The sequence below is a fragment of the Pseudophryne corroboree genome, chromosome 9 (genome assembly GCF_028390025.1).
Source record: "Pseudophryne corroboree isolate aPseCor3 chromosome 9, aPseCor3.hap2, whole genome shotgun sequence".
NCBI classification, from domain to species: domain Eukaryota; kingdom Metazoa; phylum Chordata; class Amphibia; order Anura; family Myobatrachidae; genus Pseudophryne; species Pseudophryne corroboree.
Genome location: NC_086452.1, coordinates 3,290,177 through 3,362,265, shown reverse-complemented (window position 1 = coordinate 3,362,265; position 72,089 = coordinate 3,290,177).

The following is a 72,089-nucleotide window of genomic DNA, read 5'->3' as shown; positions in this document are numbered from 1 at the left end:
CGGTTTATGATTTTTATTCCTTTTTTTGCTGCTCATAGGAATAAATTTTAGTGTATTTTTAGCTAGCAGGAATTTTAGTACCTCCCATTTCTCCGTAGTATTTTTTCCAAAAAACAAACCTTCCCATTCAATATCCCTGAAAAATACCCTCATCTTTTCAAAATTTGCTTTGCTAAAGTTTAGAGTCCTAGTTGAGCCAGTATAGGGCTGTTTATGGAAACTGATATTGATTGTGACCATATTGTGGTCGCTGTTTCCTATGGGTTCCCCTACTATAATACCTGATTCCAAATCCCCATTGTTTGTTAATACCAGGTCTAAGATTGCATTGTACCTAGTTGGTTCCTCAATTAGTTGGACTAAGTAGTTATCATTAAGTGTGTTTAAAAACATATTGCCCCTAGCAGTATCACATGAATCGTTTTTCCAGTTTATCTCTGGATAGTTAAAATCTCCCATCACTACTATGTCTCCTACTCCTGCTGCTCTTTCAATTTGCTTTAGTAACAATTCATCATCAGATGCGTTGATACCAGGCGGCCTATAGCATACACCCAATACTAACTTTTTGATTCCTTTTTCCCCGCATGCAATTTCTACCCATAATGTCTCGACAGTGTCTACAGTCCCCTCCTGAATATCTTCCCATATATCAGGTTTTAAAAATGGCCCCTGGCAATGAGAAGGCAATCCCTGGCAGCGAGCAGGAGACACCTGGCAATGAGAAGGAAATCCCTGACAACAAGCATGAGACCCCTGGCAATGAGCAGGAGACACCTGGCAGCGAGCAGGAGACCCCTGGCAATGAGCAGGAGACCCCTGGCAATGAGAAGGAAATCCCTGGCAGCGAGCAGGAGACACCTGGCAATGAGCAGGAGACACCTGGCAATGAGAAGCAAATCCCTGACAACGAGCAGGAAACACCTGGCAACAAGTATGAGACACCTGACAATGAGCATGAGACCCCTGGCAATGAGTATGAGACCCCTGACAATGAGCAGGTAATTTAAAACTAATTAGAAGCCTTACTGTGGGGCTAATTTTAAAGGGACATTATTGTATGTGGAGCATAAAATAGTATCAGGGGCATAACTGCATGTGGCATAACGTGTAATGAGTATTATGGTGTGTGGCATAATGTGTAATGAGTATTAAGGTGTGTGGCATAACGTGTAATGAGTATTATGGTGTGTGGCATAACGTGTAATGAGTATTATGGTGTGTGGCATAACGTGTAATGAGTATTAAGGTGTGTGGCATAACGTGTAATGAGTATTATGGTGTGTGGCATGACGTGTAATGAGTATTACGGTGTGTGGCATAACGTGTAATGAGTATTATGGTGTGTGGCATAACGTGTAATGAGTATTATGGTGTGTGGCATAACGTGTAATGAGTATTATGGTGTGTGGCATAATGTGTAATGAGTATTATGGTGTGTGGCATAACGTGTAATGAGTATTATGGTGTGTGGAATAATGTGTAATGAGTTTATGGTGTGTGGCATAACGTGTAATGAGTATTATGGTGTGTGGCATAACGTGTAATGGCCCTCATTCCGAGTTGATCGGTCGCAAGGCGAATTTAGCAGAGTTACACACGCTAAGCCGCCGCCTACTGGGAGTGAATCTTAGCTTCTTAAAATTGCGACCGATGTATTCGCAATATTGCGATTACTAACTACTTAGCAGTTTCAGAGTAGCTCCAGACTTACTCTGCCTGTGCGATCAGTTCAGTGCTTGTCGTTCCTGGTTGACGTCACAAACACACCCAGCGTTCGCCCAGGCACTCCCACCGTTTCTCCGGCCACTCCTGCGTTTTTTCCGGAAACGGTAGCGTTTTCAGCCACACGCCCCTGAAACGCCGTGTTTCCGCCCAGTAACACCCATTTCCTGTCAATCACATTACGATCGCCGGAGCGAAGAAAAAGCCGTGAGTAAAAATACTTTCTTCATAGTAAAGTTACTTGGCGCAGTCGCAGTGCGAACATTGCGCATGCGTACTAAGCGGATTTTCACTGCGATGCGATGAAAAATACCGAGCGAACAACTCGGAATGAGGGCCAATGAGTATTACAGTGTGTGGCATAATGTGTAATGAGTATTATGGTGTGTGGCATAACGTGTAATGAGTATTATGGTGTGTGGCATAATGTGTAATGAGTATTATGGTGTGTGGCATAATGTGTAATGAGTATTAAGGTGTGTGGCATAACGTGTAATGAGTATTATGGTGTGTGGCATAACGTGTAATGAGTATTACAGTGTGTGGCATAACGTGTAATGAGTATTACAGTGTGTGGCATAAATTTTAATAGGAATTATGGTAAGGAGGAAAAATTACAAATAATGTAAAGGGCATAACTCAGGTTTTTTTTGCTGTTTTTGTTTTTCCTGTTTTGTATAAGGGGCTCTACCTGGCCTAATGTGACTGACGGACACTACTGTGCGGTGTAATGTGACTGACGGACACTACTGTGCGGTGTAATGTGACTGACGGACACTACTGTGCGGTGTAATGTGACTGACGGACACTACTGTGCGGTGTAATGTGACTGACGGACACTACTGTGCGGTGTACTGTGACTGACGGACACTACTGTGCGGTGTAATGTGACTGACACTACTGTGCGGTGTAATGTGACTGACGGACACTACTGTGCGGTGTAATGTGACTGACGGACACTACTGTGCGGTGTAATGTGACTGACGGACACTACTGTGCAGTGTAATGTGACTGACGGACACTACTGTGCGTTGTAATGTGACTGACGGACACTACTGTGCGGTGTACTGTGACTGACGGACACTACTGTGCGGTGTAATGTGACTGACACTACTGTGCGGTGTAATGTGACTGACGGACACTACTGTGCGGTGTAATGTGACTGACGGACACTACTGTGCGGTGTAATGTGACAGACACTATTGTGCGGTGTAATGTGACTGACGGACACTACTGTGCGGTGTAATGTGACTGACGGACACTACTGTGCGGTGTAATGTGACAGACACTACTGTGCGGTGTAATGTGACTGACGGACACTACTGTGCGGTGTAATGTGACTGACGGACACTACTGTGCGGTGTAATGTGACTGACGGACACTACTGTGCGGTGTAATGTGACAGACACTACTGTGCGGTGTAATGTGACTGACGGACACTACTGTGCGGTGTAATGTGACTGACGGACACTACTGTGCAGTGTAATGTGACTGACGGACACTACTGTGCGGTGTAATGTGACAGACACTATTGTGCGGTGTAATGTGACTGACGGACAATACTGTGCGGTGTAATGTGACTGACGGACACTACTGTGCGGTGTAATGTGACAGACACTACTGTGCGGTGTAATGTGACTGACGGACACTACTGTGCGGTGTAATGTGACTGACGGACACTACTGTGCGGTGTAATGTGACTGACGGACACTACTGTGTGGTGTAATGTGACTGACGGACACTACTGTGCGGTGTAATGTGACTGACGGACACTACTGTGCGGTGTAATATGAATTGGTACTATTCTGTCGCCGCGCCCCTTTCTCATGAAGCCATGCCTTTGATGCGCAGTGTCCCTGTTTTGAAACAGAAAAGTCCCTTAGAAGCAGGACAGCTGGGAAGCATGTGCAGAGATTGTATTTGGATGAGCAGTAACAATGATTTCTCTCCACTTCATCACAAATTCCTGTCTGTTATTCACAATGCCGAGTCCTGTTTGATGGAAGACCTATACGACAGGAGCTATGTGACAGGGCCTATGTGACAGAACCTATGTGACAGGACCTATGTGACAGGGCCTATGTGACAGGAGCTATGTGACAGGAGCTATGTGACAGGAGCTATGTGACAGGATCTATGTGAGAAGACCTATGTGACAGGACCTATATGACAAGACCTATGTGACAGGAGCTATGTGACAGGAGCTATGTGACAGGGCCTATGTGACAGGAGCTATGTGACAGGAGCTATGTGACAGGAGCTATGTGACAGGAGCTATGTGACAGGAGCTATGTGACAGGATCTATGTGAGAAGACCTATGTGACAGGACCTATATGACAAGACCTATGTGACAGGAGCTATGTGACAGGAGCTATGTGACAGGGCCTATGTGACAGGGCCTATGTGACAGGAGCTATGTGACAGGAGCTACGTGACAGGGCCTATGTGACAGGGCCTATGTGACAGGAGCTATGTGACAGGAGCTACGTGACAGGAGCTACGTGACAGGAGCTACGTGACAGGAGCTACGTGACATGACGTATGTGACAAGACCTATGTGACAGGACCTATGTGACAGGACCTATGTGACAGGAGCTATGTGACAGGGCCTATGTGACAGGGCCTATGTGACAGGAGCTATGTGACAGGAGCTATGTGACAGGAGCTATGTGACAGGGCCTATGTGACAGGGCCTATGTGACAGGAGCTACGTGACAGGAGCTACGTGACAGGGCCTATGTGACAGGGCCTATGTGACAGGAGCTATGTGACAGGAGCTATGTGACAGGAGCTACGTGACAGGAGCTACGTGACAGGAGCTACGTGACATGACGTATGTGACAAGACCTATGTGACAGGACCTATGTGACAGGAGCTATGTGACAGGACCTATGTGACAGGACCTATGTGACAGGACCTACTGTATGTGACAGGACCTACGTGACAGGACCTACGTGACAGGACCTACGTGACAGGACCTATGTGACAGGACCTACTGTATGTGACAGGAGCTATGTGACAGGAGCTACGTGACAGGACCTACGTGACATGACCTACGTGACAGGACCTACGTGACAGGACCTACTGTATGTGACAGGACCTACGTGACAGGACCTACGTGACAGGAGCTACGTGACAGGACCTACGTGACAGGACCTACGTGACAGGACCTACGTGACAGGACCTATGTGACAGGACCTACTGTATGTGACAGGACCTACGTGACAGGACCTACGTGACAGGAGCTACGTGACAGGACCTACGTGACAGGACCTACGTGACAGGACCTACTGTATGTGACAGGACCTACGTGACAGGAGCTATGTGACAGGAGCTATGTGACAGGACCTACGTGACAGGACCTACGTGACAGGACCTACGTGACAGGAGCTACGTGACAGGACCTACGTGACAGGACCTACGTGACATGACCTACGTGACAGGAGCTACGTGACAGGACCTATGTGACAGGACCTACTGTATGTGACAGGAGCTATGTGACAGGACCTACTGTATGTGACAGGAGCTATGTGACAGGAGCTACGTGACAGGACCTACGTGACAGGAGCTACGTGACAGGAGCTATGTGACAGGACCTATGTGACAGGACCTACTGTATGTGACAGGAGCTATGTGACAGGAGCTACGTGACAGGACCTACGTGACATGACCTACGTGACAGGACCTACGTGACAGGACCTACGTGACAGGGCCTATGTGACAGGGCCTATGTGACAGGGCCTATGTGACAGGGCCTATGTGACAGGAGCTATGTGACAGGACCTATGTGACAGGACCTATGTGACAGGACCTACTGTATGTGACAGGACCTACGTGACAGGAGCTATGTGACAGGAGCTACGTGACAGGACCTACGTGACAGGACCTACGTGACAGGACCTACGTGACAGGAGCTATGTGACAGGACCTATGTGACAGGACCTACTGTATGTGACAGGAGCTATGTGACAGGAGCTATGTGACAGGACCTACGTGACATGACCTACGTGACAGGACCTACGTGACAGGACCTACTGTATGTGACAGGACCTACGTGACAGGACCTACGTGACATGACCTACGTGACATGACCTACGTGACAGGACCTACGTGACAGGACCTATGTGACAGGACCTACTGTATGTGACAGGACCTACGTGACAGGAGCTACGTGACAGGACCTACGTGACATGACCTACGTGACAGGAGCTACGTGACAGGACCTATGTGACAGGACCTACTGTATGTGACAGGACCTACATGACAGGAGCTACGTGACAGGACTTACGTGACAGGACCTATGTGACAGGGCCTATGTGACAGGAGCTATGTGACAGGGCCTATGTGACAGGGCCTATGTGACAGGAGCTATGTGACAGGATCTATGTGACAGGATCTATGTGAGAAGACCTATGTGACAGGACCTATGTGACAGGAGCTACGTGACAGGAGCTGTGTGACAGGAGCTGTGTGACAGGGCCTATGTGACAGGAGCTATGTGACAGGAGCTATGTGACAGGGCCTATGTGACAGGGCCTATGTGACAGGAGCTACGTGACAGGAGCTATGTGACAGGAGCTATGTGACAGGAGCTGTGTGACAGGGCCTATGTGACAGGGCCTATGTGACAGGAGCTATGTGACAGGAGCTATGTGACAGGGCCTATGTGACAGGAGCTACGTGACAGGAGCTACGTGACAGGAGCTATGTGATAGGAGCTGTGTGACAGGAGCTGTGTGACAGGGCCTATGTGACAGGGCCTACGTGACAGGAGCTACGTGACAGGAGCTACGTGACAGGACCTACGTGACAGGACCTACGTGACAGGAGCTATGTGACAGGACCTATGTGACAGGACCTACTGTATGTGACAGGACCTACGTGACATGACCTACGTGACAGGGCCTACGTGACAGGAGCTACGTGACAGGACCTACGTGACAGGAGCTATGTGACATGACCTACGTGACAGGACCTACTGTATGTGACAGGACCTACGTGACATGACCTACTGTATGTGACAGGAGCTATGTGACATGACCTACGTGACAGGACCTACTGTATGTGACAAGACCTATGTGACATGACCTACGTGACAGGGCCTACGTGACAGGACCTACTGTATGTGACAGGACCTATGTGACATGACCTACGTGACAGGGCCTACGTGACAGGAGCTACGTGACAGGACCTACGTGACAGGAGCTACGTGACAGGACCTATGTGACAGGACCTACTGTATGTGACAGGACCTACGTGACAGGAGCTACGTGACAGGACCTACGTGACAGGACCTACGTGACAGGAGCTATGTGACAGGAGCTATGTGACAGGACCTACGTGACAGGACCTACGTGACAGGACCTACGTGACAGGAGCTATGTGACAGGAGCTATGTGACAGGACCTATGTGACAGGAGCTATGTGACAGGAGCTATGTGACAGGAGCTATGTGACAGGACCTATGTGACAGGAGCTACGTGACAGGAGCTATGTGACAGGAGCTATGTGACAGGAGCTATGTGACAGGAGCTATGTGACAGGACCTATGTGACAGGAGCTACGTGACAGGAGCTATGTGACAGGAGCTATGTGACAGGACCTACGTGACAGGACCTACGTGACAGGACCTACGTGACAGGACCTACGTGACAGGAGCTATGTGACAGGAGCTATGTGACAGGACCTATGTGACAGGAGCTATGTGACAGGACCTACGTGACAGGACCTACTGTATGTGACAGGACCTACGTGACATGACCTACGTGACAGGGCCTACGTGATAGGACCTACTGTATGTGACAGGACCTACGTGACAGGACCTACGTGACAGGACCTACGTGACAGGACCTACTGTATGTGACAGGACCTACGTGACATGACCTACGTGACAGGGCCTACGTGACAGGAGCTACGTGACAGGAGCTACGTGACAGGGCCTACGTGACAGGAGCTATATGCCTAGACGGCTGCTGGGGCTTTCTCTTGCTCTATAGACCCTTTGTACACATTTGTTTGGTGGCATCAGAGAGACCATAACACACAGATGAATCCTGAGCGTCCTGCAGATGGGAGACTGAGGATAAATTGCCTTTTGCTGGTGTGACTGAGCCTCGGACTTGTTTCATCTTTGAAGCTGTTTTCCTGTGAATTGTGTCCCCTGAGTGACAATTATCTGTTGCAGAACATAGACTGCTGTGCTAACAGCCGCCGCGCTCGTCACACAGGCGCTGACAGGACGGGCCGGGGTTCTTCCAAGGCTTAATGAAAATGAAAAGTGTGAATTGTGTGTAAATGTGATTTGGTTTCCAGGCGACATTGACTGTGAGTAGTATCAGCCACTATAGCAGCAGGGAAACCTCTCCCTCCCGCCCTATACATGATGCACAGCGAGTACCGCAATGTGATCACATGACCTGTCTGCACGTGCGTCGAATGGGTCCTGAGCCCGCCCCGGTTCCCGATAATCCCCCACCGCTGCTCACTTCCACCCACTCTATATGCTGTGCCTTCATACAGGGTATATCGTACTAATGCATACCTCCCAACTGTCCCCATTTTTGCGGGACAGTCCTGTTTTCTTGGGACGGTCCCGCTGTCCCACCCGTGGGCCGCAGTGTCCCGCGGTGAGGGGGGAGGGGGGGCAGTTGGGAGGCTCCGCACTACAGAGCAGCAGTGAATAGACGGTCTATTCACTGGGGAGAGGGGGCATGTCAGCAGCTCACAGAGCGCTGGGCATGTCCCCTCAGTGACGGTAAATGGGGGCGTGACTCGCGATTGCGGCACTGCTGCAAGGCCATGCCCCTTTCATATAGGCCACACACCCTTTTTCGGACGCGCACGCGAGGAAGTCCCACAGCTCTATTTCAAAATGTTGGGAGGTATGCACATGCCAGTTTTCTATACCTCCCAACAGGGGGCATATCAGCAGCTCACAGGGCACTGGGCATGCCCCCCACATCGTCGAAAATGGGGTGTGTGGCCCATGATTGAGGCACTTCACACTAGGCCACACCCCTACCTGAAAGGCCACTCCCCCTGATTTCTGTTCTGGGGAAAGTGGTGTGGGGGGAGTGTGTATTGAGGTGGGGGGTCCGGGCACGTGCACACAAGATAAAGCCCCTTCCCCCGCCCTGATATGCATTCAGCGCCTGCGAGTAATCACTGGCTGTGGCTGCTCTCTGGCCGGGGGTATGAGGACGCCATGTCACATAAACGGTGTTCCTGCTCCGAAATTGAGATGTTCTGTAAGGAGGCTCACGGCTTAATATACTCTGTTGTCACATAGAGCGCCCTCGTGATGCCGCCCGGCTACCAACTTCAATATATAGCGAGGATCCCGCGAGAATGTCATAAGAAATTCCAGTAGCATTTGGTCGCGTATAAAACCTCTCAACAGACTTTCAATCCCAAACATAGTTTATGCATCTCCAACAAATCCCCTAGAAAACCCCCTCCCACCCATCCACTACGTCACCCTTACTGGTAGCCCCTATTTACCCCGCCATTATAAGAAGCATCAATCGCTAGTGGCACCCCGGAAAATGGCGTGTGTGCCCCTTTAAAGTTTTACTTACCGGTCCGCAGCAGAAAGGAGGTGCTGGCACAGCAGGAGTTAAGTGTGGACCCTTGTCCGATCACATGGTCTGGATGCTGATGGCTGATTGGGCAGTCTTGGAGCAGAGGAGCCTTGTGGGAAGAAGAAGGAGGAGTCTGATGGAGGTGGTTGGAGGTGCTGGACATGCTGAGCAAGGAGCAGAGCGGAAGCTGGGAACGGATGCCATCCTCAGGGTCACGCTGGGCGGTGAGAGCAGCGCTGCAAGGAAGCCGGGTGAACGGGTGTTAGATGTCGCAGCCGCAGACCGGACACCGCCAGGCCTAGTGAAAGGTGCAGATAGCATAGCACCATGTTCAGGAGACCGCCAGTCACAACACTGACACCAGGATCCCGCCCCCTCACAATCCTGACAGTCGGCATGTAGACTAACAGGGACTATTCCCACTTGTGGGTGTCCACAACACCCATAGAGCGGGAATAGAACCTGAGGCAAATGCAGCGATCCACCAATCCCACAGCATGGCGAGTGCAGAAAACCTGCAAGGGGCTTCATTGCGCTTGCCCCCCCTTCCCCCGCCATGCATCTAAAAGCCGGGATCCCTGCATTGGTTTGGTGACCGGCAGTCTCCCAACTGCCGGTCACACGAACCCAACCTGTATTACCATCCCTTCACTAGCTACATCTTCTTCCAATAGAACTGAGATACATTGACATTATTACAGCTCAGGATTCTTTATATATCTGTATGCCCATTCCCCCATTGCAACACCACAGAATTCTACAAGAGCTCCAATGTTATTTGCCAGTGAAGATCATTATATCTTGGCTAGGGAAAGCTAAGAATTTAGTAATTGTTATTGAAAAGTGTGTCTTTCATTACTCTTCTTATCACCACATTATAGCTTGTGATTGTAGTTATAATATGCCAATGTCTCTGATTCCATTGATTGTCTTATGCATTTTTGAATGATCCATTGTGATGTAAAATGTAGCCGATTGTCTTCTATTCTTCTTATTTGATGCCCAATTGTTCTTGTGATTATTCATCTTTTATGCCAATTAACCAATCATCATTCTCAATCCAGAGTTCATTATGGATCAATAAAAAGACATCCTGTTGGAATTGCTGACTCACTCCTGTTTTGTATTAATCTTTCCTACCTCTCTGAGCAAGGCGCTACAGGACAAGGTATGGGGAGAAACATTTCAGGTGAAAGCTCCATCATATAGCAACCCAACACCTGTGATACCTCTCTCAACCACTTAGACATACCCGCCAGCCTAGCGCAGCGGCAGCCGGCAGCTAGTGGCCACAGCAGCAGGGTAGCAGAGAGGGGAGAGCGCCTCTCCAGCCCGGCGCCTCCCTGCAATGCATGCCCTTGCTAAGTGGGTTGCTCTTACCCTGAATTCAGGGGTATCACAGATGGGACAAAATGTTAGATTGCTATTAAAGAAAGTTTAATCTACCTTATTAGTTTATGTAATTCAGCTGAAAGCCAAAAAACAGCCAATAATTCTAAGTAAGGTTATAAAGAACAATAAAAGTTTATACAACAAAAACACTCTTTTTAGCTGTCCAGCAAACCTATGAGAAATGTTGGATTTATTGACCTAACGCTTGCGCTGATACGGAGTATTCCAAGCAGATAAATGAGGCCGGGGACTAGCTGTCACCTCATATGCTAAGCGCGGGGCTAGGAGGATTGTCACGCTCGCAATTTTCATTATATGTTCCACATCCAGTTCCAGCCGGCTCTGTAATATGATAAATGATGGGTTAGTATTAGGCGGGGATGCTGCAAATGTCTCTGACAGCCGGGCAGGAACAGTACGCGAGGATTTATCTATACAGACGCTTTCCTTATTACACAGCTGATGAAACAGAGTATTGAGGAGCCAGAGACACAGTATCATCACCATGTGCGGGAAATAAATATATCTCTGGTAGGTGCTTTTCTCCCACACACAGACCTATGTAGGAGGCTTAGATTGTTCTGCCCAGAGGGTAATTACTTTTATTTCATTTACAGTATATAGCGTTTCACTACTTCCCCAAGTGTTACTGAATAACGAGGAGCTGCCAAACTCCAAACCCAGAATTATCAACATAAAAGAGAAAAACAGGTATTTATAGCGCCCTCACTAGCGGAACTACATTGCTGGGGCCATGATATAGGTGCTGCGGTACTAAGTGATGACATACAGTACATAAACACAAGAGGAGGACTACAACTCCCAGCAGCACTAAGTGACACACATACAAGCTGTAATAGCAGCTACGCAGTACTAGGAGCCTGGTGTCATGGTGATATTGGTGACCAGCTATAACCATACAGTACATATACACAAGAGGAGAACCACAACTCCCAGCAGCTCCTGCAGTACTAAGTGACGGTCATACAAGCTGTAATAGCAGCTACGCTGTACTAGAAGCCTGGTGTCATGGTGATATTGGTGACCAGCTATAACCATACACTACATATACACAAGAGGAGGACTACAACTCCCAGCAGCACTAAGTGACACACATACAAGCTGTAATAGCAGCTACGCAGTACTAGGAGCCTGGTGTCATGGTGATATTGGTGACCAGCTATAACCATACAGTACATATACACAAGAGGAGAACCACAACTCCCAGCAGCTCCTGCAGTACTAAGTGACGGTCATACAAGCTGTAATAGCAGCTACGCTGTACTAGAAGCCTGGTGTCATGGTGATATTGGTGACCAGCTATAACCATACACTACATATACACAAGAGGAGGACTACAACTCCCAGCAGCACTAAGTGACACACATACAAGCTGTAATAGCAGCTACGCTGTACTAGAAGCCTGGTGTCATGGTGATATTGGTGACCAGCTATAACCATACACTACATATACACAAGAGGAGGACTACAACTCCCAGCAGCACTAATTGACACACATACAAGCTGTAATAGCAGCTATGCAGTACTAGGAGCCTGGTGTCATGGTGATATTGGTGAATGGTGACCAGCTATAACCATACAGTACATATACACAAGAGGTGGACTACAACTCCCAGCAGCTCCTGTAGTACTAAGTGACACACACACAAGCTGTAATAGCAGCTATGCTGTACTAGAAGCCTGGTGTCATGGTGATATTGGTGACCAGCTATAACCATACAGTACATATACACAAGAGGAGGACTACAACTCCCAGCAGCTCCTGCAGTACTAAGTGACACACATACAAGCTGTAATAGCAGCTACGCTGTACTAGAAGCCTGGTGTCATGGTGATATTGGTGACCAGCTATAATCATACAGTACATATACAGGAGAGGAGAACTACAACTCCCAGCAGCTCCTGCAGTACTAAGTGACACACATACAAGCTGTAATAGCAGCTACGCTGTACTAGAAGCCTGGTGTCATGGTTATATTGGTGACCAGCTATAACCATACAGTACATAAACACAAGAGGAGGACTACAACTCCCAGCAGCACTAAGTGACACACATACAAGCTGTAATAGCAGCTGCGCTGTACTAGAAGCCTGGTGTCATGGTGATATTGGTGACCAGCTATAACCATACAGTACATATACACAAGAGGAGGACTACAACTCCCAGCAGCTCCTGCACTACTAAGTGACACACATACAAGCTGTAATAGCAGCTACGCTGTACTAGAAGCCTGGTGTCATGGTGATATTGGTGACCAGCTAGAACCATACAGTACATATACACACAAGAGGTGGACTACAACTCCCAGCAGCTCCTGCAGTACTAAGTGACACACATACAAGCTGTAATAGCAGCTACGCTGTACTAGAAGCCTGGTGTCATGGTGATATTGGTGACCAGCTAGAACCATACAGTACATATACACACAAGAGGTGGACTACAACTCCCAGCAGCTCTGCGGTACTAAGTGACACACATACAAGCTGTAATAGCAGCTACGCTGTACTAGAATCCTTGTGTCATGGTGATATTGGTGACCAGCTATAACCATACAGTACATATACACAAGAGGAGGACTACAACTCCCAGCAGCTCCTGCAGTACTAAGTGACACACATACAAGCTGTAATAGCAGCTACGCTGTACTAGAAGCCTGGTGTCATGGTGATATTGGTGACCAGCTATAACCATACAGTACATATACACAAGAGGAGGACTACAACTCCCAGCAGCTCCTGCAGTACTAAGTGACACACATACAAGCTGCAATAGCAGCTACGCTGTACTAGAAGCCTGGTGTCATGGTGATATTGGTGACCAGCTATAACCATACAGTACATATACACAAGAGGAGGACTACAACTCCCAGCAGCTCCTGCAGTACTAAGTGACACACACATACAAGATGTAATAGCAGCTACGCTGTACTAGAAGCCTGGTGTCATGGTGATATTGATGTCCAGCTAGAACCATACAGTATATATACAGGAGAGGAGAACTACAACTCCCAGCAGCTCCTGCAGTACTAAGTGACACAACACATACAAGCTGTAATAGCAGCTATGCTGTACTAGAAGCCTGGTGTCATGGTGATATTGATGTCCAGCTAGAACCATACAGTCTATATACAGGAGAGGAGAACTACAACTCCCAGCAGCTCCTGCAGTACTAAGTGACACACATACAAGCTGTAATAGCAGCTACGCTGTACTAGAAGCCTGGTGTCATGGTGATATTGGTGACCAGCTAGAACCATACAGTATATATACAGGAGAGGAGAACTACAACTCCCAGCAGCTCCTGCAGTACTAAGTGACACACATACAAGCTGTAATAGCAGCTACGCTGTACTAGAAGCCTGGTGTCATGGTGATATTGGTGACCAGCTATAACAATACAGTACATATACACAAGAGGAGGACTACAACTCCCAGCAGCTCCTGCAGTACTAAGTGACACACATACAAGCTGTAATAGCAGCTACGCTGTACTAGAAGCCTGGTGTCATGGTGATATTGGTGACCAGCTATAACCATACAGTACATATACACAAGAGGTGGACTACAACTCCCAGCAGCTCCTGCAGTACTAAGTGACACACATACAAGCTGTAATAGCAGCTACGCTGTACTAGAAGCCTGGTGTCATGGTGATATTGGTGACCAGCTATAACCATACAGTACATATACACAAGAGGAGGACTACAACTCCCAGCAGCTCCTGCAGTACTAAGTGACACACATACAAGCTGTAATAGCAGCTACGCTGTACTAGAAGCCTGGTGTCATGGTGATATTGGTGACCAGCTATAACCATACAGTACATAAACACAAGAGGAGGACTACAACTCCCAGCAGCTCCTGCAGTACTAAGTGACACACATACAAGCTGTAATAGCAGCTACGCTGTACTAGAAGCCTGGTGTCATGGTGATATTGGTGACCAGCTGTAACCATACAGTACATAAACACAAGAGGAGGACTACAACTCCCAGCAGCTCCTGCACTACTAAGTGACACACATACAAGCTGTAATAGCAGCTACGCTGTACTAGAAGCCTGGTGTCATGGTGATATTGGTGACCAGCTAGAACCATACAGTATATATACAGGAGAGGTGGACTACAACTCCCAGCAGCTCCTGCACTACTAAGTGACACACATACAAGCTGTAATAGCCGCTACGCTGTACTAGAAGCCTGGTGTCATGGTGATATTGGTGACCAGCTATAACCATACAGTACATATACACAAGAGGAGGACTACAGCTCCCAGCAGCTCCTGCAGTACTAAGTGACACACATACAAGCTGTAATAGCAGCTACGCTGTACTAGAAGCCTGGTTTCATGGTGATACTGGTGACCAGCTATAACCATACAGTACATATACACAAGAGGAGGACTACAACTCCCAGCAGCTCCTGCAGTACTAAATGACACACATACAAGCTGTAATAGCAGCTACGCTGTACTAGAAGCCTGGTGTCATGATGATATTGGTGACCAGCTATAACCATACAGTACATATACACAAGAGGAGGACTACAACTCCCAGCAGCCCCTGCAGTACTAAGTGACACACATACAAGCTGTAATAGCAGCTACGCTGTACTAGAAGCCTGGTGTCATGGTGATACTGGTGACCAGCTATAACCATACAGTACATATACAGGAGAGGAGGACTACAACTCCCAGCAGCTCCTGCAGTACTAAGTGACACACATACAAGCTGTAATAGCAGCTACGCTGTACTAGAAGCCTGGTGTCATGGTGACATTGGTGACCAGCTATAACCATACAGTACATATACACAAGAGGTGGACTACAACTCCCAGCAGCTCCTGCAGTACTAAGTGACACACATACAAGCTGTAATAGCAGCTACGCTGTACTAGAAGCCTGGTGTCATGGTGATATTGGTGACCAGCTAGAACCATACAGTACATATACACAAGAGGAGGACTACAACTCCCAGCAGCTCCTGCAGTACTAAGTGACACACATACAAGCTGTAATAGCAGCTACGCTGTACTAGAAGCCTGGTGTCATGGTGATATTGGTGACCAGCTAGAACCATACAATACATATACACAAGAGGAGGACTACAACTCCCAGCAGCTCCTGCAGTACTAAGTGACACACATACAAGCTGTAATAGCAGCTACGCTGTACTAGAAGCCTGGTGTCATGGTGATATTGGTGACCAGCTATAACCATACAGTACATATACACAAGAGGAGGACTACAACTCCCAGCAGCTCCTGCAGTACTAAGTGACACACATACAATCTGTAATAGCAGCTACGCTGTACTAGAAGCCTGGTGTCATGGTGATATTGGTGACCAGCTATAACCATACAGCACATATACACAAGAGGAGGACTACAACTCCCAGCAGCTCCTGCAGTACTAAGTGACACACATACAAGCTGTAATAGCAGCTACGCTGTACTAGAAGCCTGGTGTCATGGTGATATTGGTGACCAGCTAGAACCATACAGTATATATACAGGAGAGGAGAACTACAACTCCCAGCAGCTCCTGCAGTACTAAGTGACACACATACAAGCTGTAATAGCAGCTACACTGTACTAGAAGCCTGGTGTCATGGTGATATTGGTGACCAGCTATAACCATACAGTACATACACAGGAGAGGTACATCTGATTTTGATGTTACAATGCACCAGGGAGACGAGTGATGATTCTATCACTGAAATAACCTTATATTAATCACACACTTAAAATGCCATCAATTTTGTTGAAAAATTAATTCATTAAAAAAAAAGTTGCTTCAGGGCCCCTCTGGGATTAGGGGGCCCTGATCTTATGCTTCATTAGTCTCACAGTAGATCCTCCCCTGGGCGCACTAACCAGGTGTATAACACAAGCTTCATCTCCTCTTGTCAGTAAATATGTGATATGAAACCATTCGTCATTTGTTTAGACTATAACCTTTATTGATGTTACTAATACTAGGTCTGCATTATCCACTGGGTAAAATAAACATATAATGAGCTATGTGTAAGATTAGACATTACTGTGATATAAACACTGGTTGGCTGCCGTGGTGACCCATTAATGGTATTGTGGTAGGAGGCGTGTGTCTCACCACAATTGCCCACATTCTGGTGAAGGGAGAAGAAAACAAGGCCTGCACATTCTGCACCTATAGTGGAAGTTTATAATTCCAGGCTTTCTAAATTGCACAGCTGTAGCTGGATAAACAGAGGTCCAGGTTTTCCAGCTTAGCCAGAGACGGCAGGAAGTCAGGTGCAAGAGAGGGGTTTAAAAATCCATCTTACCCACAGTGCATGGCGCTGATGCCTGTTAGAGGCCAGTGAGCAGGGCTGAGTGTACAGCAGCTGGGACTGTAGACATTGGCTGTGCCAGGAAAGCATGGCATTTGTAGCTGTAAGCCACTGCAGCAGAATGACTTGTGAGCACGGGAAGTGCTAGGACCTTTTATGTTGGTGTTTATTTTCTGTATGTATCTGTGTGACCAGGCCCAAGCCTATGTATGCCGTGCTACAGTGTCTCGTGCCAGTAAAGACACTGTGGTTGTAAGTGGAAAACCTGCCTGCGAGTCCTTATTTACAATACCCGTGTTACATTATGAAATAAATGGTGTTATTATTAGTGATGAGCGGGTTCGGTTTCTCGGAAACCGAACCCCCCCGAACTTCACCCTCTTTACACGGGTCCGAGGCATACTCGGATTCTCCCGTATGGCTCGGTTAACCCGAGCGCGCCCGAACGTCATCATCCCGCTGTCGGATTCTCGCGAGATTCGGATTCTATATAAGCAGCCGCGCGTCGCCGCCATTTTCACTCGTGCATTGGAAATGTTAGGGAGAGGACGTGGCTGGCGTCCTCTCCGTTTATGTTGATGCATTGCAAATATTTTGTGCTTGCTTATTACTTAATTGTGGGGACTGGGGAGCAGCTGTATATAGGAGTACAGTGCAGAGTTTTGCTGACAGTGACCACCAGTAATACGTTGTCTGCCTGAAAAACACTCCATATCTGTGCTCAGTGTGCTGCATATATCTGTGCTCACACTGCTTAATTGTGGGGACTGGGGAGCAGCTGTATTATATAGCAGGAATACAGTGCAGAGTTTTGCTGACAGTGACCACCAGTATACGTTGTCTGCCTGAAAAACACTTCATATCTGTGCTCAGTGTGCTGCATATATCTGTGCTCACACTGCTTTATTGTGGGGACTGGGGACCACCAGTATAATATTATATAGGAGGAGTACAGTGCAGAGTTTTGCTGACCAGTGACCACCAGTATACGTTGTCTGCCTGAAAAACACTCCATATCTGTGCTGCATTGTAGACAGTATATAGTAGGAGTACAGTGCATAATTTTGCTGACCACCAGTATATAATATATAGGAGTACGGTACAGAAGGCCACTGCTGTACCTACCTCTGTGTCGTCAAGTATACTATCCATCCATACCTGTGGTGCATTTCAGTTTTGCACAGTTTGCTGACCACCAGTATATAATATATAGCATTACGGTACAGTAGGCCACTGCTGTACCTACCTCTGTGTCGTCAAGTATACTATCCATCTACATTCTATACCTGTGGTGCATTTTAGTTTTGCAGTTTGCTGACACAGTGACCACCAGTATATATAGCAGTACGGTACGGAAGGCCACTGCTGTACCTACCTCTGTGTCGTCAACTATACTATCCATCTACATTCTATACCTGTGGTGCATTTCAGTTGTGCAGTATGCTGACACAGTGACCACCAGTATATATAGCAGTACGGTACGGAAGGCCACTGCTGTACCTACCTCTGTGTCGTCAAGTATACTATCCATCTACATTCTATACCTGTGGTGCATTTTAGTTTTGCAGTTTGCTGACACAGTGACCACCAGTATATATAGCAGTACGGTACGGAAGGCCACTGCTGTACCTACCTCTGTGTCGTCAACTATACTATCCATCTACATTCTATACCTGTGGTGCATTTTAGTTTTGCAGTTTGCTGACACAGTGACCACCAGTATATATAGCAGTACGGTACGGAAGGCCACTGCTGTACCTACCTCTGTGTCATCAAGTATATTATCCATCTACATTCTATACCTGTGGTGCATTTTAGTTTTGCAGTTTGCTGACACAGTGACCACCAGTATATATAGCAGTACGGTACGGAAGGCCACTGCTGTACCTACCTCTGTGTCGTTAACTATACTATCCATCTACATTCTATACCTGTGGTGCATTTTAGTTTTGCAGTTTGCTGACACAGTGACCACCAGCATATATAGCAGTACGGTACGGAAGGCCACTGCTGTACCTACCTCTGTGTCGTCAAGTATACTATCCATCTACATTCTATACCTGTGGTGCATTTTAGTTTTGCAGTTTGCTGACACAGTGACTACCAGTATATATAGCAGTACGGTACGGAAGGCCACTGCTGTACCTACCTCTGTGTCATCAAGTATACTATCCATCTAGATTCTATACCTGTGGTGCATTTCAGTTGTGCAGTTTGCTGACACAGTGACCACCAGTATATATAGCAGTACGGTACGGAAGGCCACTGCTGTACCTACCTCTGTGTCGTCAAGTATACTATCCATCTACATTCTATACCTGTGGTGCATTTTAGTTTTGCAGTTTGCTGACACAGTGACCACCAGTATATATAGCAGTACGGTACGGAAGGCCACTGCTGTACCTACCTCTGTGTCGTCAAGTATACTATCCATCTACATTCTATACCTGTGGTGCATTTTAGTTTTGCAGTTTGCTGACACAGTGACCACCAGTATATATAGCAGTACGGTACGGAAGGCCACTGCTGTACCTTCCTCTGTGTCATCAAGTATACTATCCATCTACATTCTATACCTGTGGTGCATTTTAGTTTTGCAGTTTGCTGACACAGTGACCACCAGTATATATAGCAGTATGGTACGGAAGGCCACTGCTGTACCTACCTCTGTGTCGTCAAGCATACTATCCATCTAGATTCTATACCTGTGGTGCATTTCAGTTGTGCAGTTTGCTGACACAGTGACCACCAGCATATATAGCAGTACGGTACGGAAGGCCACTGCTGTACCTACCTCTGTGTCGTCAAGTAGACTATCCATCTACATTCTATACCTGTGGTGCATTTTAGTTGTGCGCAGTATATATAGTAGTAGGCCATTGCTATTGATACTGGCATATAATTCCACACATTAAAAAATGGAGAACAAAAATGTGGAGGTTAAAATAGGGAAAGATCAAGATCCACTTCCACCTCGTGCTGAAGCTGCTGCCACTAGTCATGGCCGAGACGATGAAATGCCATCAACGTCGTCTGCCAAGGCCGATGCCCAATGTCATAATAGAGAGCATGAAATATCCAAAAAACAAAAGTTCAGTAAAATGACCCAAAAATCAAAATTGAAAGCGTCTGATGAGAAGTGTAAACTTGCCAATATGCCATTTACGACACGGAGTGGCAAGGAACGGCTGAGGCCCTGGCCTATGTTCATGGCTAGTGGTTCAGATTCACATGAGGATGGAAGCACTCATCCTCTCGCTAGAAAAATGAAAAGACTTAAGCTGGCAAAAGCTGTGCGTTCTTCTAAATCACAAATCCCCAAGGAGAGTCCAATTGTGTCGGTTGCGATGCCTGACCTTCCCAACACTGGACGGGAAGAGCTTGCGCCTTCCACCATTGAAGATGTCACTGTTGAAGTACACCAGGATGAGGATATGGGTGTTGCTGGCGCTGGGGAGGAAATTGACAAGGAGGATTCTGATGGTGAGGTGGTTTGTTTAAGTCAGGCACCCGGGGAGACACCTGTTGTCCGTGGGACGAATATGGCCATTGATGACATGCCTGGTCAAAATACAAAAAAAATCACCTCTTCGGTGTGGAATTATTTCAACACAAATGCGGACAACAGGTGTCAAGCCGTGTGTTGCCTTTGTCAAGCTGTAATAAGTAAGGGTAAGGACGTTAACCACCTAGGAACATCCTCCCTTATACGTCACCTGGACCGCATTCATCAGAAGTTAGTGACAAGTTCAAAAACTTTGGGTGACAGCGGAAGCAGTCCACTGACCACTAAATCCCTTCCTCTTGTAACCAATCTCCTGCAAACCACACCACCAACTCCCTCAGTGTCAATTTCCTCCTTACCCAGGAAAGCCAATAGTCCTGCAGGCCATGTCACTGGCAAGTCTGACGAGTCCTCTCCTGCCTGGGATTCCTCCGATGCATCCTTGAGTGTAACGCCTACTGCTGCTGGCGCTGCTGTTGTTGCTGCTGGGAGTCGATTGTCATCCCAGAGGGGAAGTCGGAAGACCACTTGTACTACTTCCAGTAAGCAATTGACTGTCCAACAGTCCTTTGCGAGGAAGATGAAATATCACAGCAGTCATCCTGCTGCAAAGCAGATAACTCAGGCCTTGGCAGCCTGGGCAGTGAGAAACGTGGTTCCGGTATCCACCGTTAATTCAGAGGCAACTAGAGACTTGATTGAGGTACTGTGTCCCCGATACCAAATACCATCTAGGTTCCATTTCTCTAGGCAGGCGATACCGAAAATGTACACAGACGTCAGAAAAAGAGTCACCAGTGTCCTAAAAAATGCAGTTGTACCCAATGTCCACTTAACCACGGACATGTGGACAAGTGGAGCAGGGCAGACTCAGGACTATATGACTGTGACAGCCCACTGGGTAGATGTATTGCCTCCCGCAGCAAGAACAGCAGCGGCGGCACCAGTAGCAGCATCTCGCAAATGCCAACTCGTTCCTAGGCAGGCTACGTTTTGTATCACCGCTTTCCATAAAAGGCACACAGCTGACAACCTCTTACGGAAACTGAGGAACATCATCGCAGAATGGCTTACCCCAATTGGACTCTCCTGGGGATTTGTGACGTCGGACAACGCCAGCAATATTGTGCGTGCATTACATCTGGGCAAATTCCAGCACGTCCCATGTTTTGCACATACATTGAATTTGGTGTTGCAGAATTATTTAAAAAACGACAGGGGCGTGCAAGAGATGCTGTCGGCGGCCCGAAGAATTGCGGGCCACTTTCGGCATTCAGCCACCGCGTGCCGAAGACTGGAACACCACCAAACATTCCTGAACCTGCCCTGCCATCATCTGAAGCAAGAGGTGGTAACGAGGTGGAATTCAACCCTCTATATGCTTCAGAGGATGGAGGAGCAGCAAAAGGCCATTCAAGCCTATACATCTGCCCACAATATAGGCAAAGGAGGGGGAATGCACCTGACTCAAGCGCAGTGGAGAATGATTTCAACGTTGTGCAAGGTTCTGCAACCCTTTGAACTTGCCACACGTGAAGTCAATTCAGACACTGCCAGCCTGAGTCAGGTCATTCCCCTCATCAGGCTTTTGCAGAAGAAGCTGGAGACATTGAAGGAGGAGCTAAAACAGAGCGAATCCGCTAGGCATGTGGGACTTGTGGATGGAGCCCTTCATTCGCTTAACCAGGATTCACGGGTGGTCAATCTGTTGAAATCAGAGCACTACATTTTGACCACCGTGCTCGATCCTAGATTTAAAACCTACGTTGTATCTCTCTTTCCGGCAGACACAAGTCTGCAGAGGTTGAAAGACCTGCTGGTGAGAAAATTGCCAAGTCAAGCGGAACGTGACCCGTCAACATCTCCTCCTTCACATTCTCCCGCAACTGGGGGTGCGAGGAAAAGGCTAAGAATTCCGAGCCCACCCGCTGGCGGTTATGCAGGGCAGTCTGGAGCAACTGCTGACATCTGGTCCGGACTGAAGGATCTGCCAACGATTACTGACATGTCGTCTACTGTCACTGCATATGATTCTCTCACCATTGAAAGAATGGTGGAGGATTATATGAGTGACCGCATCCAAGTAGGCACATCAGACAGTCCGTACGTATACTGGCAGGAAAAAGAAGCAATTTGGAGGCCCTTGCACAAACTGGCTTTATTCTACCTAAGTTGCCCTCCCTCCAGTGTGTACTCCGAAAGAGTGTTTAGGGCAGCCGCTCACCTTGTCAGCAATCGGCGTACGAGGTTACTTCCAGAAAATGTGGAGAAGATGATGTTCATCAAAATGAATTATAATCAATTCCTCCGTGGAGACATTCACCAGCAGCCATTGCCTCCAGAAAGTACACGGGGACCTGAGATGGTGGATTCCAGTGGGGATGAATTAATAATCTGTGAGGAGGGGGATGTACACAGTGAAAGGGGTGATGAATCGGACGATGATGATGAGGTGGACATCTTGCCTCTGTAGAGCCAGTTTGTGCAAGGAGAGATTAATTGCTTCTTTTTTGGTGGGGGTCCAAACCAACCCGTCATTTCAGTCACAGTCGTGTGGCAGACCCTGTCGCTGAAATGATGGGTTCGTTAAAGTGTGCATGTCCTGTTTATACAACATAAGGGTGGGTGGGAGGCAGTGGCGGATCTAGACTTAACTTTTAGGGGGGGCGGTTTAAGAATTATGACTCCTCCCCCTAATCATAGCCCCTCCCACTTAGTAATGCCCTTCCCGTTCGCTTCTAAAATTTCCTATTGTTGCCATTACTAATAAAATGTTGCCAGTTAGTGGAGAGAACCCTGCGCACTGGTGATACAGACTGCCAAATCGCCATTCCTTCCTTCAGGGGTGGTAGAGGATAAGACAGTAGGGCAATTTAAACATGCATGGGATAGACATTAGGATATTCTTACAAAGAAATTCAACATTGAAGCACACTGTATGAGCTGAAATTCACATTATAGCACACTGTATGAGCCAACGTTATAGCACACTGTATGAGCCAAAATTCACTTTATAGCACACTGTATGAGCCAACGTTATAGCACACTGTATGAGCCAAAATTCACTTTATAGCACACTGTATGAGCCAAAATTCACTTTATAGCACACTGTATGAGCCAACGTTATAGCACACTGTATGAGCCGAAGTGCACATTATAGCACACTGTATGAGCCAAAATTCACTTTATAGCATACTGTATGAGCCAAAATTCACTTTATAGCACACTGTATGAGCCAACGTTATAGCACACTGTATGAGCCAATGTTATAGCACACTGTATGAGCCAAAATTCACTTTATAGCACACTGTATGAGCCAACGTTATAGCACACTGTATGAGCCAATGTTATAGCACACTGTATGAGCCGAAGTGCACAATATAGCACACTGTATGAGCCAAAATTAACTTTATAGCACATTGTATGAGCCGAAGTGCACATTATAGCACACTGAATGAGGCAACAGAATGCAGGGACACAATGCTGGGAGAAGAGAGGAGGGGGGAGAAATGGGACACACACACACAACACACACACACCTAATCATTGATGGAGGCCGGGTCCCGCCGCGATATTGGGAACGGGTTCCGAGCGGTGCAGCGAGGCAGAGGACGAAGACAGAGAGAGAGCGCCCTGACGCGCGTACAGGAAGGAGGGGGCGTGCTCAGATCAGAGGTCACTGTACGCGCGTCAGGACGCTCCTCTCTCTCCTCGTCCCCCGCCGTGCTGCACCGCTCTCCAACCCGTTCCCAATACCGCAGCGGGACCCGGCCTCCATCCCGCTGCCGGTATATGTAGGGGGGGCGTTCGCCCTGATCGCCCCCCGCTAAATCCGCCACTGGTGGGAGGGCCCAAGGACAATTCCATCTTGCACCTCTTTTTTCTTTCATTTTTCTTTGCATCATGTGCTGTTTGGGAACAATTTTTTTGAAGTGCCATCCTGCCTGACACTGCAGTGCCACTCCTAGATGGGCCAGGTGTTTGTGTCGGCCACTTGTGTCGCATAGCTTAGTCACACAGCGACCTTGGTGCGCCTCTTTTTTTCTTTGCATCATGTGCTGTTTGGGGACAATTTTTTTGAAGTGCAATCCTGCCTGACACTGCAGTGCCACTCCTAGATGGGCCAGGTGTTTGTGTCGGCCACTTGGGTCGCTTAGCTTAGTCACACAGCTACCTCATTGCGCCTCTTTTTTTCTTTGCATCATGTGCTGTTTGGGGACAATTTTTTTAATCTGCCATCATGTCTGACACTGCAGTGCCACTCCTAGATGGGCCAGGTGTTTGTGTCGGCCACTTATGTCGCTTAGCTTAGCCATCCAGCGACCTCGGTGCAAATTTTAGGACTAAAAATAATATTGTGAGGTGTGAGGTGTTCAGAATAGACTGAAAATGAGTGTAAATTATGGTTATTGAGGTTAATAGTACTATGGGATCAAAATGACCCCCAAATTCTATGATTTAAGCTGTTATTTAGGTTTTTTTGTAAAAAAAAAAACCGAATCCAAAACACACCCGAATCCGACAAGAAAATTTCAGGGAGGTTTTGCCAAAACGCGTCCGAATCCAAAACACGGCCGCGGAACCGAATCCAAAACCAAAACACAAAACCCGAAAAATGTCCGGTGCACATCACTAGTTATTATGGGGTGTTAGTGGTGACCCATTAATGGTGTTATTATGGTGTGTTAGTGGAGACCCATTAATGGTGCTATTATTATTATTATCCTTTATTTATATGGCGCCACAAGGGTTCCGCAGCGCCCAATTACAGAGTACATAAACAAACAAGAAAACAGCGACTTACAGTTGATGACAGTATAGGACAAGTACAGGGTAAATAAACATAGTTACATCAGCAGATGACACTGGAATAAGTATCAGGTGGCAGAAGACTGCTGGATTTGGTGCAGCTGAAGATTATTAAAGTAGGAAAAAGGATAAGCACATGAGGGAAGAGGGCCCTGCTCGTGAGAGCTTACATTCTAAAGGTGAGGGGTAGACAGACAGTGGGGACATAGATGGGGTACATAGAGAGTGTGGAACAGAGGGTTAGGATGAGATTTGGCTGGGTTTGGTGAAAAAGTGGGTCTTGAGAGCCCGTTTGAAGTTTAGTAGTGAGGTGGAGAGTCTGAGGGGGAGAGGTAGGGAATTCCAGAGGTTTGGTGCAGCACGTGAAAAATCTTGGAGGTAGGAGTGGGAGGAAGTAATCCATAGGCAGGAGAGTCGGCGTGCATTAGCAGAGCAAAGAGGACGGGATGTGGGAGGGGGGAAGATGATCAGCTCAGTCTCAGACATGTTAAGTTTAAGAAAGCGCTGGGACATCCAGGAAGAGGTAGCAGAGAGACAGTTGGAGATACGAGTGAGGAGAGCAGGGGAGAGGTCTGGAGAGGAAAGATAGATTTGGGTGTCATCAGGATAGAGATGATATTGGAAACCAAAAGGACTAATGAGCTTACCAAGTGAGAACATATAGAGAGAGAAAAGAAGAGGACTAAGGACAGAACCTTGGGGGACACCTACAGTTAGTGGAAGTGAGGCGGAGGTGGAGTCATGAGAGGAGACAAAGAATGAACGGTCAGAGAGGTAGGAAGACAGCCAAGAGAGGGCAGTATCACGCAGACCAATGGAGTGAAGGATTTGCAGTAGGAGAGGATGGTCCACAGTGTCAAAAGCAGAAGAGAGATCAAGTAGAATAAGCAGAGAGTAGTGTCCCTTAGATTTAGCAGCAATGGAGGTCATTGCATACTTTTGTAAGGGCAGTTTCAGTGCAGTTGAGAGGACGGAAGCAAGAATGGAATGTGTCAAGTAGTGAGTGTGAGGAAAGAAAGGAAGTAAGGCGGTTGTAGACAATACGCTCAAGGAGTTTGGAGGCAAAATGGAGGAGAGAGATGGGTCGGTAGTTGTAGAGAGTGTTTGGATCAAGGGTAAGTTTTTTAAGAATAGGAGAGATGAGTGCATGCTTGAAGGCAGAGGGGACAGTGCCTGATGAGAGGGAGAGATTGAGAAGGTGGGAAAGATGGGAACAAGCAGAAGGAGAGAGGTAGCGGAGGAGGCAGGAGGGGATAGGGTCAAGTGGGGAGGTGGTGAGGGGACAGGAACGATTGAGGGCCATGACTTTCTCTCCAGATGCATGGGAGAAAGATGTCAGAGTTGGTGAGAGGGATGGGGAGGGATGGTAAGGGATGGGAGGAGGCTGGTTACTGATGGTCTGGTGTGATGTGATGTCCTGACATATGGAGTCAATTTTGGATGTGAAGTAAGTGGCAAAGTCAAGAGCAGAGAGTGAGGAAGGGAGACGAGGTGGAAATGGGCAGAGGAGTGATTTGAGAGTGGCAAAGAGGCGCCGGGGGTTGGAAGACTGGGAGGAGATGAGGGTCTTGAAGTATGACTGTTTAGCAAGAGAAAGGGCAGCACTGAAGGATGAGAACATAAGTTTGAAATGGAGGAAGTCTGCCTTAGAGCGTGATTTCCTCCACTGTTGCTCAGCAGTACGTGAGCATTTTTACAGATATCTGGTGCATTTGGTGTGCTAGGGTTGAGGTGTTAATTTGCGAGGGTGAATAGTGGTTGGTGGAGCAACAGAGTTAAGAGCAGAAGTATGGGATGCATTGTATATGGAAGTGGCTTGTTCAGGGCATGAGAGAGAGAGAATAGGAGAGAGAAGTTAGTCAAACAGGGAGGAAAGGAATTATGGTGTCAATAGCCTCAATGTTACGCTTAGTGATGGTAGCCTTAGGAGGTAGAGATGGGGAAGCAGAGAGAGATAGGTTAAAGGAGAGCAGGTGGTGGTCAGAGAGGGGAAATGGGGAGTTGGAAAAATCAGAAATATCACAGCGGTGAGTGAAGACCAGATCCAGTGAGCTCCCATTCACATGGGAGGGTGAGGAGGTTCACTGGGAGAAGCCAAGTGAAGAGGTGAGGTTAAGGAGTTTAGAGGCAGGAGATTGTGTGGGGATGTCAATAGGGATGTTGAAATCGCCTAGGATAATGGAGGGAATGTCAGAAGAGAGGAAGTGAGGAAGCCAGGAAGCAAAGTTGTCAATGAATTTGGAAGCAATGCTAGGGGGGCAGTAAATGACAGCTACTCTAAGATGGACTGGTTGGAAGAGGCGTATGGCATGGACCTCAAATGTAGAGAATGTAAGGGATGGTTCTGGTGGTATGAGTTGGTAGGAGTAACTAGAAGGTAAAAGGACCCCAACACCACCCCCATGGCAACCCCCAGGTCAGGGTGTGTGTGTGAATGTGAGGCCCCCAGCAGAGAGAGCGGCAGGAGAAGTAGTGTCAGAGGGCGTAATCCAGTAATGGCTAGTAGGTGTAGGGAGTTGGAGATGAAAAGGTCATGAGTGGGGACCAGTTTGTTACAAACAGATCTGGCATTCCAGAGGGCACAGGATATGAGTGTGGGAGAGATGTGAATGAGATTATCAGGGTTGCTGTAGCGATGAGGTGAGACTAGCTTTAAGGGCAGGGATGATGAGAGAGTAGTGATGGTACAGGTGCCAGAGCTAGGAGGGGAAACTGCAGGAGGTGGGCAGGGAGGGAGGTCAGTGTGATGTGGATGGGGGTGTGGGGAGGTGACAGCGAAGGGAGAGAGGGAGCAGGGCTGAGTTGTGGGGTAGCAGGACCATGGGGCAGAGGTGAGTAAAAGTGGGGTAACAGGAAAGGAGGTGGAAAATTACAGAGGGATGGAGGGGAGACAGAGGAGGGTAGAGAGGAGGAGGTGTACGAGACTAGGGGGGAAGGAAACAGAGGGATGGAGGGGAGAGAGAGGAGGGTAGAGAGGAGGAGGTGTACGAGACTAGGGGGGAAGGAAACAGAGGGATGGAGGGGAGAGAGAGGAGGGTAGAGAGGAGGAGGTGTACGAGACTAGGGGGGAAGGAAACAGAGTGATGGAGGAGAGACAGAGGAGGGGAGAGAGGAGGAGGTGTAGGAGACTAGGGGGGAAGGAAACAGAGGGATGGAGGGGAGAGAGAGGAGGGTAGAGAGGAGGAGGTGTACGAGACTAGGGGGGAAGGAAACAGAGGGATGGAGGGGAGAGAGGAGGGGAGAGAGGAGGAGGTGTACGAGACTAGGGGGGAAGGAAACAGAGGGATGGAGGGGAGAGAGGAGGGGAGAGAGGAGGAGGTGTACGAGACTAGGGGGGAAGGAAACAGAGGGATGGAGGGGAGACAGAGGAGGGGAGAGAGGAGGAGGTGTAGGAGACTAGGGGGGAAGGATACAGAGAGATGGAGGGGAGAGAGGAGGAGGTGTAGGAGACTAGAGGGGAAGGATACAGAGAGATGGAGGGGAGAGAGGAGGAGGTGTAGGAGACTAGGGGGGAAGGATACAGAGAGATGGAGGGGAGAGAGGAGGAGGTGTAGGAGACTAGGGGGGAAGGATACAGAGAGATGGAGGGGAGAGAGGAGGAGGTGTAGGAGACAGAGGGATGGAGGGGAGAGAGGAGGAGGTGTAGGAGACTAGGGGGGAAGGATACAGAGAGATGGAGGGGAGAGAGGAGGAGGTGTAGGAGACTAGAGGGGAAGGATACAGAGAGATGGAGGGGAGAGAGGAGGAGGTGTAGGAGACTAGGGGAAAGGATACAGAGGGATGGAGGGGAGATAGGAGGAGGTGTAGGAGACTAGGGGGGAAGGATACAGAGAGATGGAGGGGAGAGAGGAGGAGGTGTAGGAGACTAGGGGGGAAGGATACAGAGAGATGGAGGGGAGAGAGGAGGAGGTGTAGGAGACAGAGGGATGGAGGGGAGAGAGGAGGAGGTGTAGGAGACTAGGGGGGAAGGATACAGAGAGATGGAGGGGAGAGAGGAGGAGGTGTAGGAGACTAGGGGGGAAGGATACAGAGAGATGGAGGGGAGAGAGGAGGAGGTGTAGGAGACAGAGGGATGGAGGGGAGAGAGGAGGAGGTGTAGGAGACTAGGGGGGAAGGATACAGAGAGATGGAGGGGAGAGAGGAGGAGGTGTAGGAGACTAGGGGGGAAGGATACAGAGAGATGGAGGGGAGAGAGGAGGAGGTGTAGGAGACAGAGGGATGGAGGGGAGAGAGGAGGAGGTGTAGGAGACTAGGGAGGAAGGATACAGAGAGATGGAGGGGAGAGAGGAGGAGGTGTAGGAGACTAGGGGGGAAGGATACAAAGAGATGGAGGGGAGAGAGGAGGAGGTGTAGGAGACTAGGGGGGGAAGGATACAGAGAGATGGAGGGGAGAGAGGAGGAGGTGTAGGAGACTAGGGGGAAGGATACAGAGAGATGGAGGGGAGAGAGGAGGAGGTGTAGGAGACTAGGGGGGAAGGATACAGAGAGATGGAGGGGAGAGAGGAGGAGGTGTAGGAGACAGAGGGATGGAGGGGAGAGAGGAGGAGGTGTAGGAGACTAGGGAGGAAGGATACAGAGAGATGGAGGGGAGAGAGGAGGAGGTGTAGGAGACTAGGGGGGAAGGATACAGAGAGATGGAGGGGAGAGAGGAGGAGGTGTAGGAGACTAGGGGGGGAAGGATACAGAGAGATGGAGGGGAGAGAGGAGGAGGTGTAGGAGACTAGGGGGAAGGATACAGAGAGATGGAGGGGAGAGAGGAGGAGGTGTAGGAGACAGAGGGATGGAGGGGAGAGAGGAGGAGGTGTAGGAGACTAGGGGGGAAGGATACAGAGAGATGGAGGGGAGAGAGGAGGAGGTGTAGGAGACTAGGGGGGAAGGAAACAGAGTGATGGAGGAGAGACAGAGGAGGGGAGAGAGGAGGAGGTGTAGGAGACTAGGGGGGAAGGAAACAGAGTGATGGAGGAGAGACAGAGGAGGGGAGAGAGGAGGAGGTGTAGGAGACTAGGGGAGGAAGGATACAGAGAGATGGAGGGGAGAGAGGAGGAGGTGTAGGAGACTAGGGAGGAAGGATACAGAGAGATGGAAGGGAGAGAGGAGGAGGTGTAGAAGACTAGGGGGGAAGGATACAGAGAGATGGAGGGGAGAGAGGAGGAGGTGTAGGAGACTAGGGGGGAAGGACACAGAGAGATGGAGGGGAGAGAGGAGGAGGTGTAGGAGACTAGGGGGGGAAGGATACAGAGAGATGGAGGGGAGAGAGGAGGAGGTGTAGGAGACTAGGGGGAAGGATACAGAGAGATGGAGGGGAGAGAGGAGGAGGTGTAGGAGACTAGGGGGGAAGGATACAGAGAGATGGAGGGGAGAGAGGAGGAGGTGTAGGAGACTAGGGGGGAAGGATACAGAGAGATGGAGGGGAGAGAGGAGGAGGTGTAGGAGACTAGGGAGGAAGGATACAGAGAGATGGAGGGGAGAGAGGAGGAGGTGTAGGAGACTAGGGGGGAAGGATACAGAGAGATGGAGGGGAGAGAGGAGGAGGTGTAGGAGACTAGGGGGAAGGATACAGAGAGATGGAGGGGAGAGAGGAGGAGGTGTAGGAGACAGAGGGATGGAGGGGAGAGAGGAGGAGGTGTAGGAGACTAGGGGGGAAGGATACAGAGAGATGGAGGGGAGAGAGGAGGAGGTGTAGGAGACTAGGGGGGAAGGATACAGAGAGATGGAGGGGAGAGAGGAGGAGGTGTAGGAGACAGAGGGATGGAGGGGAGAGAGGAGGAGGTGTAGGAGACTAGGGGGGAAGGATACAGAGAGATGGAGGGGAGAGAGGAGGAGGTGTAGGAGACTAGGGGGGAAGGATACAGAGAGATGGAGGGGAGAGAGGAGGAGGTGTAGGAGACAGAGGGATGGAGGGGAGAGAGGAGGAGGTGTAGGAGACTAGGGAGGAAGGATACAGAGAGATGGAGGGGAGAGAGGAGGAGGTGTAGGAGACTAGGGGGGAAGGATACAGAGAGATGGAGGGGAGAGAGGAGGAGGTGTAGGAGACTAGGGGGGAAGGAAACAGAGTGATGGAGGAGAGACAGAGGAGGGGAGAGAGGAGGAGGTGTAGGAGACTAGGGGGGAAGGAAACAGAGTGATGGAGGAGAGACAGAGGAGGGGAGAGAGGAGGAGGTGTAGGAGACTAGGGAGGAAGGATACAGAGAGATGGAGGGGAGAGAGGAGGAGGTGTAGGAGACTAGGGGGGAAGGATACAGAGAGATGGAGGGGAGAGAGGAGGAGGTGTAGGAGACTAGGGAGGAAGGATACAGAGAGATGGAGGGGAGAGAGGAGGAGGTGTAGGAGACTAGGGGGGGAAGGATACAGAGGGATGGAGGGGAGAGAGGAGGAGGTGTAGGAGAATAGGGGGAAGGATAAAGATACATGATTAGGTAGACACTGAGTGATGTGGGGAGTATAAGAAAGCCTTGACATAGTGTTAAGTAGGTAAATAGGTTGAGGGAAACTGGAAGTAGGAGAGGAGGCTGTAAGAGAATAAAAGCAGAAAAATCAAAGCGTAGATAAAGTGGGTGCAGAAATGTATTTGGACTGTAAAAAATTAAAGGATTGTGAGAGGGTTAAGAAGCAATGGTTATTCTGTAAGGTTTTTTAAGTGTTTGTAGGTAAAATTGCATTGGTGCAGCTGTGCATAAAAACAAAATATCATAAATACAGGTACAAGCATTTGTTTTTGAAATGTCCAAGTAAGGTAGTTCCGTGCTATTTAATCAGATGCAACAATCAGGAGGTGAGTGATCTGAAGAGTAAGTGACTCACATTTGTTATTAGTTCCTCTGTTTTCTTTGTTTTGGTAGATTGGTGTGCTTCTGTTTTCCTTCTTTTTCACTTTGATTGAACGCTGATGGAACGCTGCTGTTATGCGTCAATTTTCTCACCCTTTGATAAAAATGCATGCTTTGATAATAAATGTACAGCCAACTGGCTTTGCACAGCCTACAGAATAGAATTTAAGTAGAGGAATATAAGCCGCTCATAACTTTATTGTGATTACATAAACCTTTTACTTAAGCTAGCTTATCACTAAATAAAACCACACCACACACTGAAATAAAGACACGGACACAGTAGCTGGAGTTAAAGGTCAGACGATGTTTATTAATCGCTGACCAACTCTTTAAACTAATAATTGAGGCCGAATTAGAATTGAATTGAATATATATTAACTTTAGTTTGGAGGATGGCAAACAGAAAACCGCTGCCAAACACCAGCACCCGTCACCTAGATGACAAACCACCAAACCAAGGAGGGGAGTACACATACCCCGCCTCCTTCCCGCATAACCCGCATTGTGCTGGCCTTACCCCTCTTTCTCTGGCAAACGTTCGGTTCCCGCAGGGGAACGTCTAAATGTCCAACCGCAAGAAAAGGACACACCTGCCGTCCATTTAAAGAGGGAGCCCCACAATGACCACTTATGCCTGTGTGACAGCTGGTTGGCAGCGATTTCCCGCCAATCTGGCTTTCAATAGCCCACAGCAAGAACAAAAAACGTAGACGCATTCTGGGAGGGCGGGCGGGCATAAACTGAAAGGCAAGAGGGAGTCTGGCAAGATGGCCACCCCCTATATACTAACCTAAGACCCTCCTCTTCATCCTGATGCACAACCCCTTAAACCAATAGGAAAAAACCAACCGGGAAAACTGATCTGCCTAGCAACTGCTTAGTCATTTAACAACCAATCACAAAAAGTTGATCGCTTATATGGCCTCAGGCTTATGCAGCCTTCAGCTTATCTAAGCCGCTCATAACTTTATTGTGATTACATAAACCTTTTACTTAAGCTAGCTTATCACTAAATAAAACCACACCACACACTGAAATAAAGACACGGACACAGTAGCTGGAGTTAAAGGTCAGACGATGTTTATTAATCGCTGACCAACTCTTTAAACTAATAATTGAGGCCGAATTAGAATTGAATTGAATATATATTAACTTTAGTTTGGAGGATGGCAAACAGAAAACCGCTGCCAAACACCAGCACCCGTCACCTAGATGGCAAACCACCAAACCAAGGAGGGGAGTACACATACCCCGCCTCCTTCCCGCATAACCCGCATTGTGCTGGCCTTACCCCTCTTTCTCTGGCAAACGTTCGGTTCCCGCAGGGGAACGTCTAAATGTCCAACCGCAAGAAAAGGACACACCTGCCGTCCATTTAAAGAGGGAGCCCCACAATGACCACTTATGCCTGTGTGACAGCTGGTTGGCAGCGATTTCCCGCCACCAAGGTTTTCCAAACCGCCACCGCCATCCGCAAACAGAACCTTAACCAACCAGAAACTAACTAGCTCTAACGAAAAAGACCGAAAATATCTTCCAGAAAAAACTGCACTCCTTCCGGAGAAAGGTGAACCCCATCGTCTCTATAGAACTGCCTGTTCCGCAGCACCAGCAGAGGATGCTTAATTGCCACTCCGCCTATGGCCTTGACAAACAGAGACACCGTCGAGTTCACCTTTTTGCGTGCTTTCTCCAGCGCCGAGAAACGCACCGCACCACGCCAATGGAAACGGGGCACCATTTCCGACCAGACAATGCATACCCCAGGCCAGTGACAACGTATCGCCACCACATCCGCCTTTATAGACAAAATCAAGTCTATGCCTTTAACTCGGCCCAGATCATTACCACCCAGATGAATGATAATACAACTGGGGCGACCCCAGCGGCGCTCCCTAGAAAAAAGGACGCGCAACAAATCACCCCATAACATGCCCCTAACACCTAACCATCTAAATTGCCGGGACCCAAAAATCTCAGTCGCCCTAGATGCCATGGGATGTTTCTCCGCCCAAAAAACATATGAATGACCAACCATCCATATGTGGACTCCAAAATTGCTGACAGCTGTAAAAGAAAATATCCTAATGTCAGATTATGCACATAATCTGTAACTTAAACACAACGTAACCAATAAAACCCAAGTGAAGGAGAAAACTCAAAAAACCTCCCGTGGACCTTGGTAGAACAGCCAATTGAAATTAGGCCCCCTCGGAGGAAAAATTTTAAAAATTCGCTTCACACCCTCGATTCCTGAACGGTAAGCGTTCAAAAACCGACGAGTAAACACGTTTTTGGGTTAGCGCAACAGGCGCACTTATAACTTATCTATACGGACATAGGACTTATAGGAGGCCGACTTCCAGCGACCCAACTCCCGAATAGCCGCTGGTGATGAACCAGCGGCCGCCGCATGGGTAGCCGCCCCAATCCGAAAGGAATGAGTACCGAAGTCCGCCTCCTGCAAGCCCAACGCCGTCAAACATTTCTTGAACACCGATGAGAACTGAAACTTTGTCAGAGGGTCCAACTGCGCGTGCACCAGCAACTGGTTGCCCCCCGGAGGTCTTAACCGCACATACTCTTGCGTCAACCGCAGCGGGCAAACGCCCATACCTCCCTGAGCCTCCAAGGACAACCAGCGACCCCGACCTGTTTGATCTGTCTTGGACCGCACAATCCTACAGAGCAACAGGCCCTCCTGCAAGCGCACATTCTCGTAGAGCAGACCCGATTCCCGGGACGCCTTGCTGCTCGCCACTAGCTCGCTCACCCGAAAAGCCCCGAAAAAGGCCAGGGCATACGCGCTACTAAACAATGCCACCTCAAATTCCGAGGACGCAATCCGAGGTAGCACACGCAGCAATTCCGCTAGCAGCTGCAACGTTATAGGCCTACGTGAATCCGCAGGCGCCGGGTGCAACCTAGCCCAACCTTTCAGCGCTCTGGAAAGGACAAACGACCCCGTGGGGTCCGTTGTCCCGTGGAGTCGCGAGTGAAAGGCGATGCCCGCAAGGGCAGTAGCCATGGCCGCTTTTGACCTACCGTTTTGGTAATGCTCCCAAACAAAGGTCAACAGGGCGTCGGCCGAGGACTCACCTGCTACCCCGTACCTACTCTGAAAGGCTGACCAATCCCGCCATGCAGCATCATACGCTCGTAGCGTAGAGGGAGCCAGTGCACACCTGGCCAACGCCGTTAGACCGCTTCGACCATCTGCCAGACAGAAGGTGGGCACTGTAACCCCTCTGCCTCCGCTCCCGGAACCAACGTCCTGAATTTGTCAAACTGGAACCGGGACAATGCATCCGCAATTCCATTGTCAACTCCAGGAACGTGGCGAGCCCTAAAATTAATATTGCGCTGCAAACAAACCAACACTAAATGCCTTAGCAATCGCAGCGCCTGCGGAGATGAGGAACGCTGGTTATTAATCGCATGCACTACCCCTAAGTTGTCGCAAAGAAACAAAATGTCCCTATTTGCGAACCGTCCGGCCCATAACTCAAGCGCCACTAAGATCGGGAACAATTCCAGCAGAAGCAGGTTCTTGGTAAACCCACGCGTTACCCAAGATGCCGGCCAGGCCGCAGCGCACCATGAGCCAGCGAAGAACGCGCCGAAACCTCGACTGCCTGAAGCATCCGTGAACAACTGCAGCTGCTTACTGGAACAACAAGGAGCGGGCCACAACACTTCCCTGTTGAAGGACACCAGGAACGAGACCCAAATCCGCAAATCATCCTTGATCTCGCGGGGAAGGTACACGGAGTGATTCTGTCGAACCGTCCCCGCGGTGGCCCACTCAAGTTTGCGACAGAAAATCCTACCCATGGGGATAATCCGACACGCAAAATTGAGAGAACCAAGCAAGGACTGCACCTGCTTAAGCCGAACCCTGCGTTTTCCTAAACAGTCTGTAATCAAACCCAATAGTTTCCGCACCTTATCCTCGGGCAAGCGACAGCACCCCCCTACCGTGTCAATCTCGATACCTAAATAGCTAAGACAAGTGCAAGGACCCTCGCACTTATCCTGCGCAACCGGTACCCCTAAAGCGCAGAATAACGACCTGGCCACCGAGAGAATGTCCCCACAGACCGAACTGTCTCCGGGGCCTACAAAAAGAAAGTCATCCAGGTAGTGAGCCACCCCCATCTGCCCGGAGGCGGTCTGGACGCACCAGTGCAAAAACGTGCTAAAGCACTCAAAGTAGGCGCAGGAGACAGAGCAACCCATGGGGAGACACCGATCGACGTAGAATTCGCCCCCTATTTTGAAACCCAGAAACCGCAGGGAATCTGGGTGTAGCGGGAGTAGCCGAAAGGCCGACTCCACGTCCAATTTTGCCAACAGACTCCCCGGACCACAATCCCGCACTAATCGCAGCGCGTCGTCAAACGACTGATATCGAACTCTGCATTGGGCTTCCGGGATAGCGTCGTTGACCGACAGCCCCGGCGGGTGCGACAAGTGCTGTATCAAACGAAACTTACCTATGGCCTTCTTGGGCACTACCCCTACTGGGGAAATGCACAAGGAGGGCAACGGGGAAAGGGCGTAGGGCCCAGCCATGCGCCCCAGCCCAATCTCCCCGTCAACCTTCCGCCGGACTTCCTGCGGGAATTCCCGAGCCGATCTCAAATTCTGGCGTGCAACCACATACACCGAATCCGGGATTGGCAAACGAAAACCGTACTGAAAGCCCTGCAAGAGAAACGATGCCGCCGACTCATCGGGGTACAAGGTAAGCCAGCGCTGCAACTCGGGAACTATAATCGGGGAGAAGGCCTTACTTGCCAATTCCACCGGCCTCGGTGGAAGCGGCAGGCTTACCGCCTGTCGCCGCGGTGCATTCCTTGGCCGGGTGACTGGCTCCGCACAACCTGCATGAGTGGCGAAAACGACAGCCCGTTCCTTTGCCGCATTTGCCGTCGTTGTAGGCAAAGCACTTGCCTTTTCCCGTCAATCGAGAAGCCACCGCCCCGGCCGCCCCGGGCTTCTTGGCCGTGACGTCCGGGGTGGGTTTGACCTGCTGCGTGACCTCCAACCACACCTCAACATCCTTAAAACCCGCGGGCAAGGTGGGGTTGCCATCCTGATTGCGACGAAACTTCTCGTCGTAATCCCGCCACGCGGAACCCTTGGATTTTAAGTACATATCGTGTACTAAAAACAAATATTTCACCAAGTTGGCATACTCCGCGGGACGCGATTCCGTGTAGCAAGCCATGAACACCAAAAACCCACGCAGCCACTGGTGAAAATTGCGAAACGCATTTTCCCCAATACCACCTGGTTTCTTGGCCGCGTCAAAACCCTGCCGCATTTCCTCTGTAAGGGTGAATATGTCTACATACTTCCCCTTACGTATTTTTTCCCGCATGCGCTTACGAACCCCTCTTGTCACTGCCGTGTTGGCGCAATGTACCATCTCGCCGTAACGGGGAGGGTCGGAGGGGACCACCTGCGCAGGAGCGGCCACCTTGTGCGCCTCCTTGGCCATTCGCCGCGCGATGAGCCTAGCTAATTTACGCGGGCGCCGCGGAGAGCCGGATGATACGCTGCTAGAAGACGAGGAACTACAAGTTGAAACGTGTAAAGGAATATTTAGCTCACCGGAGTTTGAAGGACCCGGAACCGCGTCGTCCGCTGCACCCGCCTCCGCTGATGGCCGTACCTCCACATTCGCAGTCGCGCTTGTCCGTGACCTTCGCCTCGTGACGGGCGTAGCCCCTGAATTAGACGGAACCTGCAAGGGAGAAAAAGAGGGGACAACCGGCACCGGGGGAACCAGAACATCATTAACACTTGTCCGCAAATGCGGAGGCGGAGAGCCCGTCCCCCCGTTCCGTGGCGGATGGCCGCCCGGCAGCTGCAGGGAGGGGGCCCCCGCCGAGGTGTACCCGATCGACTGCGTAAAGGCTGACCCGCTCACTGCACCGAAACTCGCGGGGTAAGACGGCCGCCACGCCGTATGCGGCGGGCAGCCGCCCGCCCCCGCCCATCCGTATGACGCCGGAAGGAACTGAGGGGGCGCCGCGAGAGGGGGCCAACTCTGTGCCACCTGATACCCACCGCCCGGTGCTTGCCCTGACTGCAGGCCCGCAAAGGCCGGCAAGGGCACCGCGACTCGGGGGCCACCGACCGACCACGTGGACTGCACACCGGCGCCCGCGCTGGCCCCGTGCGGGGAAAACTGTGTGCCGGACACCGTCATGAAGCCCATGGAAGGCATGCTGGCGGCTAAGGGGAATGCTGGAGCCGGAGGCCACGCAAAACCCCCGGGGAAGGACTGGCTCCCCGCGAAGCCTTGCTGCGCTGCTACCGAAAGCACCCCGCCGGGCGTCATATAAGCCGCCGAGACGGATGTCTGTGTGGACCCAAACTGAAAAGGACCGGGAAGGGCGTGGAGAGGGGTTTGAAAACCGACGAGCGGGGGCGCCGTTAATGGCGTCGGGGCGTCTGACACCCAGGAGGAGCCCGAGCAGGCCACCGAGGCCGGGGGAAAACCCTGCCATGTGACTGCCGCCGGGGCGGGTGTGGCGGCCGCCGCTGCCACGTCCCCCGCCCCGGCGACACTAGGCCCAAACGGCCCAATATTATTTAAATTGAGGTGCGGTGTGCTAAACCCCCCGCTGGAGGGGGGTAGTATGGGGCCCTGTATTGTCCCGGGGACAGCGGGTGCCGCTACCCGCTGCCCTGGGCTCATATCCCCCAGCTGCATATTGACCCCCCCCTCGCCCCCCGCAGCTCTGCCGCGGCCGTCCGGCACAGCTTGTTCCCCCAGGACGCCGCCGAGAGCCGACCGCGGGGATGGAGGAGGAGGGCCGGAGGCACTTATGGAAGGAGGGAGGGAAGTCGTTTCGCCCGCGGGAGACGCCGGGGAGCGCGGCCCAGCCGGACCGCGCGCACCCGCGCCACGTGCAGAGCGGCCGCCGGCCGCCGGAGGGGAAGTGCTGCAGACGCCCGAGGCAGGAGGGAGAGGAGAGGCCCGTCCCGCTGCGAGCGCCGGGACGCGCGGCCCGGCCGAGCCGCGCGCATCGGCACCACGTGACGAGCGGCCGCTGGCCGCCCGTCTCCGTGCGGCAGGGGAGCGGGCTGTAACTGCCCGTCCCCGCCGCCTGTCTGAAACAGGGGGAAGTCCTCTCTGTGGCGCAACGCTCGGGGAGCGGGAGCGGAAGGCGCTCCCCGCATCCACGAGGCGCCGGGGGGGGGGAGCTGCACGTTTTGGACGAGGCATGGCAGAGGGGGGAGAATCTGCAAAAGTAGACAATGACACGCAGAGAGGGGGCACAGCACTGTATAATGCCCTAGAGAAGGCAAATGAAATAAAAAAAAAAAACAAAAACAATTTACAGGCAGTGAAAATAAGCAATAGTACTTATCCTTCCTGGGGCATAAACTGAAAGGCAAGAGGGAGTCTAGCAAGATGGCCACCCCCTATATACTAACCTAAGACCCTCCTCTTCATCCTGATGCACAACCCCTTAAACCAATAGGAAAAAACCAACCGGGAAAACTGATCTGCCTAGCAACTGCTTAGTCATTTAACAACCAATCACAAAAAGTTGATCGCTTATATGGCCTCAGGCTTATGCAGCCTTCAGCTTATCCTACAAGTGAAACCAATAACTGAAATCTGCAACCACACCCGCCCCCTAAAATGCCAGGCAGTAAATTACCTTACAAAAACAAACAGGCATTCCACATAGATAAAAACTTGCTCCATACAATGCAAAACTAAAGAAGGTACATCAGAATCACATACTATGCAATAATGTTTCAATTTGCATTACCTAGCAGTATCAGCCTGGCCTATAGAAGTATAGTGCAGCAGAATATGTTGGTAGTTGTAGTTACCTAGCAGTATCAGCCTGACCTATAGAAGTATAGTGCAGCAGAATATGTTGGTGGTTGTAGTTACCTAGCAGTATCAGCCTGACCTATAGAAGTATAGTGCAGCAGAATATGTTGGTGGTTGTAGTTACCTAGCAGTATCAGCCTGACCTATAGAAGTATAGTGCAGCAGAATATGTTGGTGGTTGTAGTTACCTAGCAGTATCAGCCTGGCCTATAGAAGTATAGTGCAGCAGAATATGTTGGTGGTTGTAGTTACTTGTAGATGACAAGGAGAAGAGACGTCAATTCACAATCGATATCAGCTGAAGAAAAATTAACGCTGATGGAACGCTGCTGTTATGTGTCAATTTTCTCACCCTTTGATAAAAATGCATGCTTCGATAATAAATGCACAGCCAACCGGCTTTGCACAGCCTACAGAATAGAATTTAAGTAGAGAAATACTACAAGTGAAACCAATAACTGAAATCTGCAACCACACCCGCCCCCTAAAATGCCAGGCAGTAAATTACCTTACAAAAACAAACAGACATTCCTCGTAGATAAAAACTGGGTTTATACAATTCAAAACTAAAGAAAGTACATCAGAATGAGATACTATGCAATAATGTTTCAATTTGCATTACTTAGCAGTATCAGCCTGGCCTATAGAAGTATAGTGCAGCAGAATATGTTGGTAGTTGTAGTTACCTAGCAGTATCAGCCTGACCTATAGAAGTATAGTGCAGCAGAATATGTTGGTGGTTGTAGTTACCTAGCAGTATCAGCCTGACCTATAGAAGTATAGTGCAGCAGAATATGTTGGTGGTTGTAGTTACCTAGCAGTATCAGCCTGGCCTATAGAAGTATAGTGCAGCAGAATATGTTGGTGGTTGTAGTTACTTGTAGATGACAAGGAGAAGAGACGTCAATTCACAATCGATATCAGCTGAAGAAAAATTAACGCTGATGGAACGCTGCTGTTATGTGTCAATTTTCTCACCCTTTGATAAAAATGCATGCTTCGATAATAAATGCACAGCCAACCGGCTTTGCACAGCCTACAGAATAGAATTTAAGTAGAGAAATACTACAAGTGAAACCAATAACTGAAATCTGCAACCACACCCGCCCCCTAAAATGCCAGGCAGTAAATTACCTTACAAAAACAAACAGACATTCCTCGTAGATAAAAACTGGGTTTATACAATTCAAAACTAAAGAAAGTACATCAGAATGAGATACTATGCAATAATGTTTCAATTTGCATTACTTAGCAGTATCAGCCTGGCCTATAGAAGTATAGTGCAGCAGAATATGTTGGTGGTTGTAGTTACCTGCAGTATCAGCCTGACCTATAGAAGTATAGTGCAGCAGAATATGTTGCATTATCAAAGAAGTGGGTCAGGAGAACATTCTGGCTCTGTAGTGTCCTGATATATCTGAAGAGGCTTCACTTCATCCCATCGTTCCACATTGCATGTGTTAGGAGGGTCGGTGGGTTTTATCTCCCTATTTTTATTTTCTTGAAATTGTCTTTTCTGCTGTGACTTTGGCTTTTTATCATTATATTCCTGTAACTTTCTTTTTTTTCTGTAACATAAGCTTTGAAGTGTTTTACTTAAATAATCAATTTTAGCTCTAGTTTCCTGTGTGTATCCAACCCAACTCTCTGAAAGAGGCGTTACCAAAATATTAATAATTCTAGGTGCAGGCACAAGTCATAAGTTTGCCTTGGGTCATACCCTAAACATTTGTACTTTGGCTGGCGGCAGTGATTGTGTTTAAATTAACGCACGTGCTCAGGTATCCCGTAACGGTGTCACGTGGCAGGGATTCGCAGATTGGCGTATCTGGGGAATCACCGTGCCTAGATCGTGACAAACTGGTATTATGGTGTGAGTGGTGACCCATTAATGGTGTTATTATGGTGTGTTAGTGGTGACCCATTAATGGTGTTATTATGGTGTGTTACTGGTGACTCATTAATGGTGTTATTATGGTGTGTTAGTGGTGACCCATTAATGGTGTTATTATGATGTGTTAGTGGTGACCCATTAATGGTGTTATTATGGTGTGTTACTGGTGACTCATTAATGGTGTTATTATGGTGTGTTAGTGGTGGCCCATTAATGGTGTTATTATAGTGTGTTAGTGGTGACCCATTAATGGTGTTATTATGGTGTGTTACTGGTGACTCATGGTGTTATTATGGTGTGTTAGTGGTGGCCCATTAATGGTGTTATTATAGTGTGTTAGTGGTGGCCCATTAATGGTGTTATTATGGTGTGTTAGTGGTGGCCCATTAATGGTGTTATTATAGTGTGTTAGTGGTGGCCCATTAATGGTGTTATTATGATGTGTTAGTGGTGACCCATTAATGGTGTTATTATGGTGTGTTAGTGGTGACCTATTAATGGTGTAATTATGGTGTGTTAGTGGGGACCCATTAATGGTGTTATTATGGTGTGTTAGTGGTGACCCATTAATGGTGTTATTATGATGTGTTAGTGGTGACCCATTAATGGTGTTATTATGGTGTGTTACTGGTGACTCATTAATGGTGTTATTATGGTGTGTTAGTGGTGGCCCATTAATGGTGTTATTATAGTGTGTTAGTGGTGGCCCATTAATGGTGTTATTATGATGTGTTAGTGGTGACCCATTAATGGTGTTATTATGATGTGTTAGTGGTGACCCATTAATGGTGTTATTATAGTGTGTTAGTGGTGACCTATTAATGGTGTAATTATGGTGTGTTAGTGGGGACCCATTAATGGTGTTATTATGGGGTGTTAGTGGTGACCCATTATTGGTGTTATTATGGGGTGTTAGTGGTGATTACTGTGCATCACACACAGGTTTGGGGTCAGGTATTCAGGGCGTTTGTGAGTCTGCGTTGGGCTGATATTAGTATTTTCCAGTTTGTATTCCTCACTGAGACATTATGGGGTAGATTTACTAAAGCTTCTAAAAATGAACAGTGGAAGTGTGACCATAGCAACCAATCACATTGCAGCTGTCATTTATTTATTACATTATAGAATAGTATGGATAGAATCTAATTGGTTGCTATTGGCAACACCTCTACTTTTCTTTCTAGAAATGTTAGGAAATCGTCCCCTATTTATCCAGTGAAGATGGGAAATGCGATCTGACCAGATTTACTAGCCGGCGTCCGTGGTTCCGCTGAGCGCTGCCGGGCGCTGGGTCCCCCATATGCTGCAATGTGACCCAAGTGCAGTAAAGTGACGCTGCAAAGCGGCAGCGCACTTTACAGCACCGGGGGTCACCGCAGCACACAGGAGCTGGCAGCCCAGCAGAAGCAGCGTGGACCGGCTCATGGATAGGTAAGTATATTATCCTGCTGGGGGGGAAGTCAACGGCGTGAGGGGGTAGTCGCGACGGTGGAGGGTGTCAACCGGGTGGCGGCGGCGGTAGCAGCGTTGTCGGCGGTGCATGCGCAGCAGGACATCGGGATATTGGGGTAATACCCCGATGATGCTGCGGAGAGGCTTGACCGCACGCTCAGTCCCTGCACGCGATAACTGATACATCCCTGTGATATAATCAGTTATCGCAGTGCGAGTTTGGGTGATTTTATCACATGATGCGGATGGTGATAAGTAGACCCATACATCACAGTCAGGGTGTGGGATATGGGGGGCACTCTCTGTACCAAACTTACAATGCAACAACAATTTAAAAGTATGTTCTTTATTGAATGTATTTAAAATATAAATATTCCACCTTGATGGATCCACTTTTATATAGATTTTATACAGTTAATGTGTATTTGTATGAAAATATAAAATTGTCCAATAAAGATGGTGAGAAAATAACATTCTCTAGTATTCAGCACTTTATGTTCTCTCCCATCAGCTTTGTCTGTAGTTTCATTTATTTGCTGAATATTCATCTATTTCGCATCATTGGGTTAATGACAATCTGCGACAGCAATGTATGGTCACAATGTAGATCAGTAGCATGGTCCACGGGTCTGACCTGTTATGGAGCTGATGGGTTCTCATTTCCAGACTGGCCCTCGATGGTGAGTTGGACAGACACTGGATGCATGTGCTCCCACATTGTGTCCACGTACATAAATGTATATCTGTATGCATTCTGCCCTGCACCTCTACATGGTAATAATCTATTGCTGCGGCTCCCTTATTTGAATTTTGGACTGTGCTGCAGCCTCACCTCTGGAGCTGCCACTGGTAATAATCTGTGCGCTACACGTGGAAGCCTAACCCATCACTGTTACTCCCGCAGCTGCCATCATTACTATCAGGACTCACACCGGCCGCATGCTGAGAGCAGAAAATCTGCTTCTATATAGTTATAAGTTCTTGCCCATGATAAAAAAGAAGGCAATTGTCGCGCCTGGGCATAAGACCAAAAATGCCACCCCTTGTGAGTGGAATTATTATTACCCAAATCCTGACAACATTTGTGAAGACATTTGTACCATTTGCGAGGCCAAAATTAGTAGATGTAATGACGTTAACCATCTGAGCACCTCCTCCCTGTCAGGTCATGTGCTGTGAGTTCATGCAAGTTATTTATCAAAATCTGAAAAAAATCCTGTAAAATAATAACAAGCAGTCCACTATCAGCTACCAACAGTTTGCACCAGCACATGCAATATTTACCACCAACTACCTCCTCATCAACCTCCTCATTAATGATCAGAGATAGTCCTTTCCAAAAAAAAATTCTTGTGGGGTCCCAAACAAACGAAGAATTTCAGCCACAAAAGTGGCAGTCCCTGTTGCTGAAGTGCTTGGTTTGTTAAACTGTGCATGCCCTTTTTAATAACCAACATAGAGTAAGAGTGTGTGGCTGGGCCCAAAGCCATTTCCATCTTACACCATTTGTGGACTAGATTTAGGAGGATAAATATGGTATTATCGCTCATACACAGGCTCTCTGGTGCACCTCATACATTTACTACAGGGGTGTGTTACCCACTTCGGGAGGATGTGTTTGAGTAAGGCTAGCAGATCAGTCTCCTCATACTTGCTAGTGTTAGACAGGCTGATTTGGAGTTTGCAGCTCTGCAGTACAAGTGTTAATTTGCTTGGCTTCTTTTTCAACCCTTGTCAGGAATCCTTGGCTATTAACATTACATTCTTGTACGACCTTTTCTCTTCTAAGCTGCTGCAAAATAGATAGTTGTGAATTTCTTTTAAATATATTTAATTTTATTAATAAATAAATAATAAATAAATAAATACAGTAATCAATTTAAATCTATCTATACATTACTGATAGTATACCTGCTATTATTAAACCTATCTATACCTTACTGATACTACAGTATATCTGCCGTTATTTCTATCTATACCTTGGCGTATCTATAATTGGTGCAGTATGTCCGGTGCATAGGGACCCCTGGGGGCCCTACACAGCACACCCTGCACCCATTTTTTCAACACTCCCCTCTCTAAAGTCCTCGGCCAGCAGCCGCATCTCTCCACAAATCTTCTGGTAAATGGCGCGGTGGCCATTTTCCCAGTATTGCACATGCGCAGTAAGGTAGTCTTTGGGAAAATGCCCATCGTGCCATTTCCCCGGAGATTTGCTCATGCACAATAGAGCTTGTTCCCCTCTAGTGCTCACACTCTGTAGCGCTGGCCGGCCCTAGTTGCAGAGGATGGGGCCCGGATGGAGGAAGTCGCATGCGGGTCTCCTCATCTGTTAATAAGACCCTGATATGGTGAGGAACGAGATTTGCTTCTGTTTGTCCTCATATTTTATGACTGGCAGCCGCCAGCACTAGTTTTGCCTGTTACATTGACCATACATAATTTGAATTGGTCCTGGACCACCAACCCAGGGCACCCCTGCAAGTGTCCTGAGGCCCCCAAGGGTGACACGGCATGCAGTTTGGGAATCACTGAGCCACATGTTGTATTGCAATCCCAGACAGAACTGTGTGCTTCTTACAGATCGTCACACAGAACGTCATGTAGTAGAACCTGACATGAATGAGGGGAACGTCATGTACTAGAACCTGACATGAATGAGGGGAACGTCATGTACTAGAACCTGGCATGAATGAGGGGAACGTCATGTACTAGAACCTGACATGAATGAGGGGAACGTCATGTAGTAGAACCTGACATGAATGAGGGGAACGTCATGTAATAGAACCTGACATGAATGAGAGGAACGTCATGTAATAGAACCTGACATGAATGAGAGGAACGTCATGTAATAGAACCTGACATGAATGAGGGGAACGTCATGTACTAGAACCTGACATGAATGAGGGGAACGTCATGTACTAGAACCTGACATGAATGTGAGGAACGTCATGTAATAGAACCTGACATGAATGAGGGGAACGTCATGTAGTAGAACCTGACATGAATGAGGGGAACGTCATGTAGTAGAACCTGACATGAATGAGGGGAACGTCATGTACTAGAACCTGACATGAATGAGAGGAACGTCATGTAATAGAACTTGACATGAATGAGGGGAACGTCATGTAGTAGAACCTGACATGAATGAGGGGAACGTCATGTAGTAGAACCTGACATGAATGAGGGGAACGTCATGTACTAGAACCTGACATGAATGAGGGGAACGTCATGTACTAGAACCTGGCATGAATGAGGGGAACGTCATGTACTAGAACCTGACATGAATGAGGGGAACGTCATGTACTAGAACCTGACATGAATGAGAGGAACGTCATGTAATAGAACCTGACATGAATGAGGGGAACGTCATGTAGTAGAACCTGACATGAATGAGGGGAACGTCATGTAGTAGAACCTGACATGAATGAGGGGAACGTCATGTACTAGAACCTGACATGAATGAGGGGAACGTCATGTACTAGAACCTAGCATGAATGAGGGGAACGTCATGTAGTAGAACCTGACAAGAATGAGGGGAACGTCATGTACTAGAACCTGACATGAATGAGAGGAACGTCATGTACTAGAACCTGACATGAATGAGAGGAACGTCATGTAATAGAACCTGACATGAATGAGAGGAACGTCATGTAATAGAACCTGACATGAATGAGGGGAACGTTATGTAGTAGAACCTGACATGAATGAGGGAAACGTCATGTAGTAGAACCTGACATGAATGAGGGGAACGTCATGTAGTAGAACCTGACATGAATGAGGGGGACGTCATGTAGTAGAACCGGACATGAACGAGGGGAACGTCATGTAGTAGAACCTGACACTGAAGTAGGGGAACGTCATGTAGTAGAACCTGACATGAATGAGGGGAACGTCATGTAGTAGAACCTGACATGAATGAGGGGAACGTCATGTAGTAGAACCTGACATGAATGAGGGGAACGTCATGTAGTAGAACCTGACACTGATGTAGGGGAACGTCATGTAGTAGAACCTGACATGAATGAGGGGAACGTCATGTAGTAGAACCTGACATGAATGAGGGGAACGTCATGTAGTAGAACCTGACATGAATGAGGGGAACGTCATGTACTAGAACCTGACATGAATGAGAGGAACGTCATGTAATAGAACCTGACATGAATGAGGGGAACGTCATGTAGTAGAACCTGACATGAATGAGGGGAACGTCATGTAGTAGAACCTGACATGAATGAGGGGAACGTCATGTAGTAGAACCTGACATGAATGAGGGGAACGTCATGTACTAGAACCTGACATGAATGAGGGGAACGTTATGTAGTAGAACCTGACATGAATGAGGGGAACGTCATGTACTAGAACCTGACATGAATGAGAGGAACGTCATGTAATAGAACCTGACATGAATGAGGGGAACGTCATGTAGTAGAACCTGACATGAATGAGGGGAACGTCATGTAGTAGAACCTGACATGAATGAGGGGAACGTCATGTACTAGAACCTGACATGAATGAGGGGAACATCATGTACTAGAACCTGGCATGAATGAGGGGAACGTCATGTACTAGAACCTGACATGAATGAGGGGAACGTCATGTACTAGAACCTGACATGAATGAGAGGAACATCATGTACTAGAACCTGACATGAATGAGAGGAATGTCATGTAATAGAACCTGACATGAATGAGGGGAACGTCATGTAGTAGAACCTGACATGAACGAGGGGAACGTCATGTAGTAGAACCTGACATGAATGAGGGGAACGTCATGTAGTAGAACCTGACATGAATGAGGGGAACGTCATGTAGTAGAACCGGACATGAACGAGGGGAACGTCATGTAGTAGAACCTGACACTGAAGTAGGGGAACGTCATGTAGTAGAACCTGACATGAATGAGGGGAACGTCATGTAGTAGAACCTGACATGAATGAGGGGAACGTCATGTAGTAGAACCTGACATGAATGAGGGGAACGTCATGTAGTAGAACCTGACATGAATGAGGGGGAACGTCATGTAGTAGAACCTGACATGAATGAGGGGAACGTCATGTAGTAGAACCTGACATGAATGAGGGGAACGTCATGTAGTAGAACCTGACACTGATGTAGGGGAACGTCATGTAGTAGAACCTGACATGAATGAGGGGAACGTCATGTAGTAGAACCTGACATGAATAAGGGGAACATCATGTAGTAGAACCTGACATGAATGAGGGGAACGTCATGTAGTAGAACCTGACATGAATGAGGGGAACGTCATGTAGTAGAACCTGACACTGATGTAGGGGAACGTCATGTAGTAGAACCTGACATGAATGAGGGGAACGTCATGTAGTAGAACCTGACATGAATGAGGGGAACGTCATGTAGTAGAACCTGACATGGATGAGGGGAACGTCATGTACTAGAACCTGACATGAATGAGAGGAACGTCATGTAATAGAACCTGACATGAATGAGGGGAACGTCATGTAGTAGAACCTGACATGAATGAGGGGAACGTCATGTAGTAGAACCTGACATGAATGAGGGGAACGTCATGTAGTAGAACCTGACATGAATGAGGGGAACGTCATGTACTAGAACCTGACATGAATGAGGGGAACGTTATGTAGTAGAACCTGACATGAATGAGGGGAACGTCATGTACTAGAACCTGACATGAATGAGAGGAACGTCATGTAATAGAACCTGACATGAATGAGGGGAACGTCATGTAGTAGAACCTGACATGAATGAGGGGAACGTCATGTAGTAGAACCTGACATGAATGAGGGGAACGTCATGTACTAGAACCTGACATGAATGAGGGGAACGTCATGTACTAGAACCTGGCATGAATGAGGGGAACGTCATGTACTAGAACCTGACATGAATGAGGGGAACGTCATGTACTAGAACCTGACATGAATGAGGGGAACGTCATGTACTAGAACCTGACATGAATGAGAGGAACGTCATGTAATAGAACCTGACATGAATGAGGGGAACGTCATGTAGTAGAACCTGACATGAATGAGGGGAACGTCATGTAGTAGAACCTGACATGAATGAGGGGAACGTCATGTAGTAGAACCTGACATGAATGAGGGGAACGTCATGTAGTAGAACCGGACATGAACGAGGGGAACGTCATGTAGTAGAACCTGACACTGAAGTAGGGGAACGTCATGTAGTAGAACCTGACATGAATGAGGGGAACGTCATGTAGTAGAACCTGACATGAATGAGGGGAACGTCATGTAGTAGAACCTGACATGAATGAGGGGAACGTCATGTAGTAGAACCTGACATGAATGAGGGGGAACGTCATGTAGTAGAACCTGACATGAATGAGGGGAACGTCATGTAGTAGAACCTGACATGAATGAGGGGAACGTCATGTAGTAGAACCTGACACTGATGTAGGGGAACGTCATGTAGTAGAACCTGACATGAATGAGGGGAACGTCATGTAGTAGAACCTGACATGAATGAGGGGAACGTCATGTAGTAGAACCTGACACTAAAGGAGGGGAAAGCAGATGTCGTACTGTGCGCTTATTGCAGAAGAATAGCGCCACCTGCTGACAGAGAGAGGGCCTGAGGATTGCAGTTGCCGTGGTTCTACGTGTGAGCTGATAAAGTCATCTCCCCGTCCGTGACTTCTTTGCCGAGATCAATACATTGGACTGTGTATAAAATGAACAACCACGGATACATCTATTTTCTGAATACGTCTTTATTAAAGTCAGCGCTCTGTGATGTATACACAATGACATTACAGCCGCACAAATGACATTTCTATAGCAATATCCAGCGTGGGCCCCTGTGCATTGAGAATGATGTCCTGACATACAGAGAGGGCAGCCGGCTCCTCCAGATAATGTCTCGTCTTCTTCTTCACCAGCAGTGATGCCTTATATTATTGTTCTACTTGTCTGGAAATAGAACTCGCAGCGGGAATGAAATAGTCGTACTCTGAGCGGGCGTGGTATGTTACATAGACTAGACTTAGGTCGACAGTAAGTAGTTTGACATGGTCTCTATGTCGACAGGGACTGTAGGTCGGCATGTACTAGGTCGACATGAAAAAATGTTGACATGCGTTTTTAATTGTTTTCGGTGTCGTTTTCTTCGTAATGTGACCGGGAACCCCAATTAGTGCACCGTATCCCCTCGCTACGCTCGCCATGCTTCGGGCAAGGTGTCTCGCTCCTCTACCGCTGCACTCGGCACAGGTTACCGTTCCAATCGTAATCCACGTGGATCGTAAGTATGAAAAAGTTCAAAAAAAGAAAAAAAGAAAAAGTAAAACTCATGTCGACCTTTTGTCATGTCGACTTAGAGTCCCTGTTGACCTAGAAACATACTTGCCTACTTCTCTGCTGCTCCCTCCGGGAGGGAGCAGCCAAGTCACATAGGAGGGAGGCGGTATGGGGCACGGTGATGCAATTGCGTCATCGTAGCTCCACCCACCACTTTTCAATGCCCCATTGCCGCATTGTGAAGTGGGGGGCAGGGCTACAATGACGCAATTTAGCGTCTCCTCTGTGACGGGATGCGCAAAGAAACAGGTGCCGGTGGGGGTGCGGCGGGGGTGCAGCGGGATGCGGGAGACTTGCCCACTTACCCGGGGGGCCGGTAGTGACACCCAATTTTCGTGAGCCTCCCGGCCTTTCCGAGAGTAGGCAAGTATGCCTAGAAACCATGTCGACCTACTTACTGTCGACCAATAGTGGTTGACCTAGACATTGTTGACCTAAGTCTTGTGGACCTAGAGACCGGATCTCCTCGGAGCACTGGAGCTCTCACCTGGTGTCAGACCATTAGGAATAATGGAAGGAATTAGAAGGTGTTGGTGGGAAATATTTAGCGGAGAATTTTTCCACAAGAAAACACAACAGATTTTTTTTTACAACTGTCCACGTATTTCACATGCCACGTGATAGTAGTGACACAGGAGATATCTGTGGTAAGTAGCTTACATCCAACTAGCATCTGCACGCCGGAGCCGAGGGGAGGCCCCTGTCCCCCGAAGCTCGCAGTGTGAGACACTAAGGGGGGATGTACTAATCATCATGATGCGGAACATCCCACCACTTACCGTGGACATACTAATCACATGTGTACCTACAGCTCTACCGTCATTCACAGACATACAGCCGATGGCCAATACATCAACGGGGGCCAACGTAACAGCTGGCCGGGCAAATTCAAATGCGCATCCCATGACAGAGACCGACATACCGAGTGGCTGATTGGTGTGTTTCTGCATCGGGGTACACTGGTATTCCACAGGGAATAACATGGGGGTGTAGAGTTGGATCTTGATCCGAGGCACCAACAGGCTAAAAACTTTGACTGTTCCCAGGATGCACAGCACCGCCTCCTCTATAACCCCGCCTCCGTGCACAGGAGCTCAGTGTTATAGTTGGTGCCGCAGTGCAGGTCACTAACAGAGGGGGCTGCCTGCGGGAGCCCTGCAGCACTTCTATGTCTGGGAGACACGCTGTGCTGCGGCTCCATCACCTCTCCTTTGCGGCGCTGTATACTCCTGCGGCCTGGTTCCCGGGTACTTACAGCGGAGACACACCAGTAATTTGGCACACCGCCGCTGCATCATCTGCAGGATCGTGTGGCTGCAGGACATGGGAAGGAGATAAGAGGGTCCCTCAGGGGGACCCGCTGGGTATAAATCGCGATTCGTGTGTGGTCCATGGGAGACGGACCGCGCGGCTGGTGTGGACACTGTACTGCTCAGGGACCCCACTATATCCACCAGGGCAGTAAACGGAGCACAGGCATATATTTTAGGCTCCACGAAGTACCGGTGGTGAAGTCCAGCACTGTGGGGATAGAGCGCTGCCTGTAGCCCCTCCCCCCAGCTCCGGGCGCCATCTACTGCAGATGTTCCTGCCCTGGAGCTGCTTTCACTTTCCCCTCACTCCCTGCTGAGACCTGGCACCATTTTAGCTGAAGGGCCGCTCTCTATGGGATTGCTGGGGGCTGTCTCCTCTGTATAACCGCCTGTCACCGCGCCGTGCTCATACAGGACACCTGAGTATTCTACCTGTCATATAGACTGCGTTAGCTGAAGGGCCGCTCTCTATGGGATTGCTGGGGGCTGTCTCCTCTGTATAGCCGCCTGTCACCGCGCCGTGCTCATACAGGACACCTGAGTATTCTACCTGTCATATAGACTGCGTTAGCTGAAGGGCCGCTCTCTATGGGATTGCTGGGGGCTGTCTCCTCTGTATAGCCGCCTGTCACCGCGCCGTGCTCATACAGGACACCTGAGTATTCTACCTGTCATATAGACTGCGTTAGGTAAGATATTAGTGTGTTACTGACAGAATAGGTGGTACGATTATTCTGTGATACACATCCAGTACTGCTGTGCATTGTTATATCTCTCTGCATATACATATCTGCTATTGTATGTACATTGCCTGTCCAGTGCAGTATTATTGCTGTGTACATTACTCCTGCATTGTATTTGTGACTGAGTGTGCCTATAGCTGCTGTGTGTGCTTTTCTTGTTAAGTGTATCACACCCTTGCTATCACTATGGGGGTAATTCCAAGTTGATCGCAGCAGGATTTTTTTTAGCAATTGGGCAAAACCATGTGCACTGCAGGGGAGGCAGATATAACATGTGCAGAGAGAGTTAGATTTGGGTGGGTTATATTGTTTCTGCGCAGGGTAAATACTGGCTGCTTTATTTTTACATTGCAAATTAGATTGCAGATTGAACACACCCCACCCAAATCTAACTCTCTCTGCACATGTTATATCTGCCTCCCCTGCAGTGCACATGGTTTTGCCCAGTTGCTATCAAAAATCCTGCTGCGATCAACTTGGAATTACCCCCTATATTCTGAGCCCTTTGAGGATAAGTGCGTCAGGGTCCACATTTATTTGTGTGTGTGTGTGTGTGTACATATATATATATATATATATATATATATTGCTACACAGTCTATACATCTCAGTGTATTTTTCTGTGTATTTCAGACTATCACTATCTAACCAGATACAGGTTTTGAATAAATCCCTGGTTAAACAGAAGTCTACATCTCAGCTCAGGCCTCTGGGGCTTAGGGGTCCTCTAAGCGTGTGATTTCCTCCTCTCAATCCACTCATGTTCCAGATACTTCTTCTGATGAAGATGGGGCTGACTCTGACTCAGCGGACTCTGATGGGGAGCCTGTACCTCAGGTTGATGTCCCTGAATTAGTGGAAGCTATCAAAATGGTTCTCCAGATTGAGGATGAAGCTGATCCCACTACTGCATCAAAAATCCAATGGTGGGAACTTTGCGGTCAGCGGTTGACCGCGAGTAACCTCAACCGCTGACCGCAAGTTCCCACCATTGGATAAAATGTAGCGCCTATGCGCTACATTGTATCTCTGACGTGCGCAGCCTGACTGACAGCTCAGGAGCGCACAGGCAATCAGGAGAGTGCCACGATGTGGCGCTCTTTGATTGGCTGAAGGGACCCTCTTTGACAGGAGAAACGGGGGGTCCCGGCAGTCGGAGAAAGGGGTCCCATGTGTAAACATGGGGCCCCTTTCAGTGCGTGGTTCGGGTTTTTCGGTTTGTTTTTTTGCCAAGTACGTGGATTACAAGTAGAAGAGGACCGATCTACACTGGATTGTGTGAGTATAATTTTATTCACAGGTACCCCGTGGATTCTACATGGAGAAGTGGACCGACCCTCGTGTGAACATAGGTAAGTATGTATGTATGTAGGTGTGCATGTATGTAATAAAGTTTTACTATCACGGTGTGTGTGTTCTGTGTTTTGTTGGGTATTTTTTTTGTAGTAGTACTACTGGTACCAGCAGGCCCGTTTTTCCACCGCATGCTGGTACTTGTGGTTCTCCAAGTACCAGCTTGCGGGGGAGGCTTGCTGGGACTTGTAGTACTGCTACAAAAAACAATATTCTTTTTTTTACACTTGGCTATCAGCCCCCCATCCGCCGCCCTTGGATGGGGGGGACAGCTTCGGGCTTTACCCCTGGCCCTTGGGTGGCTGGAGGGGGGGACCCCTTAAATCAATTGATTTAAGGGGTCTCCACTCCTCCAGGGTACCCGGGCCAGGGGTGACTAGTTAGTGATTTAATGCCAGGGCCGCAGGGACCTATATAAAAGTGTCCCCGGCTGTGGCATTATCTCTCTGACTAGTGGAGCCCGGTGCTGGTGTTAAAAATACGGGGACCCCTACGCTTTTTATCCCCCGTATTTTTGGCACCAGGACCAGGCGCAGAGCCCGGTGCTGGTTGATCAAATATGGGGGAACCCCTGTCAATTTCTCCCCCCATATTTTTTCAACGAGGACCGGCTCAAAGAGCCCGAGGCTGGTTTTGCTTAGATGGGGGGACCACACGCAATTTTTTTTCTGATTTTTAACACTTTCACACCCCTTCCCACTGATAAACATGCACGGTTATCAATGATCCATGCATGCCTATCAGAACACGGTAAAAAAAAGCAGGTCTATTTTAAAACTGCTTTTTTTTACGATGTGTATTTTTTCATGGCAGTGTTTGGCTATTGCCGGCAGTGTTTGTGAAATAGAATTTTTTGTAAATTATCGAGTTGTATCAAGTAACAGGCGTATTCGACCGATGGTGTATTCATTCGTATTTTTTTTCTTTGACTTCCAAAAAAATACGAATGCCCTCATCACTGCCGAGATTTTTGTTTAGTAAATTTCCGAGATGACACTTTGAATAAAAAACAGCAAATTGGTCAAAATCGGGAGCTTAGTAAATATACCCCAAGAGGTCTGGACTTAGGCCTTCGTCTAGCCTCCCTCAAGGTTCATATTTCTGCCTTGTCAGTAGGGTTTCAGAGGAAACTTGCATCTATTCCTGACATTCATACCTTCACTCGGTGTCTTGCGGATACAATCTCCCTATGGGGCAGTGACTTTCTGAACCCCACCCGGGGCAGTGACTTTCTTAACCCCACCCGGGGCAGTGACTTTCTGAACCCCACCCGGGGCAGTAACTTTCTGAACCCCACCCGGGGCAGTAACTTTCTGAACCCCACCCGGGGTAGTGACTTTCTGAACCCCACCCGGGGCAGTGACCTTCGGGAACCCCGCTGGGGTCAGCACCTCGGATTCTTTTACTGGGACCGAGCCGTCGGCCTTCCCCACTGGGACCGAGCCATCGGCCTCCCTCACTGGGACCGAGCCATCGGCTTCCCTCACTGGGTCTGAGCCATTGGCCTCCCTCTCTGAGTCGATAATTATCGAAACTTCTCCCGGGACTATGACTTCCGGGACTTTTGCTGAAGCTATAACCTTCAGAACCTCCACAAATGCTATGCCTCTTAAGTTCTTTCCTGGGGAAGCGACCTCTAGACCCTTCTTTGAGGCTGCGTCTCTCGAGACCCCACTTGGGGATATTACTTCAAAGATCCCTTCTGGGGTTTTACTTCTCGAGTTCCCTTCTAGAACTATGGTCTCAGATCCCCTTTCTGGGGTTGCGCTTTTCAAGTCCCTACCTGGGGTAACAGCTTCTGAGACCACTTCTGGTAAGGACACCTGAGCTATAAAATTTGACGTCCCTCTATAACCTAGAGCATCGGGTACCGCTCCAGCACTCTGGGCATCGGGTACCGCTCCAGCACTCTGGGCATCGGGTACCGGTCCAGCACTCTGGGCATCGGGTACCAGCACTCTGGGCATCGGGTACTGCTCCAGCACTCTGGGCATTGGGTACTGCTCCAAGATCCTGAGCATCGGGTACTGCTCCAGGACCCTGGGCAATGGGCACCACTCCAGGACCCTGGGCAACGGGCACCACTCCAGGACCCTGGGCATCGGGCACCACTCCAGGACCCTGGGCATTGGGCATTACTCCAGGACCCTGGGCATCGGGCACCACTCCAGGACCCTGGGCATCGGGCACCACTCCAGGACCCTGGGCATTGGGCACCACTCCAGGACCCTGGGCATCGGGCACCACTCCAGGGGTGTGCAACTCTGCTTGAACAGGAAAATCAAGAGAGGAGAGAAACATTCTCTTTTGATTCCTGAATCTATAATGGGGCTCCCTTGCCCAAGGACCCCAATTATAGGACAGAGAGCTTTTTAGTGTGGGTTGTGTGACAAGTACCTCTGCCACAGTAGAGACAGGAGTAGGTCTTGTATCCTGACTCAGCTTGGCCAGAGGGCAAGACTTGTCACCACACTTTGGCTTGCGCAACTCACAGGTCTACAGATAGTGGCCTAAACCCCCACAATATAGGCATAAGTTTAAGTTTCTGCAATGCAGACGCTCCTCTTCTGAGAGCCTGGGCCGCAGAAAACTTTTAAACCTTTTCTCTTCAATTAAACCAGAGGATTCTCTTGTCACCATACTGTGAACAAGAGTCTCTTTAGAGATAGATGTACTCTCAACGACTTCTGGCAAGATGAGCAAGATTTTAGTCAGAAGGTTTTGCAGTTGCTTTAAGGATTGCTGCAAAACTTCCAGTCGCTCATGTCTCAAAGCACTGAAAGCAGAGTTCAGGGCTGAGAGAGATGCCTGCAGGGCTTGCATAGTAGACATAGGAGGATTTAAAACTAGACAAGACAAGACAAGGCAAGACTAGACAAGGCAAGACTAGACAAGGCAAGACTGAATTTTGAAACTAGACAAAACAAGACTGGATTTTTTTTTAAATACCGGATTGGATTCTGCACTCTGAGTTCTAGACAGGACTGGATTTCTAAACACCATACTGGATTCTGCACACTAAACTCTAGACAGGACTGGATTCTAAACACCGGACTGGATTCTGCACACTGAATTCTAGACAGGACTAGACACTGGACTGTGCCAAAAAAGAAAAAAGTTTTATTTCTTTTTTGTGGTATGGCTGGTGATAATGTTAGGTTCCTGGTGCTCAGAACAAGGGAGATGTTATGAAGTGAGTCCAGAGCACCAGGACGTAATACTGGATTTGGTGAAATGGAACGGGAATAGCCCCTGGCACCCTACCTCCGTTGTTTTACCCGTGTTGTCAATTCACGCTTGCAGGACTATGGTTTCTTGGGCCCATGGCAGCCGCGTTTGAAGGGCTGATTAGGTCTGCCCAACTCCGATGCCCCCTCAGGTCTTAAAGAGAGACAAAGCGTGAACTGAGACAGGGTAATAACAAGGGGCCCTCTAACTGAAACAACCAAAGCCAGGGGCTACTAACTAGGCTAAAACTAAATGTATGTGCGGCTTGCCGCCAAAGGAAAAGAACAACAAAGGAAATGCTGACCACACGCCGACACAATACTTTTGTGTACCGGCGGTGACAGCATAAGCAGAACCCTCTGCAAAACACCAGTGACAGATACAACCAAGGAATACAGCGGCCTAGGCCGACGGACGCGGCAAAGCCGCTACTCACGGAACCGGTACAAATACTGGCAAACGGACAGGAACCCCCAATGCTGCCGACACAGACTCTCAGAAATGGAGGACAGGCAGAATCCCAAACGACAGACCGGTGGACACCAAGAAGCCAGAAACTCGACCAGGCATAGGCAAAGCCACAGGACTTCTGGACAGGAACGCTTCACGGCAGGACACGGGATCAGACACAGGAATCGACACAGGGACTGACACAGGAATCGACACAGGAAGCAGCTAGACAGACACTGCTAGACAGGAGCTCAGGAACTGGCAGGAACAAGCTCAGAACTCAAGCACTCTGGAAGACTGGAAACCTAGAAATATCACCAGCGTCTGTGAATTGCACTCAGCCAGCATATAACAGAGAGGCCTAATTAATTATGTCATGCAGCTGCCCTGTTGCATGACTCCAAACTGACAAGATGCAATTAGCAGCCAGGTGAGGCTGAACACATGGGAACAAGCTGCAATCACACAGACTCACCACCGGCAGCAAACAAGAGTATTCTTAAACAGAGCAACGGGAAATCCTGGCCTGCAAGACAACTTATAAACATAAAATAGGAATGAACCACTACCTGTGGTTCATAACAGTATCCTCTCCTTAAGGGTGAGATCCGAGCACCCCATGACACCCACGGGGAACATAAACAGAAGTATAACATAAAATACATAATCTAAATGCAAAATGGAAATGAGCCACAGCCGTGGCTCATAACAGCCCCTTTGCGACAGAGCAGGCCCTAACCAATATGATGCCCTAGGCTGGTGCCCCCTAGCACCACCGCTGGTTCCGCCTCTGACCCTGCACCCCTTTCCCAGCACCATCACCCCTCACCCATAGTAGACCTCATTTGGTGCTCCTACCTCCTATATTTTAAATAGTACAGTGCGCACATTCCGCGCACAGCCCAAAAAGGGGCATGTTCTTGTTGGGAAGGGGCATGGCCACACAATACTACCCCCAATTCAAATTATGCCGCATAGTAGTGCAACTTTGTTCACATTTTATCATGCGATAGGGTCCCTATTTCACGTTACATCACACAGTAGTACCACTTTACCTTATATACATTACTCCTCACAGTAGTGCCCCTTATTCACATTACACCATATTGCTCTTTATTCACATTACATCACACAGTAGTGCCACTATACCGTAAATACATTACTCTTCACAGTAGTGCCCCTTATTCACATTACACCACACTGAATGGACCCTTATTCACATTACACCACACCTTATTGCTCTTTATTCACGTTACATCACACAGTAGTACCACGTTACTCCTCACAGTAGTGCTCCTTATTCACATTACACCACACCATATTGCTCTTTATTCACATTAGAACACACAGTAGTGCCCTTTCTATACGTTACGCCACAGTAGAGCACCTCATACACATAATGCCACACATTAGTAATGCCTTTATACACATAATGACACACATAATGCCCCTTATACATATGCTGCACATTGTTAATGCCTTTATACACATAATGACACACATAATGCCCCTTACACATAAGCCGAACACTACTGCACAACCAACCCACCCGCACACAGCACTCACATGGCCGCTAACTCTGTGACCTCTGCCTCTGCTTGGACACATGCAGCAGGAGATGTCTGGTGTGGGTCAGCTGGCAGCTCTGCTAACGTCTGGCTCCTTTTTTGATGAAAATGCATTACTATGTGGCTAGGATGCACAAGCACCTTCTGCTGATTAAAAGGATATGCGGCATGCCTATATTCTGTGTGCGACTCTGACTGTATATGCTGCGTAATAGTGATTTCCAGGAATACACTGTAACGTAGCATTTCATATGCAGATACAGCCGTAGTCACATAGAATATAGACATGCCGAATATCATTTTAATCAGCAGAAGCTGCTTGTGCCCCTAGGCATACCAAATGCCATAAGCATTTGCTTAGTGGGCTCGGTGGCGTCTCTCTACAGCTGTATTTTTTTTTACCTGTGTCTGAGCTGTAAGCAGCCATATTTATCACCTGGGATGTACACTTACAGACAAAGGACTAGTGGTGAATCCTCTCTGAGAGCGCTGCTTACGCGAGCAGATTTGGGGGAGGGACAATCCATTTTTATACCAATCACAATACAGTCACTAGAGGCATAGTGGACATAGGGCCTAATTCAAGATTAATTACAAAACAAAATTTTCCTCTAATGGGCAAAACCATGTGGACTGCAGGTGGGGCAGATGTAACATGTGCAGAGAGAGTTAGATTTGGGTGGGTTATAGTGTTTCTGTGCAGGGTAAATACTGGCTGCTTTATTTCTACACTGTAATTTATATTTCAGTTTGAACACACCCCACCCAAATCTAACTCTCTCTGCACATGTTACATCTGCCCCACGTGCAGTGCAGCATGGTTTTGCCCATTAGAGGAAAATGCTGTGTTGCAATCAACCTTAAATTAGGCCCTTAGAGGGTTACCACAGATGCAATGACATTCCAATATACTCCATTTATTAAGTGAGCTAATGAGGGGCAAACAACTACAATAACCTAGACCTATAATTAGTGATGTGTACCGGAATTTTTTTGTGTTTTGTGTTTTGGTTTTGGATTCTGTTCCGCAGCCGTGTTTTGGATTCGGCCGCGTTTTGGCAAAACCTCCCTGAAAATTTTTTGTCGGATTCGGGGGTGTTTTGGATTCGGGTGTTTTTTTTTCAAAAACCCCTCAAAAACAGCTTAAATCATAGAATTTGGGGGTAATTTTGATCCCATAGTATTATTAACCTCAATAACCATCATTTGCACTCATTTCCAGTCTATTCTGAACACCTCACACCTCACAATATTATTTTTAGTCCTAAAATTTGCACCGAGGTCGCTGGATGACTAAGCTAAGCGACCCAAGTGGCCGACACAAACACCTGGCCCATCTAGGAGTGGCACTGCAGTGTCAGACAAGATGGCCCTTCAAAAAAATTGTCCCCAAACAGCACATGATGCAAAGAAAAAAAGAGAAAAAGAGGTGCACTGTGGTCGCTGGATGGCTAAGCTAAGCGACACAAACACCTCAATATCACAGGAATTATTAGTTCTAATCAATGGTATTATTGGTCCAAATCACTGGAAGAAAATGACAAAATCACTGGAATTATTCATTCTAATCAATGGTATTATTGGTCCAAATCACTGGAAGAAAATGACAAAATCACTGGAATTATTCATTCTAATCAATGGTATTATTGGTCCAAATCACTGGAAGAAAATGACAAAATCACTGGAATTATTCGTTCTAATCAATGGTATTATTGGTCCAAATCACTGGAAGAAAATGGAATGGATGGATACTTGCAGTGACACAGAGCTGCAAGATACAGCAATGGCCTACTGTACAACTATATACTGTTAGTCACCAAAATGCTGCACTGTAATACTAGAAGCTATAGAAAAGTTTATATATTATTGTATATATCAGTACAGAGCAGTGTAACTGTGACACATGTGTCCTGACAAGCAGTATAGTAGCTATAGAAAAGTATATATATTATTGTATATATATCAGTACAGACATAGCGGTGTAACTGTGACACGTGTCCTGACAAGCAGTATAGAAGCTATAGAAAAGTATATATATTATTGTATATATCAGTACAGAGCGGTGTAACTGTGACACATGTGTCCTGACAAGCAGTATAGAAGCTATAGAAAAGTATATATATTATTGTATATATCAGTACAGAGCAGTGTAACTGTGACCATGTGTCCTGACAAGCAGTGTAGAAGCTATAGAAAAGTATATATATATTACTGTATATATCAGTACAGAGAAGTGTAACTGTGACCATGTGTCCTGACAATCAGTATAGAAGTTATAGAAAAGTATATATATTATTGTATATATCAGTACAGAGCAGTGTAACTGTGACACATGTGTCCTGACAAGCAGTATAGAAGCTATAGAAAAGTATATATATTATTGTATATATCAGTACAGAGCGGTGTAACTATGACACATGTGTCCTGACAAGCAGTATAGAAGCTATAGAAAAGTATATATATTATTGTATATATCAGTACAGAGCGGTGTAACTGTGACCCATGTGTCCTGACAAGCAGTATAGAAGCTATAGAAAAGTATATATAATATTACTGTATATCAGTACAGAGCGGTGTAACTGTGGCACATGTGTCCTGACAAGCAGTATAGAAGCTATAGAAAAGTATATATATTATTGTATATATCAGTACAGAGCAGTGTAACTGTGACACATGTGTCCTGACAAGCAGTAAAGAAGCTATAGAAAAGTATATATATTATTGTATATATCAGTACAGAGCGGTGTAACTATGACACGTGTCCTAACAAGCAGTATAGAAGCTATAGAAAAGTATATATATTATTGTATATATCAGTACAGAGCGGTGTAACTGTGACACATGTGTCCTGACAAGCAGTATAGAAGCTATAGAAAAGTATATATATTATTGTATATATCAGTACAGAGCAGTGTAACTGTGACCCATGTGTCCTGACAAGCAGTATAGAAGCTATAGAAGAGTATATATATTATTGTATATATCAGTACAGAGCGGTGTAACTGTGACACATGTGTCCTGACAAGCAGTATAGAAGCTATAGAAAAGTATATATATTGTTGTATATATCAGTACAGAGCAGTGTAACTGTGACACATGTGTCCTGACAAGCAGTATAGAAGCTATAGAAAAGTATATATATTGTTGTATATATCAGTACAGAGCAGTGTAACTGTGACACATGTGCCCTGACAAGCAGTATAGAAGCTATAGAAAAGTATATATATTGTTGTATATATCAGTACAGAGCAGTGTAACTGTGACACATGTGTCCTGACAAGCAGTATAGAAGCTATAGAAAAGTATATATATTATTGTATATATCAGTACAGAGCAGTGTAACTGTGACACATGTGTCCTGACAAGCAGTATAGAGGCTATAGAAAAGTATATATATTACTGTATATCAGTACAGAGCGGTGTAACTGTGACACGTGTCCTGACAAGCAGTATAGAAGCTATAGAAAAGTATATATATTATTGTATATATCAGTACAGAGCGGTGTAACTGTGACACATGTGCCCTGACAAGCAGTATAGAAGCTATAGAAAAGTATATATTACTGTATATATCAGTACAGAGCAGTGTAACTGTGACACATGTGTCCTGACAAGCAGTATAGAAGCTATAGAAAAGTATATATATTATTGTATATATCAGTACAGAGCAGTGTAACTGTGACACGTGTGCCCTGACAAGCAGTATAGAAGCTATAGAAAAGTATATATATTATTGTATATATCAGTACAGAGCAGTGTAACTGTGACACGTGTCCTGACAAGCAGTATAGAAGCTATAGAAAAGTATATATATTACTGTATATCAGTACAGAGCGGTGTAACTGTGACACATGTGTCCTGACAAGCAGTATAGAAGCTATAGAAAAGTATATATATTACTGTATATCAGTACAGAGCGCTGTAACTGTGACACATGTGCCCTGACAAGCAGTATAGAAGCTATAGAAAAGTATATATATTACTGTATATATCAGTACAGAGCAGTGTAACTGTGACACATGTGTCCTGACAAGCAGTATAAAAGCTATAGAAAAGTATATATATTACTGTATATATCAGTACAGAGCGGTGTAACTGTGACCCATGTGCCCTGACAAGCAGTATAGAAGCTATAGAAAAGTATATATATTATTGTATATATCAGTACAGAGCAGTGTAACTGTGACACATGTGTCCTGACAAGCAGTATAGAAGCTATAGAAAAGTATATATATTATTGTATATATCAGTACAGAGCAGTGTAACTGTGACACATGTGTCCTGACAAGCAGTATAGAAGCTATAGAAAAGTATATATATTATTGTATATATATCAGTACAGAGCAGTGTAACTGTGACACATGTGTCCTGACAAGCAGTATAGAAGCTATAGAAAAGTATATATATTATTGTATATATCAGTACAGAGCAGTGTAACTGTGACACATGTGTCCTGACAAGCAGTATAGAAGCTATAGAAAAGTATATATATTATTGTATATATCAGTACAGAGCAGTGTAACTGTGACACATGTGTCCTGACAAGCAGTATAGAAGCTATAGAAAAGTATATATATTGTTGTATATATCAGTACAGAGCAGTGTAACTGTGACACATGTGTCCTGACAAGCAGTATAGAAGCTATAGAAAAGTATATATATATTACTGTATATATCAGTACAGAGCGGTGTAACTGTGACACATGTGTCCTGACAAGCAGTATAGAAGCTATAGAAAAGTATATATATTATTGTATATATCAGTACAGAGCGGTGTAACTGTGACCCATGTGTCCTGACAAGCAGTATAGAAGCTATAGAATAGTATATATATTATTGTATATATTAGTACAGAGCAGTGTAACTGTGACACGTGTCCTGACAAGCAGTATAGAAGCTATAGAAAAGTATATATATTATTGTATATATCAGTACAGAGCAGTGTAACTGTGACACATGTGTCCTGACAAGCAGTATAGAAGCTATAGAAAAGTATATATATTATTGTATATATCAGTACAGAGCGGTGTAACTGTGACACATGTGTCCTGACAAGCAGTATAGAAGCTATAGAAAAGTATATATATTATTACTGTATATATCAGTACAGAGCAGTGTAACTGTGACACATGTGTCCTGACAAGCAGTATAGAAGCTATAGAAAAGTATATATATTATTGTATATATCAGTACAGAGCAGTGTAACTGTGACACGTGTCCTGACAAGCAGTATAGAAGCTATAGAAAAGTATATATATTGTTGTATATATCAGTACAGAGCGGTGTAACTGTGACACATGTGTCCTGACAAGCAGTATAGAAGCTATAGAAAAGTATATATATTATTACTGTATATATCAGTACAGAGCAGTGTAACTGTGACACACGTGTCCTGACAAGCAGAATAGAAGCTATAGAAAAGTATATATATTATTGTATATATCAGTACAGAGCAGTGTAACTGTGACACATGTGTCCTGACAAGCAGTATAGAGGCTATAGAAAAGTATATATATTATTGTATATATCAGTACAGAGCAGTGTAACTGTGACACATGTGCCCTGACAAGCAGTATAGAAGCTATAGAAAAGTATATATATTATTGTATATATCAGTACAGAGCAGTGTAACTGTGACACGTGTCCTGACAAGCAGTATAGAAGCTATAGAAAAGTATATATATTGTTGTATATATCAGTACAGAGCAGTGTAACTGTGACACATGTGTCCTGACAAGCAGTATAGAAGCTATAGAAAAGTATATATATTATTGTATATATCAGTACAGAGCAGTGTAACTGTGACACATGTGTCCTGACAAGCAGTATAGAAGCTATAGAAAAGTATATATATATTATTGTATATATCAGTACAGAGCAGTGTAACTGTGACACATGTGTCCTGATAAGCAGTATAGAAGCTATAGAATAGTATATATAATATTGTATATATCAGTACAGAGCGGTGTAACTGTGACACATGTGTCCTGACAAGCAGTATAGAAGCTATAGAAAAGTATATATATTATTGTATATATCAGTACAGAGCAGTGTAACTGTGACCATGTGTCCTGACAAGCAGTATAGAAGCTATAGAAAAGTATATATATTATTGTATATATCAGTACAGACAGAGCGGTGTAACTGTGACACATGTGCCCTGACAAGCAGTATAGAAGCTATAGAAAAGTATATATATTATTGTATATATCAGTACAGAGCGGTGTAACTGTGACACATGTGTCCTGACAAGCAGTATAGAAGCTATAGAAAAGTATATATATTATTGTATATATCAGTACAGAGCAGTGTAACTGTGACACATGTGTCCTGACAAGCAGTATAGAAGCTATAGAAAAGTATATATATTATTGTATATATCAGTACAGAGCAGTGTAACTGTGACACATGTGTCCTGACAAGCAGTATAGAAGCTATAGAAAAGTATATATATTATTGTATATATCAGTACAGAGCGGTGTATCTGTGACACATGTGTCCTGACAAGCAGTATAGAAGCTATAGAAAAGTATATATAATATTATTGTATATATCAGTACAGAGCGGTGTAACTGTGACACATGTGTCCTGACAAGCAGTATAGAAGCTATAGAAAAGTATATATATTATTGTATATATCAGTACAGAGCAGTGTAACTGTGACACGTGTCCTGACAAGCAGTATAGAAGCTATAGAAAAGTATATATATTATTGTATATATCAGTACAGAGCAGTGTAACTGTGACACATGAGTCCTGACAAGCAGTATAGAAGCTATAGAAAAGTATTTATATTATTGTATATATCAGTACAGAGCAGTGTAACTGTGACACATGTGTCCTGACAAGCAGTATAGAAGCTATAGAAAAGTATATATATTATTGTATATATCAGTACAGAGCAGTGTAACTGTGACACATGTGTCCTGACAAGCAGTATAGAGGCTATAGAAAAGTATATATATTATTGTATATATCAGTACAGAGCAGTGTAACTGTGACCATGTGTCCTGACAAGCAGTATAGAAGCTATAGAAAAGTATATATATTATTGTATATATCAGTACAGACAGAGCGGTGTAACTGTGACACATGTGCCCTGACAAGCAGTATAGAAGCTATAGAAAAGTATATATATTATTGTATATATCAGTACAGAGCGGTGTAACTGTGACACATGTGTCCTGACAAGCAGTATAGAAGCTATAGAAAAGTATATATATTATTGTATATATCAGTACAGAGCAGTGTAACTGTGACACATGTGTCCTGACAAGCAGTATAGAAGCTATAGAAAAGTATATATATTATTGTATATATCAGTACAGAGCAGTGTAACTGTGACACATGTGTCCTGACAAGCAGTATAGAAGCTATAGAAAAGTATATATATTATTGTATATATCAGTACAGAGCGGTGTATCTGTGACACATGTGTCCTGACAAGCAGTATAGAAGCTATAGAAAAGTATATATAATATTATTGTATATATCAGTACAGAGCGGTGTAACTGTGACACATGTGTCCTGACAAGCAGTATAGAAGCTATAGAAAAGTATATATATTATTGTATATATCAGTACAGAGCAGTGTAACTGTGACACGTGTCCTGACAAGCAGTATAGAAGCTATAGAAAAGTATATATATTATTGTATATATCAGTACAGAGCAGTGTAACTGTGACACATGAGTCCTGACAAGCAGTATAGAAGCTATAGAAAAGTATTTATATTATTGTATATATCAGTACAGAGCAGTGTAACTGTGACACATGTGTCCTGACAAGCAGTATAGAAGCTATAGAAAAGTATATATATTATTGTATATATCAGTACAGAGCAGTGTAACTGTGACACATGTGTCCTGACAAGCAGTATAGAGGCTATAGAAAAGTATATATATTATTGTATATATCAGTACAGAGCAGTGTAACTGTGACACATGAGTCCTGACAAGCAGTATAGAAGCTATAGAAAAGTATTTATATTATTGTATATATCAGTACAGAGCAGTGTAACTGTGACACATGTGTCCTGACAAGCAGTATAGAAGCTATAGAAAAGTATATATATTATTGTATATATCAGTACAGAGCAGTGTAACTGTGACACATGTGTCCTGACAAGCAGTATAGAAGCTATAGAAAAGTATATATATTACTGTATATATCAGTACAGAGCGGTGTAACTGTGACACATGTGCCCTGACAAGCAGTATAGAAGCTATAGAAAAGTATATATATTGTTGTATATATCAGTACAGAGCAGTGTAACTGTGACACATGTGTCCTGACAAGCAGTATAGAAGCTATAGAAAAGTATATATATTATTGTATATATCAGTACAGAGCAGTGTAACTGTGACACATGTGTCCTGACAAGCAGTATAGAAGCTATAGAAAAGTATATATATTGTTGTATATATCAGTACAGAGCAGTGTAACTGTGACACATGTGCCCTGACAAGCAGTATAGAAGCTATAGAAAAGTATATATATTGTTGTATATATCAGTACAGAGCAGTGTAACTGTGACACATGTGTCCTGACAAGCAGTATAGAAGCTATAGAAAAGTATATATATTATTGTATATATCAGTACAGAGCAGTGTAACTGTGACACATGTGTCCTGACAAGCAGTATAGAAGCTATAGAAAAGTATATATATTATTGTATATATCAGTACAGAGCAGTGTAACTGTGACACATGTGTCCTGATAAGCAGTATAGAAGCTATAGAAAAGTATATATATTATTGTATATATCAGTACAGAGCGGTGTAACTGTGACACATGTGTCCTGATAAGCAGTATAGAAGCTATAGAAAAGTATATATATTATTGTATATATCAGTACAGAGCAGTGTAACTGTGACACGTGTCCTGACAAGCAGTATAGAAGCTATAGAAAAGTATATATATTATTGTATATATCAGTACAGAGCAGTGTAACTGTGACACATGTGTCCTGACAAGCAGTATAGAAGCTATAGAAAAGTATATATATTATTGTATATATCAGTACAGAGCGGTGTAACTGTGACACATGTGTCCTGACAAGCAGTATAGAAGCTATAGAAAAGTATATATATTATTGTATATATCAGTACAGAGCAGTGTAACTGTGACACATGTGTCCTGACAAGCAGTATAGAAGCTATAGAAAAGTATATATATTATTGTATATATCAGTACAGAGCAGTGTAACTGTGACACATGTGTCCTGACAAGCAGTATAGAAGCTATAGAAAAGTATATATATTATTGTATATATATCAGTACAGACAGAGCGGTGTAACTGTGACACATGTGTCCTGACAAGCAGTGTAGAAGCTATAGAAAAGTATATATATTATTGTATATATCAGTACAGAGCGGTGTAACTGTGACACATGTGCCCTGACAAGCAGTATAGAAGCTATAGAAAAGTATATATATTATTGTATATATCAGTACAGAGCAGTGTAACTGTGACACATGTGTCCTGACAAGCAGTATAGAGGCTATAGAAAAGTATATATATTATTGTATATATCAGTACAGAGCGGTGTAACTGTGACACATGTGTCCTGACAAGCAGTATAGAGGCTATAGAAAAGTATATATATTATTGTATATATCAGTACAGAGCGGTGTAACTGTGACACATGTGTCCTGACAAGCAGTATAGAGGCTATAGAAAAGTATATATATTATTGTATATATCAGTACAGACAGAGCGGTGTAACTGTGACACATGTGTCCTGATAAGCAGTATAGAAGCTATAGAAAAGTATATATATTATTGTATATATCAGTACAGAGCGGTGTAACTGTGACACATGTGCCCTGACAAGCAGTATAGAAGCTATAGAAAAGTATATATTATATACTGGTGGTCCCCAGTCCCCACAATGCAGCACACTGATCAGATATTTGCAGCACACTGAGCACAGATATGGAGCGTTTTCAGGCAGAGAACGTAGATATTTTCAGCACACTGAGCACAGATATTTTCAGCACACTGAGCACAGATGTTTGCAGCACACTGAGCACAGATATTTGCAGCACACAGCACAGATTACGGAGCTTTTCAGGGAGAGAACGCTGCACACGTCCTCTCCGTTCAATATACAAAGCACAAGTGAAAATGGCGGCGACGCGCGGCTCCTTATATAGAATACAAATCTCTCGAGAATCCGACAGCGGGATGATGACGTTCGGGCGCGTTCTAGTTAACTGAGCAAGGCAGGAGGATCCGAGGCTGCCTCGGAACCGTGTAAAATAGGTGAAGTTCGGGGGCGTTCGGATCCCAAGGAACCGAACCCGCTCATCTCAACCTAATATATATATATATAAAACCCAAACATCACAAAATCTCCTGAACCATACGGACTAGGAACTTGACATTTGAACAGTAGCTTGCTTTTGTGACGTATGCACTCACTAAGAAGGGATTTTTAAAAATTCCACCACAGAGGGTTAAAAGGGGTGAGATAATTATTGGTAATTTCCCCTCACACAATAGAGTTAAGACAGCCCACCCAGCCGGGGCTATAAAAAAATGCATGGTGCCAGCAATACCAAGTCGCGGAGTGGGAGGACACAATGCTCTGTTCCTGGACTGCAGAGCAGTCCATTATTCAAATAGGGGTGTCATATCAACTGCCACACCTAAACACTGTAAAACATAGCTGAGTGTGGCTCCCCTATTTGAATAATGGACTGCTCTAAAACTGCCACTGACAACAAAGTCCAAACTTATGGTTCAGGAGATTTTGTGACGAGTCAGTGGTATTTGCTATATATATATATATATATAATATATATATATATTTATTTATGTATTTATTTTTTCATATATAAGTACTTAACCAACCTATTTCCAGACTCTGACCTAAAAATAAACCCAGTCACGTTGTCAGACCACCACTCAAATTGGTTCTCAGTCACAACCCCTCTAAAAGGAAGATTCCTGGTAGGCCGACATGTCTGTGGGGCCTGTTTGTCTGTTGTCATGTGTCCCCACATGACAGGCAATCCACCACACTCAGTACACTGCATTGTCCCCATTCATTCTGTTATTGCATCTCTGCGGTTCAGCAACTCTGCCAACCAGTGATGCTGCCATGGCTACATGGTATGTTATACCTCTTGTGCTGCCCGTGTTGGGCCACTTCTACACAATGTTACAGGGCCACTTTAAGTTCCCAATCCGCTCCTGGTATCAGACACAACTACCGAAAAAGACGCAAGGAAGCCGCAATTAAGTACAATCAGATCCTACGAGGAGGGATCACGCCCCCCTCAACAGACCCAACGCCCTCATCAGACCGCACCCCCATTAGGGCTGCTTCATAAATTTCCCTGACTGGATTCCCATCCTAACCCGCCCCTGTATCTCACACATGAGGGTTGGGTTTGGCTTGGGCAGGTGTTTGTGGGTGGAGCTAACTCTGACGGACTGAGAATGAAGCAAGGAAGCTTTATCCAGATGCTTCTAATAGAAGTTGGAACTCAGCAGGAAGGTAGATACTGCAGGTATTGCCTTTAGTGAGAATCATTGGTGTTCTAACAGTGACTAATCCGAAGCCGTGAATGAAAACAGTAACAAATTTATTGTACAGGAACTGCTTTAGAAACAGAGGTGAATGAGGACTGGACTGGAACCAGATGGCAACTGGACTGCTGGCCAGACTGGAACCGGAATGATAACCGGTATAGAACCGGAATGCTGGTCGGACTGGAACTGGAATGGTTACCGGTATGGTGACCGGACTGGAATCAGAATGGTGGCGGGATTGGAACTGGAATGTTGGCCAGACTGGAACCAGAATGATGACTGGAATGGAACCGGAGTGCTGACCGGGCTGGATCCAGAATGATGACATTGAATAGTCTCTAATAGATGCAGATGGTATTGCAGAGATTACCAGAGACTTGGTGTTTACCAGACTGGAACTGGATTAGAGCAGTTAGGAACCGGGTAGATACAAAGTATCCTGGAGCTCAGCACAGAGCTGTTACTTCATAAGAAGAAACTGTTGTACTGGAGATTTGGTGTCAGCAGGAAGACCCCCTTATTGCACAGAGTGCTCAGCGATTGGAAGCTGTGATCAGCTGGTGTGGAGAAGGTCCTGGATTGGACAGTGGAGAGTCAGATGACTGAAACCAAGATGGAGGCCCCCACGGTCAGTTTTTGAGGGAACCTTGGTTTAGTCTCAAACACCAGGAAGCAGAGCACTATGGAGGATCAGTCTTGGGACAGTGGCCAGTGGCAGCAAGTGCTGCACAGCGTTTCGCATTGAGACAGCAGCAAGCCGCTGTAAGCATCACATGGGCATAGCACCAATGGACCGCTGCATGAACTGGTAGCAATGTGTGGAAGCAGCACGCCTGGACCTCAGCACCATCCAGGACAGACACCGCAGCAGTAAGAAACCACTTTTAACACTCCGGAGCATCACACCTGTGTGTACACGACCCTGCATAACTCACCGTCAAGCCCCTTGGTTTGACAACAGTGTTAGTGAACTGAAAAAAGGGGCTAAGACTTGAAAGTGGAGGCAGATGAACCTGGTACTAATCAAACATATTAAATATCAGTCAACAATCACCCGTAAGAAAACAGAGTTCCTGTCAAATTAGATCAAATTAGATATTATTAGCCTAATAAAACCCTCTCCCAGTCTAGATGCAACGAGTTTGCAACCTTCTTTGCAGATAAAGTATCCTAAATCCATGCTGGAATCCC